We start from the raw sequence: 59,454 nt of genomic DNA on the forward strand, positions 1-59,454 counted from the left end.
ATAGAAGCATAATTTGTAAACTTTTATAAAGGTACCATATCTCTACTTCTAAATAAAACCTTGTGTAGAATTCTGATAATGAAAACAAATAGAAGAAGCCAGGACAGAGAACCAGGTATTCTAATCTTGTTGTCCTTTCTCACGACCCTCCCTCTTCCTGATCCCGTATGTTCCCCACTATAATTCCTGAGTCACTTATATGGTTTTCTTGAGTTTTCACACACAGTGAGAAATGCTCTACATTATTTTTTTTTTAAGATTTTATTTACTTATTCATGAAAGACAGAGAGGGAGAGAGGGAGGGAGAGTGAGAGGCAGAGACACAGGCAGAGTGAGAAGCAGGCTCCATGCAGGGAGCCCAACTGGGACTGGATCCCGGGTCTCCAGGACCACTCTTTGGGCTGAAGGTGGCCCTAAACCGCTGAGCCACCCAGGCTGCCCAGAAATGCTCTACATTAAAACCAATTGCTTCCACTGGTCAAATGACTCAAAGCCCAGGCCCACTTAGAATTGTGCAGAATGTCTCATCTAAATGCGAAGGACAGGAAATTATTGCTCATTCATTGAGCTGGGAGAAAAAGCAATGTTTTCAAGAGGTACCTGCAGCCTGAAAGCACTCTTAAAATATAGAAAACAAGATAAATGCAGAGATGATAGAATATTAAAACTATCATCTTTTGGGGACTCCTGGGTGGCTCAGCGGTTGGGCACCTGCCTTGGGCTCAGGTTGTGATCCTGGAATCCGGGATTGAGTCCCCCATTGGGCTTCCTGCAAGGAGCCTGCTTCTCCCTCTGTCTATGTCTCTGCCTCTCCCTCAGTCTGTCTCTCATGGATAAATAAATAAATCTTAAAAAAAAAAAAACCCTATCATCTTTTGATGTCATCCCATCAAACAAAGTCAGAGGAAGAGCCTGGGTCTTATGACACATCCTCCTAAAACTCACTTCCACATACCAGTGGGGTTTTTTTTTGTGAGATTTGCTCTTAATGCCTCATGAAAGAAAGGCTCTTTATCATAATAAAGCAAAGGAGCATCAACTACATTTTAAAAAATCCATATTTTGGGCAACATTAGAATGTGCTCTGGTGGAAAGTACGAGAATTTTGTCCTGATTTTTATAGACTGAAGTTAGTACAAAGTCAATGAGCACTATCCCTGATGAGTTACAACTGCCTTTCTCCAGTTCTGAATCACGTACACTCTTAAAATCACTGACCCACAGAATAAAACATGGTGATAAGTAGTGTCATAGGAGGTTGTGTGGAGCTTTTTTTATGCTTAAGACTCAGGTCTCACACTAAGACAAAGAAGCCTCAACTTCCCTGCATTCTCAAGAGAGTTGCAAGCAGTAGGTCTCTGGACACCTGCGTTAGGGCTTATTGAGAGATATGCCAATCCATTCTGCTCCCTGCACTGAAACTCCCTCCTACCATGCTCTTCTGCCATCAACATGAGCAGAAACCTCAGGGTGAGGGTAATGGAGGAGGATGGTGGCAGGAGAGAGAAGCGAAACATCTGGGTCCTGAGTCCACCACTTGGTGCAGAAACTATAGGATGCTCACCACAACTCCTGTGTCAAGCCAAATGAGGGCTGCTCTGAGAAAAAGACTGGAGGGCTACAGCTTATGGGCCAGATGCAGCCTGTTATCTATTTTTGTAAATAAAGTTTAATTAGAACACAGCCATGCTCATCAGTTTCCATATTTTCTATGGCTCATTACCATGGCAGAATTGAATAGTTGAAATAGAAACTGTATGGCTCACTACTATTTGGCCCTTTGCAGAAAAAGTGTGCTGACCTCTACTCTGGAAAAATCATTTACAGAAACTATGGGTGCTGGCAAAAGTGGAAGACAGGCCCCCATCCTGTGTTGGACATCTGCTGTTGCTGTTGGTATCTGTGCCTATCTACACATAGGAAAAAAGAAGTCAAAGAAAATGGCAAAGTGAGGAGCCACATATGACCAGGGAACTTCATGTATGACCACTTCCCAGCATTAAAAAGATGCAAGGGTTTCCAGGTGGAATGATGGGAAGTTGTGGAGCTTGAAGCCATCCTGGGAGTAGCCCAAGGTAAGAGGTCTGTTATTTAGCAAGGGGTACAAGCAGCAGCAGTGGATGGGGCATCATTGTACTGTAGGGGATAATTGGAATAGAGTGAACTGATGTCAGAGCCTTGGGCATTGGGAAGATCCCTTTCATCCAAAAAGAGCTCCTCAAAGAACTCACCCATGTACACCATGAGAGCAAATTTTTGTACACCTGTTACTTAGTGGGCCTTGATGGCCACCTAGCACTAACCAGGGAAGCCAAAGGAGGACTACAATAACACCATATATGTGAAAGACACTGTGTTGTCATATATCCTTTCTTCACCCCAACCTAGAAAAGCTATAACCAAAAGAAGGAACAAGGAACAGAGAAAGATCTGGCCCCTTCCTCACCTCACTTCTGATCACTCCTGCAGAGGTCTGGCCTTCCTCATCTCACTCCTGCCTCCTGGGGAGGCAGAGGCTGAGCGGTGAGCTGAGGATGACACGGATTGGTCTGCCTTCAGAGGAGGGAAGGGGCTGAGAAATCCCTGGGAAGCACAAAAGGAGGATTTGACAAAGTACATTTGATGAGTACAGGACTGGAAACTAGAAGATTGCTTGATGTTTTACCCCACCCATTCCACATTTACACACAACAATGTAGCCTGTGAACTGTGCGGGTAACATTAATTTGGGTTTTGTTGAATAATTATCAATTTTAATTTATTCTCCTTACTAGCTTTCTTATTAGGTTAAAAATAATTTGCTTTTATTTAGGAAACTAGAAATGTTTTGTCTCAGCAGTCCTTAGTTAATTGTACATTTGTAGTACTGAATATCTGGTATCCAGTAGCATATGGCACCAGAAACTAAATGGCTGAGCAAAAATCCTTAGCTACAATTTTAAAAGCTGAGGTTTTAAAAAGAAGAAGAAGAAAGAAAGAAGGAAAAGAAACTAAAGTTAAAGAAAAGAATTCCTTCAATACCCTAAAACGATACTGGTAGCTAGGGCATCATACCTGTGTATCATTTGTCACCAATTATGGTACAGAGTATTGTTGTTTTTTGTTTTGTTTTTTACTATTAAAGAAAGTTATTTAAGCTTTTAGAAGATGGATGAATCAGAGAAATTGACTATATTTAAAAACCCTAATACAGAAAATCTTTTTGAGGAAGACTATTTTGTGTTTAGTGTCTCAAAATGGATATTTCAAACTATCAGGTAAGATAGAAGATCACATTGACCCTTCGTTCCAGATCATTCATTCTATTCTGGACATGATTTTGTAAGATTAAATTTGTGCACTTACAAAACAGAAGGAAGGCCCCAGAATTTATAAACCAGTTGAGTCTCAAACACCAGAGAGAAGTCTGATCCACAGGGAGAATTAAGGCAGCAACATGAACATGTCTTATCTATAAATGAAATTACATTTCACTCTTGACATTCCCTCAAAGGTAAGAAAAAAATCAAATATTTTCTTCTAACTTGATATATTTTCCTAGAGTTCTTTCTAATGTTATAAAAGTAGTTAGAATCAGAAACTAGAATTCTACAAGTGATATTCTCAGCATGTTATTATAATCATCTGGTTTGTTATCTGTATCTCACAGTGGAATATCAACTATGTGACCAGAGACAGTGTGACTGACTACTTGTGTATTTCTAGAGCTTTTTGTAATGTCTGATATGTGGTAAGTACTCTAAATTTGCTGAACAAATGGGAGTTGATGAAAAGTTTTGAGAGTAGGTTCCATGCCTAGAGATAGCTGGAATATTGTAAAACTCATGATTTATCCCACATTGCTTAGGAATCAGTACAGATAAAAGAAATATGGAGTCTAGCTGTTTGATTATAGATCTCTTCTAATTGTCCTTTAAGTAAGAAGCATCTCATATTAAAAATAGGGTATTTGAGGGGTGTCTGGGTGGTGCAGTAGGTTAGGCATTGGACTCTTGGTTTGGGCTCAGGTTGTGATCTCAGAGTTTTCAGATCAAGCCCTGCATCAGATTCCACATTCAGCACAGAGTCCACTTGGGGCTTTCTCCCTCTCCTGCCCTTTCTCTCTCTCTCTCTCTTTCTCTCTCTCTCTCAAATAGATAAACAAATCTTGAAAAAATTGAATATTTGAATTATCAGCAACTAGGTTGGGTTTCATTCTGAATGACTATTAAATGGTATGCCTCTCTGAAATAAATAAAAGTACTCAAACCTCAGGATCTCAGCACTAGAAATATGTTCCGGGAAATATTTTAAAGGACATTTCCTAAACATAGTGCCAGGAAAATTCATTTCAAGGAGAAACTTTTTTCCACTGGGCAGTATATTGTTATCAGAACCTGGAAAATAAGCAAAGTGCATCTGAATGGAAAAATTACTTCTTTCAATAATTCTAAATTTCAAAGGGTGTGTAGAAAGGAATTCAGAGCTAATGGATTGATTTTAGCAAGCTTAAGCAAAAACTGATTTAGAAAACCTATACTTCATTTAACCTGGAATGAACCTGGTGTTGCAGAAAAAGGATACAGCTTAATAGAATACATTACATGATGCTTTAATTAACCCAAGAAACAGAGAAAGAAATCTGTCATCATGTACCCTTTACATTGTGAAAAACTTTGAGTACTTTTCAAAATATAAATTTGTTTCAAAAGAGCTAAGTAGAAGTTTTGTTCTCCTTATTATGTATGGATATAAAGACAGCATGTACAGTGTGTAAAAAAAAAAAAACAACAAAAAACACCAATTATTCTTTCCCTGTGCCCACCCTCTTGTGCAATATGAATCTGTAGCTCCTTGCATAAGTGTCTACATCTCTTTGCCCACTGCTTATATCTTAGGAGACCTTGTGACTTGCTTTGACCAACAGAATGGAGAAGATATATTGACATTGTGCCAATCCCAAGTCTAGTATCAAGAGACTGCATAATTCTCTTCCTTCTCTTAGATCCTTGCCTCTAGGGTATAAATGAGCTTGGTGCAGCAGGTGGCTCTCCTGCTGAATGTTGGAAGAGCATGTGGAAAAGAGCCAAGACACCCCAGCTGAGGGACAGTACACCCCAGAAGCAATTCATGAGTGAGCACAGCAACACAGCAAAGTCACAACCACCCACCTGTAGCTAGAATAGGGAGCAATAGTGAATCATTGCCTCAAAGTTGTAGGTGCTTTTTTTACACAGCAATGAAAAACTGATAGTTCACCCATTTTTAAAAAGTTGCATTCCATAGCTATGAAAGAAATTCAAGCTAAAACAGCAAAGTATGACCATTTATCACTTATGATATGGATGAAATTAAATAAGAATGTTCATATATAGGATTTTTGCTTACATAGAAGGCTGAATTTTACAACCTTTTGAAAGGCAACTTGGAAATATGTACTAAATTTTAAAATATGCCAGTTATTACTCTTTGGATTTTATTCTTTTTGGGGGGTGTAGAGGGAGAAGGAGAGAGAGAATCTCAAGCAGGCTCCACGTCAAGTGCAGAGCCCAATACAGGGCTCGATCTCACAACTCTGAGATCATGACTTGAGCCCAAATCAAGAGCCTAATGCTTAACCAACAAAGCCACCCAAGAACATCAGTGGATTTTATTCTTAAAAAATTATGTAAAGTATGATGATTTATCAGCCTCATTATAAGAAGTAGATAAAGTCAGGGAATTAAACAATTTTTTTTTTTTTTACAAAGGAGATGTTTTAAAAAGATATGGTATATCCACACAATAGAATATGTATATTGACATGGAAAGACTGTCACATCATTTATTGTTATTATTAAGTTTACAAAGCATATAGAGAGTATAAATAGGACTATTCCTTTTTCATTATTTAATGAAAAATCTCTACATATAGAAATTGTATAAAAAGATGTGTCAAAATATCAGTGATTATCTCTGGGAATGAGATTACATATGATTTTCTTTTTCCATTGACACATCTGAATCGCTAGACTCAAAACAAAAGTATTCATAAATTCTAAATTCTGAGAAATCAACTCCAGTTCTTAACTAGCTTTACACTCCTTCATAAGTTACAGTATCAAACTCAATTGACCTATTTGATGAGAAACAGTTGGTGACAAAAAAACAAAGAAACACATTTTTAATTTTTCAAAGTAGAACATTCTTCTGAATAAAGAAATATGTTTCAATTTTAAACAAGTATCAAATTTAGAGGTTTACTTCCCCCCCCCCCCAGAAATATCAGAGGGAAAATTTTTCAGACATCATGAAAACATAAAGGACAAAGCAATATATTAATAAATAATTTTGTGTATTTCAAATAGAGAAGATTGTCCCAGAAGAATTAAGGCACATTTATTGTGGCAAATGTTTATTTTTCCATTTTAATCAAATCAAGAGAAACTTTTTAGATTTTTGTAATAGACCTGGAAATGAAGACAGAACTGGTTAAAATTAATCAAAAACAATAATGAAGTGCCTACTATATACAAGAATTATTTTGGTTGCAATGGACAGAATAAACAATCCAAAGGTCTTTATTTTTTAAAAGCTAATTTACTTGCTTATATAATGTAAGAGTACAAAATTAACTCTTTTCAGATGTATGACACAGGAGTCAAACTTGACCAGGACTGAGTTTCCTTGTTTCCATTTCCTAGTGTTGGCTTCACGTCCAGTCAGTCTCTCTCTAACGACTGCTTCCAAGATGGCTTCCAGTATACTTCATTTAGACCCAGTGGGAAAAAGCGTTTCTTTCAGAACAGTTTTAAAACATTTCCTGATGCGGAATCATGTGTTCAACCAATTACTGCTGCCTGGAAGAGGAAATATGCTTGTTGTTTTAAACTAGCAGTGGGGTTAAGCTCATCATATCACATTGGTCAAGAGCAGAGGTAGAAGGGTTTCTCTAGAGGAAAGTAAATATTGTATCCAAAGAAAAGTGAACAGATTCTGAGTAGCAAGACTAATAGATGTTCACTACAGCCCTCTAGATTATTTAGACAGTGCAAAGAAGCTTAAAACACATCTCTAGCCACAATATTTATCACATAAAGTTAAGAATAAACCACAGGTACGTAAAAAAATAGTTGCAATGGAAGATTAACAATACTCAATGGTAGGTGAGTTGTACAAATAACAAATACATCTCAGAGGAGGAAACATTGGTACTCTGGATAATTAGCCAGACGTCATAGCTTCATTTCATGGTTCTAGTATTAACACAATGGTTTAAAATATTTCTGCTCAATCCAGGGTTCTTTTGATTCTCAAGTTTCCAACCACATTATTAAGTGAGTAGTCTTAAGGACTTAGACCAAACATCTGAGACTTTCAAACAATTTTCCTGTAATTGCAACAGAGGTAATAGTTTGGTTGCCATTTGAAATGCTTTTCCATTGGGTTTCATGTATTCCTTTATTTCTTTTTTTTTTTTTCTAGAGCATATATAATGGAAAATATCCTTGTAATTACTCCCCAATGCTGAAACTTTAATCTCCATTGTGTAACTGAATTATTCTCCGCAGCTAAGTGGTTTTTCTGGATCCTCAATAGGCTAAGAACATCCAAATGCTTATCATTCCCTGGGGCAAGGAGGAGAAGAGATGTATATGATGTCTCTCTCTTTCCTTCTCTTTGATAAGAAAATTCATCTCCTCAGTTTCCAATGCCATTTCTTGTGAACCTCTTCAGAAAACACCCTACTTCATGAATATTCAAGTATCTATGCATTGAACAAATATTTATTGAACACAATCGTATGCCAGAATATAAGGAGTTATTTTTAAAGCTGGGTATATATAGTGGTAAACAAAATAGTCATAAGCCTCTGTCATCAAAAAATTTACAGTCTAGTGAAAAGACAGAAAATACATAGAAATAAATAGAAAATAAAGAAAACCAAAAAGAAAAAATGTACCAATCTACATAATTATATCTTATTATAAACTCTAAAGGAGTCAACAAGGTATAATGATAGGACAAAATGAGGCATGGGCAAGGTGAGATCAGGCAATATACCTTGATTAGGTTGTCATGGGACCTCTCTGAGGACGTGACATTTAAACCAAAACCTGAAGCATCAGAAGGCACATGTGAAGAGCAGAGTAATAAGTGTTCTATGCAGGGAATCAAGAATTTCCTATGAAGGGAAAAGTATAAACAAAGGTCCTGAGGTATGAATGAGTTCACCGTGTTTAAGGAACAATAGGGAGGACAGTGTGCCTGGGGCATCAAAGGGCAAGTTGGAGGGGTAGGTATGAGATGACTTTGGGTAGGTCAATAGGGAACCAATCATACAATGCCTGGTAGGTTTGTGATGAGGAATTTGGATTTTACACAAATTCTAAGAACACCATTAATGAATTGTAAGCAGTGAAGAAATATGATCTGACTTTTATTTTTAAGAAGGGGTTTTGTCTGCCCCACAGTGAGTAGATTGAAAGAGAGGCAAGAGTAAAAATGGAAAGACCAGCAAAGAAGCTACCAGTTAGCCATGGCAAGAAGAGATATGTCTAATTTTAAGGTGTAAGTAGAAAGTAGCAACAACATGGTTGGATAACGGGTTGGATGTGGAAGGTAACCAGAGGGTGCCAGAGAGGTGGTGGCAATGTCCTGTGGCTAGGAAGTCACATCAGTTGGAATCTTGGCAGGAAATAAGTTGTCCCCTCCAATAAGGTAATCGAGAAATGTTTAATGGAAGAATTATTGATGAAAATGTAACAGAGTTAAGGGAGCCTGACAAGGGATGGTGAAGGACCTCAGGACTAATAATGCAAGGAGCTTGTACCATCCCCGGGCCTGGAAAGAACAAGGAGAGTGAGTGACCAGTTCCTGGAACTCAGAGAGAACATAGTAGTCATAGCTACAGCTATAGAAGAGTGTCCCATGGAAACTGTGACCTTCTTCCTATACTGGAATGCAGCCTCTACCAACCCTGCCAAAGGCAGGCAGGAAGGGACTCAGGGAGCTATCCAATCTCCTGCTGGCGACTCTGCCAACAAACCTAAAACAGAAGCCAGAATCCACAGCTTGCCCATGGCTGCACTCCATAAAGGTGGCAGAGTGGGGTGGGGAAAGGTAGAGTCAGTATGAAAGTACAACACAAAAAACTAATATGGGGACTGTTTCGGGAAGTGAGAATCAAAAGTCAAGTTTTGTACCTATTAGGTATAGAAGACTCTTCTGAGACTGGAACTCAGAAGTGAGATTTGTGCAGGAGATTCAAACAGGGTGTTTGAAATCACCATCTAGGTGGTTTCAGAAATAATTAGAAAAATGACATAATGTAGACCAGAAGTTAAGGTGGGATTAAAAGGAAGGGCAGGGTGAGGGCTGGGGAGTCCAGTATGCAGATGCAGAGTAAAAGAAAAGAAAAGATTGGTTCTGAGAGTCTAGAAAGGGAGGGAAAAACCGAAAGAATGTGATGTCAAGGAACTGAGAAAGAAGGAAAAGTATGTGGGCAAACATGTTGTATGCAACTGGGAAGGCAGTAGGATGAACACAAAAATAAGTCTTATTGGAGTCAGGGAAAACTCAACATCTTTGTTACTTTTCAAACTTGTATGACAAGCTTTAGTCAGTTTTTGCACATTTTATAGCAGTAGTACACTACATTTTTAAACCTTTAGGAAATAACAATCCATTTGGCATTTTTAATCACATAAAACTAGGTCCCCAACACAATCTAAGCAACAAATTCTCCCACAAGGAACAGCAGTCCTAAAAAATTTTGCATGCAAGCTATACCAACCCTTAAAGTTCAGACCACTCTTACTTCATCCAAACCAATCCAGAGAACAGAAATGAGAGGTTACATGATTTATTTTTCAAGGCTGTTATAATCTTGATATGAAAAATAAAGACAGTACAAGAAAGGGAAATTTATAAATAAACTATCAGCAAGTGAAATACAATAATATATATGCAATAGAATGCATCAAGACCAAGAAAGGAAAGCAAGGGTGATTCAACCTTGGAAAACTCTCTTCTTTAATTCACCACTAGATTAGAGAATAGAAAGCATATATGGTTAGCTTATAGACACAGAAAAGTGTTTGATAAAATTCAAGACAAAATCCCATAATAAGGTATTAAATAAAGTATTAAAGTATTAAATCCCATAATTTAAGTATTAAAGGGAACCTCTTTCCAAAATGTACCTATCAAGCACCTAAACACTGGAACATTCTTCTAAAGTCAGGAATAAGAGAAGGCTGCCCATTACACTGCTTCATTTAACATTGGGGAATCCAGCTCTAGGCCAGAATAGGTATGACTTTTCAGGCTCTACCAGTAGTAATCACCAGGACTTCATGTGGCAGGATTCATGGGAGAAGGCTGTCACAGCAGACTTGGTGAACAGTCAACAAGGAGGACCTGCTGTCAAGCGCTCAGCTCTAGACTCTGCCTCAGTACTTTAATGCACATCTCCATTTCTATCCTTACTGCTTCCATTGAGAGGCTACCTTACTGGGCGGCCCTCTGTGCAGGCCTTCTCAGGTGCCTCAGCCAAGACCACCCTTGTGTAGGGGTGGTGAATTCAGATACTTCTCTCCACTCCGACTCAGCATTCAGGACTATCCAAGCCCCTCCTGTCTCCCTCCCCCTGACCATCCTAGGTCCATAGGTGGCAGGAGCCTTTTGTAGGGGAGAGGCTTCCAAGGAGATGGAATGCTTCCCTGTCTGTGCTGATACATCTGAGCAAAACCTAGTGCCATTTTATGGGGAGAAATTAAACACTGGAGGAGCCAGCCTCTTTTCCTGTTTAGATTTTCACTTATACTATAGGTGTGACTATAGCGTTACTCTAATTTTGTCCTGTTTTAACTGCCCTGTAGTTCAGCTCAGCTCTTGACATATGTTGGACAAGAAGATGTCCTTGCCAACACAATTTACTATCTTTCCTTGCACCCTCCAAGAGGGATAAGAGCTTCAAAATTGCTGTTATTACTAGATCAGTGTGATTGTCTGCATAAAAGAAACAAGAAAACCTGAAGCCCCATAGGGCACAGAAGAAGAAGAAGAAGAAGAAGAAGAAGAAGAAGAAGAAGAAAAGGGAGGAGGAGGGGGGAGGGGGAGGGGAGGAGGAGAAGAGTAGTAGTTTAGGAAGATTGCTGGAATGAACATTAATGCACAACAATCAATACCATTCCAATTATACACCAGCAACTAGCCAATTTGAAAATATGTGTTTTTTTAAAGATTTATTTATTTATTTGAGAGAGAGCATGAGCAGGAGGTGGAGGCAGAGAGAGGATCTCAAGTAGACTCCCCACTGAGCATGGGGCCCAACACAGAGCTGATCCCACAACCATGAGATCATGATCTGGGCCAAAATCAGAAATCAGAAGCTTAACCAACTCAGCCACCCAGGTGCCCAAAAATATGTGTTTAAAAGTGTCCATTAAAAATGGTGAATTAAACACAATGTGTAATTAATTAATTAAAACAATGTACAAATATAAGACAAAAATGTTAAATCACTATTGAAGGACATTGGAAAGGTCTTAAAGTTATAGATGATCTAAGTGTCTATGGGTACCCAATATCATAAATATGTCAATTCTAGCAAATTAATCTGTAAATTCCATGCAATATAAATAACATTTTCTGCCTATTTTCTGGAACTCCATAAGCTGGTCCTAAATTTCTTAAGTAAGAGGACCAAGGATAGCCTAGAAGAGCATTTTCAAAGTGTGAATCTTTGGGTACTGGAGGTGGTCCATGAGGTCAAAACTATTTTCATAAAAATGCTGAAACTATTTTCCTTTTTCATTCTCATTTTCTCACTAGTGTGCCATTGAGTTTTCCAGAGGCTATGTGGCAGGTAATAAATATCACAATAGGGTGAATGCAGAAGTAGATATGAGAATCTGTCTTCTATTAAGCCAGACATTAAAAAGATTGCAAAAGTATAAAATATTGCCATTCTTCTCATCTTTTTGTTTTGGAAGGTTATTTATTTTTTATTAAAAAAATGTTATTCGTGTTCACATGTAATAAGGTTTACTAATGTCACTTCTAAATGAATTCATAACTAACCATTTCAAAACTTCTCACGTAAATATAGATGGAAAAAATCCACAAAAACAAAAGTTCTTTGGAGTACTCAATAATTTCTAAGAGTGTGATGGGTTCCTGGGACAAAAAAAGTTTGAGAATTGCTGGCTTAGACAATATCAATGAAGAAGAAGGGAGTGGACTGGCCTTTCTAGGTATCTGTACTTATTGTGATGCTACAGTAGGTAAATTTAGCAGCAAAAAATAAAATGTCTAGTATTTACCAACTTTTGTGGTAGAATATGAAGAAACAAGAATTCTCATGCTGCTGGTAGCACAGTAAATTGGTTCAACTACTCTGAAGAGAGATTTGGCAGCGCTGAAGATGTGTTATTATAGTCGAACCTGGCAAATCCAACTCTAGGTGTAAAATCTTAAGGAAATTTAAGCACATGTGCAAAGAGGGACAAGAAGAGTATTAATTGCAGCATTTCTGGTAATAAGAAAAATCCAGAAGCAGCTTACATGTCCCCCAATGCGAATGGGAAGGGAATACAATAACCCCAGAGTAATGGTTATCCCTGGAAGAGAGGGAAAGAAATGGGGAGATGAAACAAAGGGGTTTTCTGTTGTATCTGCATGTTCTGTTCTTGAAGGAGGGAGTAGGACAGGGAGAGGAAGAGTGGGTCTGTCAGAGAGGGAGAGACCAGAGCATAGCACAAGACCAGCCCTGGTTTAAATCTGGGAGATGTATACCCAGGACTTCCTTGTATTTTTTTTTTTTATTCTTCTGAATGTTTAAAATATTACATGATAAAAACAAGTGAACAGGTCTAGAGATTTGAGATCAAACATATTCATTTACACTCCTGTTCTTTAAAATGCACACAATGAAACTGGTTGCCTATAAAGGGAATGTTAAAAATTTAAATCCAGGTACAAAGTGGTCTAAATACACACCACAGTCTAGCTCTTCCTAACACCCTGGGAGTGTTAAAGGAAGTTTTATTTGTTGTGAGTTTTATAACCAAGCTATTTCGAGAAATGCAGTCGAAGCATGGAGATCAGAATATTTCAATCTTCTGGTGCTTCTTAGGAGGTACCATATGTTGAAAGAGCTGTCGGCCAGGAAAACATCCGCTGCAAAAGTGCGCGCAGGCTTCTGGGGAGTCGGCTTGCGTAACTGATCTCTAGAATGAACTCGGAGAACAGAGGTGACATCAAGAATGGGTAGAGGTATTTTCCTGGTCTGTGCTCATCTCTATTCTTAACCCAAGTGGACCTAGAGATTATGAGCTTGAAGAATTAGTTGGCGGAATCAAAGAGTTTTGGTCTTGGTTTATTCCTTAGGACAGCAGGTTGCCAAGTAAGTGAGTTTCATGGATCACCATTCCCACTGCCCTAGCCCCCAAATTCTTTGGGTGGCAGAGTAGCTCCTGGCTAAGCAGCAAAGCAAAGTATAGACCACCTGACTTTTTAAACTATGAATAGTTGCTGGCTTTGATTATTGTTTCTATTCAATTCCACAACATCCATTCAGCATGTACTTTATGAAAGGCATGAGGGTAGGTTCCTGGTGAGGGATGAGGAAGAAAAACAAGACTGAATAAGATAGTCTCAACACTCAACAGGAGAAGATGCCCAGCACAGGTAAAGTTAGGTTTAGTTATCCAGCACTGCCAACTACTTTTCCATAACGGGACACAGAGAACTCATTAGGGAAGTTCTTGGACTCTTGTCCTGAGATTATGAAGATCCCACTTAGTTTTGTAAATGTAAGTAAAATATACAATAATTGGTCTTTTAAAACATTGGCCTTAAGGATCAGAACCTTCTTGTGATTTGATGGAGATTGAGAAGGTCAATAAATTTGCCATGGCTCAAATAGGCTTCAGAGAAGAACAGGATCAAGCCCATGATTCCTCTTTTTTAGATGCCTGAAATGATTAAGCATTCTGATGTTTTTAGGATAGTATCTGTCCACGTTCTCTCACAAGAAAGGATCCTAAAGACCCCAAAGTCAATGGGAAAAATAAGAGCCTGTCTTTGTGATCCTTGCTCTTAGATCATCACAAGGGATTTAAGGGATTTAAGACAACTCCAGATTCAGCCACCTTGTGAATGTGAACTTATGAGTAAGAACCAGAATAACCTGTACCCTCATGAACTGTGCTGGAATCAGGACCAGGGAGGGATGGACTTCAGATACAACACTGCCACACAAATGGGAGCCACAGAAGCTGAACATCAAGGCCAACTTGGCAAGTCATATGGCCTGGCATCTATAAGCAGGAAAGGCCACTTAAGCAAGACCAAGTAAGCTTCTCAGAACTTGGACATTTGGAGTGATGGTTTTAAAAGTCAGATGCTGGATTTCCTGCTAACATGAATGTGTGGAGCTGGCACCAATGTATTGGAATGTAGAAGAAGAATTTGTACCCCAAACTAGGGAAGTGGGTCACACTGGTTACATATACATATCCCAAAACATCTGCAAGACAAACCATTTTGAGGACATGATACTCTAAAAGTCTGCAACTGGTGCTAACAAAGCATTGTGGAAAGAGTTGGTCTTAAAAAACAAGTCCATAGAAATCATTGTAACTGACAAGAATAAATAGGAACAGTTCATAAATGGTTAGGTATTGTTCAATAATTTTATGTTATGCACTGAAAATATTATATGCAGAATTACATCGATTCTACCTCCAGAGAATTGCTCTGAGTAATTCTGTACGAAAGTTTTAGAGACCAAATTTGTCATTAGTGTGAAATGTAGGCATTTTAGTTCAGACTGTAAAATTAAATTTTAAAAGATAATGTTTGTATTCTACAGAAGAAATGTATAGCCTTCAACACAGTATTCTCAAGTATGATACACATCAACCATGGCCAAAAAGGTTGTGCCAAATACTATGTGCACTTAGGTAATACAGTGGAAAGCCTACAGGCAATCAGATTGCCTTCTTCCAGCTTAGAGTAACAGCCAGAGCCAGCTACAGAATTTGGGGGGCTCAGTGAAAAATAAAAATGCAAGACTCATTGTTCAAAATACAGGGAAAAAGTGTGTAAAGTATAGAGCTTTTTCCTTTCTTCCAGGGTCACTCTGGATTTATCATGGTGTTTTGTATTGGCATTTTGTATAAATTTTCTGTTGCTGGATGGCTAATTACCATAAACTTAGCAACTTAAAACAACACCTGTGTATTATCCCATAGTAATTGTGGATTAGGACTTCAGAAATGTTAAGCTGGGTCCTCTGTCCAGGGTTTCATAGGCTTCAATCTCAGTGTTGGGTGGGGCTGGGGCCCCATCTGATGTTTGGAGATCTCTTTCAAGCTCACACTGTTGGCAGAACACATTTCTCTTCAGCTATATAATTCATGGCACGAGAGGCCATGCAGGAGACGGAATTCTCACTTCCAAACTCACCTTTAAATGGTTCACCTGAATAGGTATGGCTCACCTAGGATAATCTCCCTTTTTATTAACTTAAAGTTAACTCCGTAGGGGCTTTGATTACATCTGCCAAACCTTTCCACCCCCACCATATTCTATTAGAAACAGATTATAGGTTCCACCTACATGTAACAGGAGGGGTTATACAAGGGCATAGGTCACCGGGAGTCATCTTAAAATTCTGCGTATCACACCATTAAGTGTTTTTCTAAGTAAAGAAAAATTAAAAATTTAAATGATTAACATAAATCTTACTGTTCATCTTTATATTCTGCAGTATCAGTTTTAAATGTACTAGAAGAACATTTACTTGTATGTGGAATCATCAGAATTATACAATTGTTATTTTGTAATAGTTATGTGTGCATGGGCAGTGGCCCTAAAACCAAACTAACTCAACTGTTCTATTCACTTCTTGATACCTGTACATTCTACCAACACCCTCTGCCATTGGCCTACTGATGACTAAGGAATAACTGCAAAGATAAGGAACTTGGGGTTGCTCTGCCTTTCCCTTTCTAATGTCCTCATTTTCAGTATAATTGGTTGGCTAACACAGGGAAGTAACATGAGTAAGAAAGGATATGAGGGGGTTCCTTGATCATTCATATTTCTTAGAACACTACCACCTTCTTTCTTTCTTTTTTTTTTTTTAAAGGATTTTATTTATTTATTCATGAGAGACAGAGACAGAGAGAGAGAGAGAGAGAGAGAGAGAGAGGCAGAAACACAGGCAGAGGGAGAAGCAGGCTCCATGCAGGGAGCCTGACGTGGGACTTGATCCGGTATCTCCAGGATCAGGCCCTGGGCTGAAGGCTGCGCTAAACTGCTGAGCCACCGGGGCTGCCCTACCACCTTCTTTCTGTGTATGAAGCAAGTTCTTGTTTGAACTGAAGACCTGGTCTCTCAGAGTTATCGGTACCTCCATCTACTCAGTGTAGATGTAACACGTGGACCTGGCACTGTTTTGAGTTTCACGGAACTCTCACACACTGTGAGTCCATTGGAATTCTGCGCACATGGGTATCGTGAATGAACACTGTATGAAACAGGAAAACAGAGAATGATAAATTCCATATTGTGCATATCTGTTCTACTCAAGCACATGCTCCATTGTCCCATCAGACTTGAATTTGTATGTTTACAAAACACAAATTCAAAGATAAAATGGTTTAGAATTTCAAGACAGTGATAACAGGGCATTACAGCAAGTGCAGGGCTCTCCTGAATGTGGGGCCTTGAGCACAAAAAGGTTGTATGATAGAAGTTGCTTAAGATTGTACAGCTTCATGGACACCTCTTCTGACCTATACTACTTCCAATGAGCCATACCTGATGCTTCCATCACAGCTGGCAAGGATCTCCCTTCTTTTCTACAACTTAATTGGATTCCTCATTTCTTACTTAAGGGCCCAACAATGGGTCAGAGAATGGAAGGTGAGGTTTAATGGCAAAGTTCACCAAGGAAAGAAGTATAGCATTGAATTGACATGTGTATTAGTGGTTAAATTCAGGATGCCAGTGGGTTCATGCTTTACTGTAATTAGAAAGACTCAGGTGCCAGGTGTCCAGTTTCTGGTAAGAGCAGAGGTACCCATGAGTCAGGGTGACTGATACTACTGTGTCTCACCCTCAGATATCCTTATCTTGAATGTACCTCCTATCTGGACCTCACCTGTACTAATACTACAAGATAGTGAACATTCTTAAGAAAATCATTTTGGATAATGTCACTACTGCTGTACTTTCACCATGATGATTCATATCTATGTCCTTTCTACGTCCAAAAAGTAAACAGTTTACAACACCAAAAACATGTATACTGTTGGTACAACCACTTTGTTAAACTATCTAGAAGAATCTACTAAAGTTCAATATAAATTAATGCCCATTAATTGTATTGTTACCAATGGAAATGTGTATGTGTAGTTAGAAATAAACACCTATGCCAATGGCATGATTCCTAAAACCAAAATACTAGAAATAACCCAAATGTTCATTGACAGTAGCATAGAAAAATAAATTGGGCAATATTAACACAATGAAAAGCCAGAAAACAATGAGATAAACTACAACTCTATGCATGATATAGGTGGATCACAAACATAAGATTGAACAAAAGAAACCAGACACCGACGTGTGCACATGGTATGGCCCTGTGGAACTAATCTCGGTGTTGGATTGTAGGATAGAATTTCCCTTTGTGATGGTTGGAAAACAGCTGGAAGGGAGCCTGAGGAGGTTGACAGAGTTGTGATAATGTTTTATTTCTTGACCTGGAAGCTGTTACACAGAAATGTTACTTAGGGAAATTCATAGAGCCACACTCTTGTATTTGTGCACTTACATGTATGAATATTATACTTCAGAAAATTTTGCATAAGACATATACTACACAAAAAATGTAAGGGGAGAGAGGGAGAGTCAGGAGAGGGAGAGCAAAGGGGTAGAGGAAAGAGGAAGAGAAAGAAAGACTAGAAACAAGCTAAAAAGTTAAGAGATAACTGTATTAGTAGTAATTAGTGGTTACTAAAAAATATTTAAAATTTATATCAAAAAAAATAAAAGTAAAAATGTATGTCAGCCTTCTGGCAGCTAATGTAAAGTTTTGGGTGATATAAAATGACTTCTCCAGGTATTAAGATTCATTCTGAAGCTATATGTCCAAGAATGTGGAAAGGTAAGCATTCGAAACATAAAGTGCTTCTGAGCATGGATGAGACAATTTTGGCTTAGGGAAAAACGTAAAGGTTGGTGTTATCAATAAGCTGCCCAGTCTGGAAAAAGTCTGCATATCATCAGATTTTGAGACATAATGATGGCCTATAATATAGCTTCATAAATATCAGGAATTATGCTAATCACTTAGGTACAATATTTCCTCATTCAATCCTTATAATCTTAAAAATACTGTTAATTTCTTCATTGTACAGATGTGAAAATTGAGTCCTGAAAGGACCTGCCCAAGGTTATAGAGAGTGAGCGGAAGGGCCAGGACTCTAAGGTGTGCCCGCTCCTAGTCCTAAACATAAATGCCTTTTCTGTGACAAAGAGGATGAATTCCCACATCTCTGAGTGAGTTCTTGGTTAGTGTTTTCAATATAAGCGTTATATCATCCAGACACACTATTTGGGTTTACTATGTTCCAAATTTGATACATGAAATGGCATTTTCTAATGGAAACAGTCTTGTAGTAGTGAGTGAGAGACTAGCAAACTCCCATTTTTTGGCCATGTTCCGTAGCTATAATATGAAGGAGCTGAATTAAATGATTTGTAAAATCTCTTCTAGTTAAAAATTCCTGTGAATTCAAGTTTTCTTTTCTGACAATAATTGCAATAAGCACTTTCCGCTGCTTTTTAATACCACACCTGGATTTCTTGAGAGTATAATCTTATTCTTAGCACACAGATGGGCACCTCCTTGTTGATGCAGAAAAGCATACAACTGGTTTAGTAAAAACAACAGAGTTAGATAAAAACAGAAGACACCAAAATAATAGGGAGGGTTGAAATACAGCACAGTTTTATAAAGTTCAAAATTAAACTTTTATCTATTTGTAGAGTATTGCTATCACTCTGATTCTGGAAATGATATAAATAATGAAGGAATATCAACTTCCTAATATCTATACCAAGAGCCTTTCAGTTTTTCCATGGAAATAAGAAAGGCTACAGATATGAAAAACAACCTCAGCTTCCTTGGTTATTTATATTAATGCTTACCTCACAGCATTCTTCTGCAGATGATGGGAGATACTGGAAGTCCTTCATCAGCTTTAAAGTGCTATTTGGTGTCAGGAAGTATTAGTATTAAGTTAATGGCAATGGAGACCATGTAACCAAAATACTTTTTTTAAAAAGACCAAATTTATTTTCTAGTGAAAAGCTAGACCATAATTTTAGTAAAATCTTACCTCTAACAGTGGTTTTTAAAGATTGACAGCATGAGCTCATGCTGTGATCAGTGAAATAAGAAGAGAGCACCATGAAATCACATATTCCAGAAAAGGAGCATTAGAACGGAAGGAAGTTCCATCTGAAAATAGAAGTTCTGCCCTCTTAAACACTTGGCCTCCAGCTATTACAGAGAATATCGGGGGTAGGGAGTACTTTGCTAACAAAAAGCCAATGTTCATACTTCAGACTTTCTTTTCAGAATATTAGAAACATCTTTTCCCTCAGGTTAACAAATGCTGTCCCAAAGTACTTGGAAACATTCTTAATAATTTTGGATATGTAAGCAATCATCTTTGGACCAAATCTTCTGACAATAGGTTCCTCCATAGCTAAAGCAATCCATTATGTTTTATGTCATTCTGAGTCCAGAATTCAGTCCCAAATCACTCCACAGGATTGACACTGAAATCACAAGTAATGAAATACAGTACTCCAGGCAGTTGTTGGGTGTAAGCTCCGAAATTGAACAGTTTCCCTTAATAAATCAAAAAGAAAAACCCTCTAAGGTCTTCAGGAGAGAATAAATAGCTAAAGGACAAATTTTGGGGTAGAAAAGAGGGACTGTCTAAGGGCCCTCATATCTTCTTTCTTTCAGTATGTAGACCCTGGGAGTATCCTGCTCATCCATTAGGATTTCAGCTCAATTATGAGCCATAACTCAATCCATTTCCTATTGCTCTTGTGTCTCAACTAAAAGATCCTTCAAAAGAACTATATTAAAACCAAGAAGAAAACAAACAAAAATAAAAGAACAAAACTGATAATATTCTAAGTAGTCAAGCTTACAAGTGTAGGTTTCTGATCCTACAGTAACTAACTCATCTACTGACTCACAGACCTGTTCCATTCCACATTCTTTCTTTACAATATATGGCCTCAGCTGTTAACTTTTTCCTACTATTACTCAGAAGCTTGTCTGATCTCCTATCCTGGCCTGTTCCTGAGCAAACACAAATATTCTTTATTAAAACCTAAACCTTTTGATTCCTGTTACCAAGGGTTTTCCTATTCAGTTACAATATCAGGTCCTAAAGCTAATTCTCACCTTTTCCCTACTCATTCTCAAAGCTTCTGATTCTTTTATTATGACAAATTACTCAAATCTTCTTCCCCACTCACTGCATCCTCACTTCCAAGACATTTAAAGGGGAAAATATTTTTTGTGCATCTAGTATGGGAAGACTTCAAATTTCCAGACAAAAAAATTAAAAAGAATTTTTAAGATGTTTTAAAAGCAACCTCCTGTAGTCAGGACCATCTAGGTTTGCTTTCTTAGTATTTTCAGAACATTTGTCTTTATTTATGCCCTGGCTCAGAGTTCCCTTTCTTAATGAACAGGAAGGAAGTTTTTCATACTCTTCTTCCACCATCCCCTTCTCTTACCACCCCTAATTCTAGGCACAAAACTACATACCCCACTGCCTAATATTCTGAGGAGGGTTCCTTCTTCTGTTTAGTTTTGTGGCTCTGCTCTGTCCTGAAGTCTTTTTCCCTGGCCAAAAGCCTTTGTCCTGCTTTGTCTCCATGGGCCTCTTTGCTTTGCTATCTCATGGAAAATTCATTTAAACATTTTGAAGGAAGAGTTGATTTCCCGAGATTTTAATTAAATATATATGTCCTCCTAGGGCAGAAATACAGATAACCGTGGTATATTCTCTGTAATTCTAAATTTACCCCCCAACACTCACATGCACATTCAACTGTCACATATGCTAGGTAAATTTGATTCAATCCTCAAACCAATCCTATAATGAAGAAATAATCTCCAAGAATTCATATAACATGACTGAGGATGCAAATTACCACTCATCCATCTACAAAGACCAGGATTACATCATTTTAATTTGCCACTAGGGTTAGTGGTCCACTCCAGTAAAATGAAAAAAAATTTTTTTTTAAATCTTTTGGTGTCAAGAGCAAAAATACTAGTTTCTCTCTTTGGTCCCAACAACTTTTCCAGAAGATAACCTTTATCTTGGTTCTAGCTTCTCATATCATACTCAGGGTTCTGTTCTGCCCCCAAGTTGTCCCATAGCCTGCTAACTGAGCTTGAAGTATATTGGAGGTTCTTTAGAAAACAAACACTATCTTCTCATTTCTCCAGCTGCCCCCTCATTGTACGATGGTGAAGAGTAGATTTCTAATCCCATTTTTCATCAACATAATCCACCTGCTCTGTATCTTCCAGAAGTTCCTCAAATTGTTTTGTCTGCCACCAGCATTTTCCTTGTTCTCCAGGGCGATGAACTCTAGGCTCATTCTTATTTTTACGTCTATGATTTCATTGAGATTTTGGAAGGAAAGGACTATTACCTTCCCTTAATACACAATTTTACAGTAAAGACTCTTAACTGAATTTTCTATTTTTCCTAGAATTAATATGCATTATTAGTATAAGAGAAAAGAAGTACTTGAAAAATAAGGTAGTAATGATATGACTATGGCTTGGCACTGCAACCTAATGATGCTCATCCTGAAATTTGTTATTTCCTAGCATGACAGGAAAATTTCTGGAGAAAAATAGTAAAAATGCTTTGGTCCCTGACCAAGTATGTTCTCCTTGCACCGCTTTAGGTTAAAAATGAGAAGGATCCAGCAAGCATTATCTCATAAATTGTCATTCTGTACAACTTCAGATATCTTAAACCAAATTAAAACATAAGTAGCCTAAAGGATGACTATATCTCTAGGCCCAAGGACAGTTTTTGATTATACCAATGTAAATACTGTTTATGTTATTTATATGTTGCTTTGTTATGAAATTCCTTTGCATTGCCAAAAACAGTGTAATTAAGTTTAACTTACTATCTTTAACTCTATGTTTATAGCAAATAAAAGTGTGGTTCCCAAATATAATTCCCTAACAAATGTGCTGCTTTTACAAACAGAAAAATAAAAATTGAGAAGTGAAAGAGTGGTTCTCAACAGAAAGCCAGAAGTGCAAGACAGAAAGTTTAGTATCATTGTTCTTTTGCAACTGAAGATATCGATAGCATGCATATAACTGGAGGGAAAAACCAACACATCGTACGCATCTGCACAGCCCTTTTTCAATCTGCTCATGGTAATAGTTCAAAGGACTTTCATCACTGTCAGCTACCTCCTAAGGGGCAAGTATTAATACCACACAGAGGTAGGTCCTAACATTTCTGTTGCTCACCGCTTCTTGGATCCTCTCCCATTCAGCTTTGCCCAGAGCAGTTCAGAAAAGCTGGATTGTAGTAGCTTAGTTTTACAAACAATTAAATGACAAGTCTCCTTTATTTATGAGCCTGAAATACTATTTCACGTTTCAGTGATTTTAAGCAATTCAGGGGATAAAGGTACTTTAGCAGTAGTATCTATTATGATATTCTTTTAAAAACTAAGTTCATAGTTTGTAGAATTAAAACATGAGGTAGAATTTGAAGATAGGTTGTAAAAAAAAAAAAGAAGACAGGTTGTAAACAGGAAGTACTAAATGCACAAAAGAAGTATTTTTCACTAGAATTAAGCTATAAAAACTAACATCACAATTCTAGAAATAGATATTGATGGAGTAACTCAAAGAAACCTTGTTCAGCTATTCAGTTTTGTAATTTGAAAAATATTAATGCCTTAGTCTTTGTTGCACCTCAGACACTGAATGAATCATTTTTCTCATCTATTCTCATCATAAGCAATGACTTGCTCCTAATCAAATAAAACTTGGTTTTTAAGGAATTCTTTCTCTGATTCTGACATTATTGCTTATATTTTTGTCTCTTCCATAGTAATGAAAAATTGCTAACAATTTACAGACCAAGTTGATATCTAGCTAATTATTTTGATTTTCTGAGATGATATATTAGATGTTTTATATTAACTGAAAAATTAACATCATAGCCATTAGCCATTAAAAAGCATTTCATATTTCAAAACTTTCACTGGTATAATTTCTTTGCCTCCAATAAATTATTTCAATAATTTATAGTATTCAAAATGTCATGACTACGTATTGGTGCTCATTTATAAATTAAAATACCGTATTGTGGGACGCCTGGGTGGCTCAGTGGTTGAGCGCCTGCCCCTGGCTCAGGGCATGATCTTAGGGTTGAGTCCCACATCAGACTCCTTGCCTGGAGCCTGCTTCTCCCTCTCCCTAGGTCTCTGCCTTTCTCTCTGTCTTTCATGAATAAATAAATAAAATCTTTTTAAAAATTTAAAAAAATAAAATACCGTATTGTTTCTATTGCTTAGGACTTTATTATTCTTGGCATTTTAGGCTCCCTATAATCTGGGACTTTTCTTACTCAACAAATTTCATTTTTACCACTCTGTAGCATGAATCTACCATTCTAATCAAGATATTTTCAGTCCCATGAATACATTATGCTCATTCCCATATTTCTTTTATTCATATTGTTTCTCAAAATATAACATCCTCATTCTTTACCATTTTACTGAATTTTATCAATTATTATCATTCAAAAGATAATGCCTAGTTATTTAATTATTCATAAAGGAAAGAAAATTAGGTCTTCGCTTCATACATCCAAAAATATCAAACATATTAAAAAGTGTAAAAATTAAAATATAACGGAAAAAAGTACATGTAAATGTTTGAACACAGAATAAGGTTTAAGTACAAAATCTATGGAAAAAATTATAGAGAAATGATCACTAGAATTTCTAAAGACAAACTTTCATACTTTTAACAATTTTGGAAAAACCGGAAATGACAACAATAAATTGAATTTCTATACAAGAAACTGGAGGACATCTCTTTTAACTTCCTTCTCTTCCTTCCCCAAAAACTTTAGAGAACACCTACAGGCTATTTATAGACAGCAAAACAAAAATATTGTAGTCAAATAACCATATTTCCAATAAGGATTTTCTGCTGCTTATTCTTAGGATTTCTACTTGTTTGCTTAATTTTGTTCCTCCCATCAGCTTAGTGTAAATGCATGGCCTTTATTAATTCCTTCAACACATGCTTTTATCGCACCCACATGCCAGACTGCGCTAGATACAAAGAACATACATACACTGATTGGAAGTATAGAGCACAATGACAACATAGAAAAAGGACTTCACCTACTGGGGATATGGGGTGTGTACGTATCTAAGATTTCCCTAAAAAAAATCTGTATAAAACAGTAAACTCTACCTACAGGGGCTATATCTTAAATATTTTTGTACCTTTCGGCATCTTATACAGTAGGTTCTTCTATATTTGTTAAATGATTTATTCCTATTAAAATCTGAGGTTATCCTAATTATTAATTAGCCTTCTTTTTTTTTTAATGGTGTGCCTGAGTCAGCTTTAGGATGACTGGTACTTTCAGATAGATACTTTGAGATAGTTTAGAAAGATATTTTTATTCTTATAAGATAAACAACCTAAATCTTACCTACATTATAAGGTAATTTCATGATTAATATTGTCCAGTATAACAGAGTATCATCTAGACATCAAAATAATGTATTTTTAAAAAAGAATTACTCATGTAATTTATATACTAAAATAATGTAAAGAATTATTAAAAATTTTTTCACTTAACAGTACACATAGGTTATAGAAAATGAAATGCTTTTTAAAAGCACATATTTTCACACTGTATATCCTGGAAGTTTATTTATCACTAATTCACAAATATCTCTGCATTGCTTGGAAATATTTAGTGAAGCAACTTCATCCTCTTCCTCAAAGTGATCTGATGTACTGCTATCCAGAACATTAAGTTCTAGTTCTGACAAATTAGATGGCAGATAAGAACTCACTTGAGATGTCCGAGGTGACTGGCTTTTTTCTGAAGACTTGCCACCAGTTCTTGTTTTAAGTTTTATAGACATGTCCTGATCCCTCTTTACAACTTTAGAATTATGCATACCATTTTGATCTATATGATTTTCTTTTTCCTCAGTCCAATGTAATAAAGATAAATCACTGGTAAAGATACTCGATGTTTCCTCCAAACTTTTATCTTGAATCTTTGAAATAGGAGATCTTTTAGATGAGTGTACTGGTGATCCAGCTGAAAAAGGTGGGCTAAGAACAGAACTCTTTTCACTGCTGTTTTTTCTTATGGACAGTATTGTTTCACTAGATTTACTTGTGCATCGATTATATTTTGGATTTTCTGCCTCTGGACTGCTATCATGAGCTTGTAAAATCCTGCTAGTGTCCTCAGTGGTAGAGAAATCTTCAGAAGAGCAAGGGCTGGTGAAGTCATCTGAATACTTTAATTCTGAGATGCTTTCAGAGCAACTATTTTTACTTGGTTTATTTTCACTCATATTATCAGTAAGAGTATCAGTGGTTTTGACCTGTTTATTCTCTATTTCTTTATCTACCACAATTCTGTCAACAACTGCAACTTGTTGGAAAACACGTGGACTCTGGACTTTCATATCCATTTTTCCTTCCAAAATACTTGCAGGAGTAAGCCCTTCCAGAACAATGGAATTTGTAGGACTCGCAATTTCTTTCAATAAACCATTACTTATTCTATGTTTACAATCTACTGTTTTTTCAGCTGCACATTTCAGTTTAGTTTCTTGACTTGTGCTAGGGTCACCCAAAACTCCACTGATTTGCTTTGAGGTATCACTGTTTTCAGCAAAAGATGCATCTAATTCCAAACACTTATCTTTAGGTAGTTGGTGTGGCTTCTGATGTACTTTGGCAAAGCTTAATGCTTTAACTTTAGATGATGGAATTCTGAGTTTTGTACCTAACATCTGTGCTTGCATTTTTCTATACTGTTCTCTTTTTTCATGTACTACCAACATATCAGGATTTGTCTGCTTTAAACGTAGTTTAAGTGTCTTTGTTAAACCATAGAGCAGCTTCCCCCTCGGAACTCTTTTGGGAGGGTTATCACTGTTCTCTTCAAAATATTTACCTTTTTTGAGATTTTCAGCTTGGTTCTTTTTATACTGAAGATTCACTGACTTTTCATTTCCCCCCATTGAAAGCTTATCCTTAGATTCAGATTTACATGTGCATTTGGTAGAAGATTCTGGTGACCTCTTATCCTCAGTTCTATATAACCAGGCTAGGTGAGGATGTATTTGAGTAGGGCTTGCCACAGGTTGGTTGTGTAACACAGACAACTCAACCAACAAAGCATTTAACAAAGGCAGCTGCCTTATTGTATCAACTCTATTCTGTTCAGTTTGGGCATGATCTGCAGTTTGATCACTTGCTCCTACATCCTGAACATGGCGGGTATTTATGAGCATTGGAGGACTCTCCCGGGTCCCAGACTTAGTAGGTTTCAGACAATCAGTATCTGTTGGGGCAGTTGCACGATTTTCCTCCAGAAAAATACCATTCAATCCCTCAGGTACATTTATCTGTGGCTTAATGGTGATTGTACCCCGTACAGGAGGCATCTTTTCTGGCGTCAAATGAGTGTAATACAGAGGAGGGGGGCAAAATGTGTTGGTTTCAACGTCCAACTCTGTGACTTCCTGATCTGGGGGGCTGACGCTCCTCACCCCACTAGAATTTGAACACACAGAGCTGGTTTTGCCATGCTCCGAAGAAACTCTGTTACCGGAGTTGGTCTGACGGTGGAAAGCTATTTCCCTCAACTCCTTCTGTGCCTTTGGGACTCTTAAACTGGCGAGAAACCTATCAGCATCCTTGGTTCCGGGCTCTGACTTGGGTTGCTGTGTTTCCTGCGGGGCTTGGGAAGCGACTTCTGCACGCTCCACCTCACCTCCCGCGGAAGCGACTGGCCTCTCAAGGTGGCTCAGCAGGCTGCTTCCCAAGTCAGTCAAGCGGTAGCCCAGAGCAATGTCCCCAACCCGCTGCCCAACGTGGTCACGCAGGGGGAAACTTCCGCGGCGACCCTGGGAGCAGCCAGAGGCGGCCGGCCCCAGGACCTGGTGGGCGGCGGCGGCCAGCGAGATGCTGCAGGCACCCAGGAGCTGGGGGGCAGGAGTCGGGCGCCCCGGGGGCAGCTGCAGCAGCAAGGTGTAGAGCGGGGTCCGCAGGAGCAGGCGGTGCAGGGTGGCGGCGTGCAGGCGGAAGAGGCAGGACTTGCCGCGACCGAAGCGGACCAGGCCGGGCCGGGGTTCCGGGGCTGGGGCGCCGGGGCCTTCCGGGGGGTAAACCAGCAGCGTGGGGAAGTCCAGCAGGCGGAAGGCCACCGCGGGGCACAGGTCGCGCGACGGCGGTGGCGGCCGTGCCTCCTCCTCCTCCTCCTCCTCGGCCTCCTCTTGCTCCCCCTCCACCGCGACGACGGGTGGCGGCGGCGGCGGCGGCGGCAGCCGGGCTTCAAGACGCACCCAGTCTACGAGCAGCTCCAGAGAGAAGAGCCGCTCGGACGTGGGGGCCGCCATTGCTGTTGCCCCTGGAGACGCTGCCGCCGGCTCGGGGAAGGGGAGCCGAAGCCGGTTCTCGCGAGAGTCACGGGGACCACAGCGCCTATGCGTGTCCTCTCGCGAGACTTAAGGGGGACCCCTGCAGGTCTGGGCAGCAGTTGCTCTGGGAATTTTCGCTGCTCCGCGCATCTTGCTCTCCGGGCTTACGTTATCACAATTACTTTTAACACTGAAGCGTGATCATATGATGGCAAGAAAACAGACTTTTTTGTTTGTTTGTTTGGGCCACGTTTCTATCCATGCAGATCTCCTGCAATTTTGAGGTCAGGTCTAACTCTGAGGAAAATTGAGAGTAAATCAGGACTCGGGACCCCAGGGCAGAAGAAAGCCAGTTGACTCTCCAGGGTCGGCCTTCTCGGTCTTCTCTGGCTCCACCCAAAGGTGATGACACTGCTGTGAAGCAGCGTGGGAGCCCCTATCTGGGTGAATTATGATAGCACCGAGACGCGCAGCGGGTGTGGTCCCATTTCCATTTGAGCAATCACCATGTGTGAGATTAATGTTAATGATTCCATTTAACAAAACAAATAGATCTACGTAAACAGCCAGTTGGGGGAGGGGAAAAGATCTTAGAGCACTATCCCAGATTCTCAAGGACACATATTTCTAACCTCAGTAAACCAGCTACATGGAAACCAAGACTGATGACACGGAGAGCTTTGAACGACATGGATAGTTCTGTAGAAGATGTTTGGGATGAGCAAGCGTGAACCCATCAATGTTTAGAAATGTAGCTATACAAATACAAAGGATGGATTCTACTAGTAACTAATTGAATTCAGGGCAATCTACTAGGAGGCTGTCCCATTGGTGCAGGTGGTGGCCTGAATTTGCTCAGGGTCAGGGGAGAGGACAAAGAGAGATGAAAGAAGAGGCATTTGTGATAGCAGAATTTAGAATTTGGTGACTAGGGGCGAGAAGTTATGGATAAAAGTTTTTCACTGCTGAAGGAGAAAAAAAATGAGGCATAGATTTGATTTTTTTTTTTTTAAGTTACTTTGGGTTTTTGGGATTGTAGTTTGAGGTTCCTGCCAGACATTATGTGAATATGTTTAATTTTAGACGGCTTTATAATTTATAGTTAAACTGCATTACATCAAAGCTCAGAAGAACGTTGTAAAGCTCAAGGGAAATTCAGAATTGGAGGGAGTTGATGCTTTAGTGTGAAGACTGAGGGAGGTTTCATTGCAATATATAAATAGAATATACTACTCTTGGCCTTGAGAATCTTACTAGCTACTTGCAGAGGAAACGTTTATCAAGTGACATGCTTAATGGATGGATGACACAGAGCAACAGAAGACAGCATATTCACCAATGGAAAGCAATGGCATAGAGTCCATATGTGCATCCTGCTGTAAGTCTTTTGGGTAGGGTTAATAATGTGGAATATTAGCACTTGCATATCTCCTGCATACAGACAGTGAAACCAGTGTCCTTCTTCTATAAGGACATTGCTTCTATAATTTGTAAAGTTTCTATAGAGATAATATATTCATATTCTTTGCCCATATACTCTATATGATTGGTATTGCAATATATGAATAATATTTTATAATTGTAAACAGTGTTAAATTTAACAAGTAAAACTTTTGCTATGAAAATTAAAACATTTCAACGTCCACAGACCATACATGGAGAAATAGCACAATGCTGTGGCTGGGGTCCCAAATTCTATAAGCAAACAACCTAGCTCAAATCTTGTCTCTGTGATCATAAATTAGCTTCTCAACCATCTGTGAATCATTTTCCTCATCAAAAAATGAGGTAGTTGTAGTATCTACCTTATAAAAATATTATAATATTAGCATTATGCAATATTAGTATTATAGTAATATAGTATACATGTTAAATAGTATGCTATATAGTATAATATACTATTTACTATGTTATGCTATATTTATATAGCCTGGCATCTTGTTAAAATAAATATCATTTTACTTACTATTTGCCATATAGCAGAGTTTTTGGTTGAATTTTTTAAAGCACTAAGCTGAGTTAGAATAAATAATTTATCTGACATGGGCCTATTGTTCTCAATCTGTAAAAGTTTATGTGCTCTGTGCTTTACCTTTCATGTGGTGGCCAACTGTTTTTGTTATAGGAAAAGGCAGGGCTAGGCAAGAAACTATGGATTAATGTACATTAATACTTTAAGATATAAATCTGCTATGCAACGTTAAGGAGTTTGAGGTTTATTGTGGGGGTGGCCTGGATTAGGATGTTGGCAATGGTGTGGAGAGAAATAAGCAGACTTAAATATTTCAGAGAGAGATTTAATGGGACTGGTTGATTGATTGTATGTGAGGTATGAGGGAATGGAAGGTGAAGCACAGGTTTCTACTTTAGGCAATTAGGTTGATGGATCAGACACAGAGAAGCAGGGTTTTTTTTTTTTTTTTTTTTTTTTTTCTGTAATTGCTCTTAAAGAAGGAAGTGAGAGACCAGAAGAGAAAACTATGAGTTTCAGTGTCCCGATATGTACTTGTTATACATCCAGGTGGAAGGTGTAAATTAAATATATGAATCTGAAACCTTGAGAGATCTGGGCTGGAAATACAGGTTTACAAAACATCAAGATGGAGAAGCAACCTAATTTCTTCATATAAGGCATAGATAAGTATGGCAATGAGACTTGTTCCTTTTTTATGTGAGTTTTCTTGTGACTATTATAGTTTTCTTGTGCATATTATAAGAATTTTGGCTTGATTTCTAATGAATTAGGATTTGATATGATACTGACATCCTTTTCTGGGGGAATAACTTTAAGGTGAAAAGAGACAGTCACAATCATTAACTAAGGTAAGGTATGATGACACTAATAATTTTGAGAGGAAACAGCAACTGGATTAGTGAAACTGAGCTGAGGGTCTGCTTTTTAAAGGCAGACAGTATATCATATCATAAGGGCTCTAGATCCATCCCTTTAGGTCTAGGTGGGATGGTTTAGCAGAAGTTGTAACAATATGGCAGTGATGGAATTAAGTAAGGGAACAGCATCATATCCTGGGTGGCTGGTCTACTTTGGAGCAGAAATGCAAATATGTGGGGAAACATCAGCTTCTGCAGGAGTATGGAGGCTGGCAAAAACCATGTAGATGTCATAGCTCCAACCTAATTTACTAAGCTTTGGAAAATGGAAGGTCTCTAAGGTGCTACTGAGGGAAGTGAGGTGGACATTGAGTTTTATGGACCAAACAAATCCCAATTAGTAGGAGTCTGTAACTCAGGGACCATGAAAATGCCCAGGACTTACTCTAGAAGCACCAAATACTAATTCCAAGTCCCATTAGTAAAGCCATCCTGCTGCCTATAAACTTCCTGGCTTAGTCCAGATTCGCTCTAAAATCAGATATAACCACCTATAACTGACATAGACTGAGAGGGCTGAAGATGGCTGCCAGGAGGATGATCTAAAGCTGAGTAAAGGGATCCCTGGGTGGCGCAGCGGTTTGGCGCCTGCCTTTGGTCCAGGGCGCGATCCTGGAGACCCGGGATCGAATCCCACGTCGGGCTCCCGGTGCATGGAGCCTGCTTCTCCCTCTGCCTATGTCTCTGCCTCTCTCTCTCTGTGTGACTATCATAAATAAATAAAAAAATTAAAAAAAAATAAAATAAAATAAAAAAATAAAGCTGAGTAAAGAGAGGGCCTGCATGTAGCTAACTAGGGGAAAATGAAATCCAATATCCTTTATTTAAGGATAACTTTACACAGTGCTTCCTTTCCCCCATTTAGAAGAATGTAATCTATAAAAGGCTTACAGCTAACATCAGGCTTATGATGAAAAAAATAGTTTTTCCACTAAGATCAGGAACAAGGCAGGTGTGTCCCCTTTTGCCACTGCTTTTCAACATTGAACTGTAAGTCCTAGCTATAAGACAATAAGAAAAGGAAAGGAAATAAAAGGTATATAGATTGGCAAGGAAGAAATAAAATTGTCTTTATTTGCAGATGACATGATCATCTGTGCAGAAAATCTAAATAACTGACAAACTCTTGGAACTAATAAGTGATAATAGCAACGTTGCAGGATATCAAGTTATTATACTCAAATCTGTAGTTTTCCTATATACCAACAATGCACAAATGGAATTTGAAATTGAAAACATAATACCATTATCATTGGCACCTCCCTAAAATTAAATAGGCATAATAAATAAATAAATAAATAAATAAATAAATAAATAAATGCATACACACATACTTACTTAGGTATACATCTAAGAAAATATGTACAAGATCTGAAACCGTGCATGCCCTACAGGGTTAATAAGGTCGGAACTAGTAGAAAATTTAAAGTTTGTTTTTCAGAGAACTGTTTCTCCCTAATCAGCTATTGTTATCTTTTCAAGCCCCACTAACAAATCCATGAAGCCTGGACTCAATGTCAACTGATAGGGTTCCAGCCTGTGAACAAGCAAGGCTGCATTTCTTACCTGAGCTAAAAGCCCAAGACCCCATCTAATTTATACCAACTCTCAGAGCATGCCCCTTTTTGTCTTAAGATAGCTGCCTGACATTAGGGGCTAAATTTTGCCTTCTTCTGATGTGAAGTCTCCACCCCAAAGTGAACATGGGGTACATGTTACATATATGTTTGCTCAATAAGGATACTCCATCTTTCCTCATGAAGAGTTAACTTTCCCCCCTCCATTTCATCAATATGTATGTAGTGTCAACTCCTATGATTATAAAATACTTCTTCTCTCCCCTTTCAGGAAGGTGAAACTTGCCCTCGTTTGGCTGCCTCTCAAACAAACTCTGCCTTCCTGTCAACCCAAAGTCTCAGTAATTGTATTTGCTGTTTTGTTACAGATCTGTACTGAGGAAAAGTAGAAAACTCTGACAAGATCAAAGAAAAACTAAACGAATGGAGAAATAGTCCATGGCTATGGAAAGGAAGACTCAATATTGTCAAGATACCAGTTATTCCCAACTTAATATACAGTCAATGCAAAGCCAATCAAAATCCAAGCAAGTGATTTTTGTGATTACCAACAAACTGATTTGAAAGTTTAGATGGAGAGGCAAAAGACCCAAAATAGCCAACACAATATTGATGAACATAGTTGAACAACTGACATTACCCATCTTCAAGTCTTATGATAAAGCTATAGTAGTTAAATCAATGTGGTATTAATGAAAGAATAGACAAATAGACCAATGAGACAGAATAAGGGGAAGCTGGGTGGCTCAGCCTATTAAGTATTTGCCTTTGGCTCATGATCCCGGGCTCCCGGGATCAAGCCCCATATTGGGCTCCCTGCTCAGCCAGGAGTCTGCTTCTCCCTCTCTGTTCCTCCTCCCATTTATGCTCTTTCTCTCTCTCAAATAAATAAAATCTTTTAAAAAATGGGACAGAATAAAAAGCTCAGAAATAGACCCATCAACTGATTTTTGACAAAGGAATAAAGGTAATACAAAAAAGCAAAGGCAGTCTATTCAACAAATGGTGCTGGAACAGCTGGACATCCACATTGAAAAAAAATCACAGCTTTCACAAAATTTAATTCAAAATGGATCACAGCCTTAAATGCAAAATACAAAACTATAAAACTCCTTGAAGATAACATAGGACAAAATCTAGATGACCTTGGGTTTAACAATCACTTTTTAGATACAAAACCAAAGGCATAGATCCATGAAAGAAAGAAATGATAAGCTGGATCTTATTAAAATTAAAAATGTTTTGCTCTGTGAATGGCACTGTTAAAAGAACAAAAAGACAAATCCTAAGAGAAAATATTTTCAGAAGGTGTATTTGTTAAAAAACTGTTCATCAAAATATGTGAAGAACTCTTAAAGTGCAACAATGAGAAAACAAACCACTGAACAAAAAAATGAGCCAAAGACCTGAAGAACACCTCACCAAAGATGATACATGAATAGAAAATAAGCATGTAAAAGGATGCTCCAGATCGTATATCATCAGAAACATGCAAATTAAAGCAAGAGAGTGATACCACACACATCTATCAAAATGACCCAAATCCAGAATATTGACAGCACCAGATGCTGATGAGGATGTGGAGCGAGCAATAAGACTCTTGTTCATTGCTGGTGGGAATGCAAAATGGTACCGCTACTTTGGAAGACAATTTGTCAGTATCTTAAAATGTAAACATACCTTTACTATATGATCCAGCAATCACCTTCCTTGGTATTTACCCAAAGGAATCGAAACTTACCACTGCACAAAAACCTGTGCATAGATGCTTAGAGCATATTTTTCATAATTGCCAGTGACAGTCAAGCAACCAAGATGTCTTTCAGTAGGTGAGTGGAAAATTAACTGTGGTGCATCTGAATAAAACATTATTCAGTGCTAAAAAAAAAAAAAAAAAAAAAAAAAGAGCTATTAAGCTGTGAAAAGATATGGAGGAAACTTAACTGCATATTACTAAGTGAAAGAAGCCAATCAGAAAAGCTTTATACTGTCTGAGTCCAACAATATGACATTCTGGAAAAGCAAAACTATGGAGACAGAAAAAAAGAAAAAGAAGAAAAGAAATCGTTGGTTGCCAAGGAGGTTAGAGGGGAGAAAGGGGTGAATAGAGCACAGAGGATTTTTACCCTGATGATGGATATCTGTCATGATGCATTTGTCCAAACCCATAGAATGTGCATACTAAGAATGAAGCCCAATGTGAACTATGGACTTTGAGCAATGCTGATGTGTCAATGTAGGTTCACCAATTGGAACAGATGTACCACTCTAGTGAAGGATGTTGATAATGGAAGGACTATGCATATGTGGGGTCAGGAGGGATATAAGAAATCTCTACACTTTCTGTGCAATTTTGTTATGCATATAAAACTGCTCTAAAAAAATAAACCCTATTAAAAAGAATGTGACAAAAAAGTAAAGATTTCATAAAAACAAGGAGCTAAAATAAGAGATGATTCTAAAGGGAAAATGAGAAAAATACAGGAAGTAAGATCTGTAAACTTAACAGTAATATACAAAGGTCAATTTAAAGCCCTTTCCCCTTTACTGTATTCAGAATCCCCTTGCAAATGCTTGTCTGGCATAACAAATCTAGAAACCTTAGTTCTGAGAATTGCTTAAGAGACAGACTTGGAGGTGGGGAGCACCGGGCTGGCTCAATCGGATAAATGTCTGACTCTTGATTTTGGCTCGGGTCATGATCTCAGGGTCATGAGATCAAGCCCCGTGACGGGCTTGGTGCTGAGCATGGAGGCAGATTGTCTCTCTCCCTCTGCTCCTCGGCCTGCGCACACTTGGCACATGCTCATGCACTCTTTCTCTCTCTCAAATAAATAAAATATTTTAAAAAAAAGAGAAGGGAGAGATGGACTGGGATTTCTGATGCAGCTCTCTGGCTATCCTGGGTTGTCTCCCACTGGCTTCCAAAGGCTTGTGTTTCAGGGTTCTACATATATAATGTATTCCTTTTTTTTTTTTTACTTTGTACATTTATAATTATTTTTGGATTGTTAGTGTTTTGAAACAAAAGATTTGATTTTAGATTGATCACAGAGGCTATGATAGACCTTACTTTTTCTTAATATGTATTTTTTTATTAGAGTTCGATTTGCCAATATATGGTATAACACCCAGTGCTCATCCCATCAAGTGCCCCTCTCAGTGCCCATCACCCAGTCACCCCATCGCCCCACCCACATCCTCTTCCACTACCCCTTGTTTGTTTCCCAGAGTTAGGAGTCTCTCATGTTTTGTCACCCTCCCTCTGATTTTTCTCACTCATTTTCTCTCCTTTCCCCTATAATATTTTTCACTATTTTTTATATTCCCCATATGAGTGAAACCATATAATGATTGTCCTTCTCTGATTGACTTACTTCACCCATTATTTACTTTGACATGGATGGAATGGAGAGTATTATGCTGAGTGAAGTATATAATGTATTCCTGAGGCAGGAAGATCTCAATTAGAAGATTACAATGAACTTCACACAGCTTAAACTGTAAAAACATGGAATTTTAGAAACACTCAGTGTGGTATATTCTATTAGTAGTAAAGATGACTTGGTCTTAATTCTCAGAATGTGTACAGGGTTTGAATGTGGATCTCTTTTCCTTTGTTTCTGGCCCTTCCCTTTCTAAGTTTCTGGATAGCGGGAATCGTAGCTTTTTCCATTATGCTATCATTACATCAGGGACAGAGTTATGATCAGAACCATGATTACCACTTCCCACATCACAGACATGAAATAGCTGTTTGTAAATAGTGCAAATAATCTAAAGAAATTCTGTAAATTTGTCCCAAAGCTCTGCACTGCATTTTCAATTTTTATTTTAAATTTGTCAGAACTTGATATTGGAAATCCCTTCACTCAAGAAGGACAGAGAGAAAGACTGGAGGGTTGGGAGGGAAGGCAGGGCATTGAGGTTGGAGAGTAAGCAAAGTTTCTACTAGTGATTAAAGGGGAAGAGTGGCTTAAAAGCCCACTTAGATAAATCTCTTCCAGAAAGGGATCCAGGGAAATCATGCAGCATCATAAGGCTTTGAAAACATGGGTTCTTTGATAAACTCAATGTTACATAAGATTGATAGAAGTGGTTTAGTGAGAGTTCTCTGATGATCATTGGCAATTAGAAACACGGCCTAGAGGAATCTACATAGGCTCTGAAGTCTAGGGGTCCTGATTCAAATATCACCTTCTCCATTTCATAACCGTGTAACTCTGGGACAAGTTCACCAACTCTGGGAAGTTTACTCTCAGAATATCACATAGATTCTCAAACTGTAGCATGCATGTTCAAATGCGAACTCAGGCCCAGACAATTCTGGAGCATGTGTATCTGTGGATGTATCTGAATGATACTGTTAAATTCATGAATTCTTCTCTCTTTCTCATACATATAAACAGGCCTTTTGGCTTAATTGTCAGGATGAATATAAATAGCTGTTTCATTTAATGGAATTACATTTTAAACTGGATTTCTTTTAAATCACTACCCATATAATTTAGATTCTTCAAAAAAAAAAAAATAGCCAGCTGTTGTTTTCATAATTAGTAAGATACCTATCTTTTGAAATCTGGGAAATAAACCAAGTGTTGGTAACTTCATCAAGCAGACCAGTCCTTTAGGAAGCTCTGGTCATACGCTGGAGCTAGGTGTACACTAAAGTAACTCCCTAGGTACTTCCAGTTCTGTAGTGCCTCTTATCTGTGCTTGCCATTGGATTGGGATCTTTATAAATTCTCTTCCTGTGATCCTCAGAGCAACCCCAGGAAATTACCGATATGCTCATAACGAAACAAACTTGAAGAAGTTAAAAAATGCACACAAATATGAATTTACACAACCACTAAGTGACATTAAAGCTGGCATTAGAATAAAAATTCAGTTCTGCTTGGTTAAAAAAAAAACCCAACTTATGTTTATCCCAATAAATTCCCTTAGCTTTCTTGCCTATGCCAAAGAGAGTATTCATATGTAGGAAATGGACAATATCCAATTTAAAAATGTATTTTGGGGTACAGAGGAACCAAAATAATACCAGTGAAGCTAAGAGACAAATGCAGAATATCAAACGTTCCATGAGAAAACTGACCCAGTTTAAATAAGTCAAGGATATGGAGAAAGGGGAGGGAGATAAGAGGCTGTTCCAATGGAGTCTTAAAGAGACTTAACCACCAAGCAAGTTTGGGCCTTTCTTTGGATTCTTACTCAAACCATCTAAAACAAAGACATACTGGAGACTAGGTACAATGTGATTGTAAACTGGCACTAGATGATACAAAAGAATCATCATTAATATGAAGTGTGTGGGATCCCTGGGTGGCGCAGCGGTTTGGCGCCTGCCTTTGGCCCAGGGCGCGATCCTGGAGACCCGGGATCAAGTCCCACGTCGGGCTCCCGGTGCATGGAGCCTGCTTCTCCCTCTGCCTGTGTCTCTGCCTCTCTCTCTCTCTCACTGTGTGCCTATCATAAATAAATAAACTTAAAAAAAAATTAAAAAAAATAATATGGAGTGTGTTAACCTCATTAAGATTATTTAAGAAAATGTTTGTGTCTATAACAGATTCCCAGTGAGGTTCTAGTGTTGCCAGGTGAACAGGGGAGACCCCTGGGCCCTGAGGCCTCTGCTCAGCCTGTCCCTAGGATGCCCCTGGAGGCCATGGTCTCCATGCAAGAAAGAATTCAAGGACAGACCAGACACTTGGTTGAGTGGTTCAAGTAGGGAAGTTTATTAAAGTGAAAGTACACTCTTGAGATGGGAGAGCTGGCAAGTTCCAGGGAGAGCTGCGTGCCCCAGGCTTTGGGTCTCTATCTTTTATTGATAGTGGTTAACTAGGGGGTGGAATATTTCTTATTGGGGAGAGGATTTCTTTGGGAAGAGCATTTCATGCCTTTTCTCCCTTACTTGATCAGGGTCTCTGGCCTTCTTTGTGTTTGGCCTGATCTGGTTTGATCCAGCTTCTTGGGGCTTTGTCTTTGGAATGCTGCCAGGATAGGTCTGTAACTTTCCAGGTAGCTGGCTTGTGACTCCCCCTTTGCTGGCCGCCAGCCATCCTGTGAAAACCTAACTAACTGCCCACTCTAGCAGTAGGAATGGAATGATATCTCTTAGAATGCTTTATAATGCTTCCAGATTTAAAAAAAAAAAATGAGTAGGTAAAGCAAATGTGGTGAAATCTTGATAATTAAATGAATCTGTGTGGTAGGTGTACATGCAAGTTCATGATATTATTTTCTATGCTTTGGTATATGTTTGGACCTTTTCACAATAAAAAATATTAGGGTATTAGGGTGTTTGTTTCACAAGATTCTTACCAGATCAGCTGCAAAAGCCATGAACTTCTAAAGATATATTTCTGTAATATCAGTACTGTAGAAATTAACCACAATGTATAACAATGTTTCTGGGGGAAACTTCCTCTCCTTGCTGGAGTTGCAAGCTTCTGGACTACCCCAAATTAAGTTTTGATGGCTGTCCCAGCTAGCCACTTAAAATAAAGGGTATTTGTAAGTAGGTTAGATATAAATAACATGCCTTCTATTTATAGAGTTTAAAGGCCAAGCATATTTGGAATTCTTTCTGACCTTGCCTGTTTCTCAATGCCAGCTGAGCTGCTTCAAGAGGTGGAGAGGTGAACCTCTGCTACTACAAGAATCTCCCTCTCCACCTCTCCTTTTGTATGTATATAATATCTTTCAACTTACTTCACAAAGTTCCCATCAGCTATTCTAGGGTATCGAAAAGTTTATTTTCCCCTTAATATGCATGTGTTTATCATATCTCAAACTGGAATTTCAGAAAGGAAATCTGGTTTCTGTAGGTACATACCATTTATATCGTAACATGTCAAGTACACAGTGACATTTCCACATTTTAAATGACAATTAATAGCATGAAATGATTTACTTCTTAGCAATACCGGAATCTCTGAGACCAGATTCCAACTACCTTTTCCACCTTTTTTTCTGCCATCCAGACTGTTCTTTCATACACATAGCTCCCTATTCTCAGCGCTAGATTTATAGTGTGCTTTCACTCTGCCTGGGATAATCTTCCTCTACTTCTCCACAGATTTCAAACTTGATCTCTCTTAAAAGCCTCACTCAAACACCCTTTTTGAAATGCCTTCTGGAAATCCTGGCCGGAAGTGATCTTTCTTCGCCCACAGCACTGAGTCTCTTGCAAACGATTTTTCTGTCTGGTATTATTATTCTTCCACACATGAGTCATTGCCTGTAGTCTCCATAAGCTCCCTGACAATGTTATTTCTCACAGGTAACGTGGTACCTTGTTTCTAAATACAGGATTTGTGTATATTTGTTGGGTTAATAAATGAAGAATATAATCCTTTATATGATGATTGTGTAGAGCACAAAGTTTGGAAAATATCCTGAGCTAAAAATTTGCAAAGCAAATATTGAAAAGAAAGCTCTGATTCCTCCCAATTTCTAGTGTTCTTCTCTGCGTGGAATAGTGTTTTATAGAAACCAAGGAGAACCTCGTAGAATGTGCCGGCCTTTTCAAAGAGACCCTACTGTGTTCAATTTGCCTTGGGTTTTGAAGTGATGGTTGACTAAATCCAAGGCCGTAGGTAGTGAGATTAAAGAAAACAGGATTAAGCGCTTTTTTCTGCACGCCAACTTGCTGATATTCGAGGCTTCTCTGCAGCCTGCCTTTCTGTTCAGGGGCTGGGTGTGAACATTCTCTTGAACACTGCTCAGGGCCCACCAGATGGCAGGAGGGACAGGAACCCTGCTGAAGCCACAGCTGAGCTTGTAAATGATACCATGTAATTGTAAGGTATGCCTTCTTTTAAATGATTACTCTTAATGTATGCAACCTCTGAAGGGAACCATGATCCGGCCCAGCTAAAAATAGACTCCATGTTCATTTAGTTTGGATTCTCTTAAATCATTCCCTCTGCTCTGCAACATCACTCTGCTCTTTTGTTTCTTCCCACCTGCAAAGCCTGGCACATTGGGGCAGTACTACTTGCCATAAATAGAATTCAATATATATTAGGGTGGCTACTCCACTCACATTTCCTGGGCTTCACATAAAGGGGTATGGTACTCCTCACACACATTAGGATGGCTGCTGACAAAGAAAGAGAAAATAACCAGTATTGAGCAGGGTATGGAGAAATTGGAAACTTGTGCCTTGTGGGTGGAAATATAAAATGATGCAGTCGCTGTGGAGAAGTGTATGGCAGTACTACAGACTAAATTGCATCTCCCTAAAGTTCACATGCCTTATCCCCTAGTGGAATTGCTTGAAGCTGAGACCTTGAAGGAGGTAATGAAGGAGTGTTAAGTGAGATTATTAGGGTAGAGCCCAAATCCAGACTGGTGCCCTTTATAAGAAAGAAAATCAGACACAAGGAGTGTGTGTGCATAGAGAAAAGGCCATACAAGGACACTGTGAGAAGGCAGCTGTTTGCAAGCCAAAGAGAGAGCTCTCACTAGAAACCAGACCTACCTGCCTGGACTTCCAGCCTCCTAAACTATGAGAAAATAAATTTCTGTTTTTTAAGTTTCCCAGACTGCGGTAAATTAGTCATTGCAGCCCTACCTGACTAATACAGGTGGTACTCCAAAAAATTAGATAAAGAACTACCATGTGATTTTACAATCCCACTACTGAGCATATATATGTAAAATAATTGGAAGCTGGATCTGGGTAAGATATTTGCACATCTGTATTCGTAGAAACACTAATCACAATAGCCAAGAGGTAGAAAAAAACCCAAGTGTCCAACAGCAGTTGAATGGATAAACAAAATGTGGCATATCTAATGTCATATAATTTAGCCTCAAAAAGGAATGGAATTCTGGCTCATAAACAACAAAGATGGACCTTGAAGACATAAGGCTAACAAATACTATATGAATCCACTTATATGACCAAACTAAAGTAGTCAAATTCATGGGGGGCAGGGGGGGGGGTACCCAGTATGGTGGTTACTAGGGACAAGGGGAGAGGAAAAAGAGAATTGTTTAAACCATGTAGAGTTTCCATTTTGAAAGACAAAGAAGTCAGGGCACCTGGATGGCTCAGTGGTTGAGCATCTGCCTTTGGCTCAGGTTGTGATCCCGGGGTCCTGGGATTGAGTTCTACATCAGGCTCCCCACAGGGAGCCTGCTTCTCCCTCTGCCTGTGTCTCTGCCTCTCTCTTTGTGTCTCTCATGAATAAATAAAATCTTAAAAAAAAAAAAAAAGAAAGACAAAAATGTTCTGGAGATTTGCTTCACAACTACATGAAAATACTTCACACCACTGAACTGCACACTACAAAATGGTTAAGGTGGTAAAGTAATGTGTCTTCTCAGTAAGATAGTACAATTTTTAAAAATTCACTAAAAAAATCTTATAGAGGATGGGGCACGGTCGGAGGAAGGGAAGATGAGTAGTGAAAGACTCTAGAGATGTGGGCTCTGGTGAAGCCTAGAGCATATCTGATTCGGCATCTGAGCAAGAGGTTTTTCAAACATATCCAGTGAGCTTCTCTCATCAGCACCCCAGCTGGAAATATGGTTGTAACTAGTAAGCTGGTGATTCGTTGGTCCTCATTCCAGGAAAAATGTCACAACACAAGTGACATGAGCCCTTCCCTCCCATTCTCTGTGTCCTCTTAGCATGCAAAGTCCTCTTACAAGCCATATCTCCCTGAACTGCCCCCAACCCGCACCCCACCTTCATGCTGCCTCCATTCAGTCTCTTCCCTCTTTCCCCACTCATAGTTTATTGGCCTACCAACCCCATTAGATTTTTAAGTTAACAATTAATTGTTAAGTGTTTAGGAATGATGACTGTGCCATCTCTCACATAACAAGCAAAGTATACTCATTTTTAAAAATGTCCTGATTTTGGCTCAGGTCATGGTCTCAGGGTCATGCAATTAAGCCCTGTGTTGGAGCCTGCTTAAGATTCTCTCTCCCTCTCCCTTTGCCCAGCCCGCCACCCCACTTATACTCTCTTTCTCTAAAAAAAAAATAAGAATAAAGATAATTAAAAAAAAAAATCTCTTCCAAAAGGAGGAAATGATGCTATGTCTCATTTATTAGAATGTGTTGGAAGAATCGCTCCTGTCTTCACCCTTGAAATTAAATTGTTAATGAATATTTTTTTCCCTCAAACCTAAATGCTCTTGCTTTTAGAGGAAATCAACATATACCACCCCCAAATTTGCCACTTTGGCTATTGATTATTTTGAATAAAATCACTTGTGGAGCGCCTGAGGTGCTCAGTTGGTTAAGGATCTGGCTCTTGATTTTGGCTCAGGTCATGATATCAGGGTCATGGGATTGAGCCTCGGGTTGGCTCTGTGCTAACCGTGGAGCCTGCTGAAAATTCTCTCTCTCCTACTCCCTCTGCCACTCTCCCCACTTACACTCATGCTGTCTTTCTAAAAAGAATAAATAAAATCTTTAAAATTAATTGAAATAATTTTATTCTTGGTGAAAGAACACTCTTTCTTGATTTGTCTGAAAGTAGGAAATAAATCTCCCATGCTAAAGATACCCTTCCAGTACCAGGATGAAGTGAGACATCCTTCTCATCAGACATATGGAATTTAGGGCCAAGAAGGCTGTATAAACAGACCTTGTTACTTCTTAACTAATTTGTTACCCTAAGCTCAAACTTCATTGTCTTGTCAATTCTTCACAAATTTATTGTTCCTTAGATATAAAAGATGCCTGCTTTGGTCACTTCTTGGAGCCTTACATCTTTGGGGTTCCCATACATACAAAATTAAATTTGTTTTTCTCCTGTTAATCTGCCTTACATCAATTTGTTAGACCAAAGAATCTAGAATATAAAAAGAACAGAAAGTTTTCTCCCCTATACTTTGATTTCTAATTATATGATTTTTTCCTAAAGAAGATTGTATGGCTTCCTTAGTTTTGTGGGGGTTTCTTTCTGATAGTGTATATGCCATTATGAAATATTTGCTGTAGATTATAGTATTGCAATATAGTTTTCTCATGATTTTACATTTAATGTCATAATTGAATCCTAAAGCTTCATTACCTAAAAATCACTAACTTGATGAATGTGTACTCAGACTAAATGGAGAAAGATATAATTTAGGGCCTTTATCTTTCTAAATTTATCAGTTCAATTTTATCAATAAATGCAATGTATTTTGAATAAAAACCTCAAAATCTGGGTTTTTTGGATGGATGCTTAATTGAATAAAAACCATGAAGCCAAATCCTTTTATATTGTTGTTTCTGTAAATATATCTTGATACACTGAACTATCCTAAAGACTTTTCCCCAGACAGTAGCTTTATTAGGTTTTTGTATATAAATGCCAATCAATGCAAAAATCATTTAACCTGGCCCTCACTGCAAATGAAAAAAAAAAACAAAACCAATTATTGAATATATTAAAAAGATACCCTGGCAAAATCTAAGTATGTAAAGTGAGTGCATTTGTAAAACTTAGGGAGTTGGAAACACTTATAAAGAACTTCACATTTTAGGATTGAAGTGTTCTCTTTTTTTTTTTTTTTTTTTTTTGAAAGTTCGCAGTGAGATTCAAATCATTTTCTGTCAATTGGAATCTGTGGGTTCCTGATCTGTGCAACAGCAGAGCCAGTGACAGTATTTACAGTGACTCCCTCCTAATGTGAAACAAAATGAGGCTCCATCATTTCATCAGAGCTTTAGCATCAATGACAATCAATAATTCTTTTCTTCTTTCTTCTTTGCACACATGCAGGATGGATCCTGAGTCATAGAACACCTGGATTAAAGGGTACTATGTATTTACTTCTTTTTTTTTTAATGTATTTACTTCTGGTACATACTCTAAAATTATTATTCAAAAGAAATCCTATCAATTTTTGTTAGTGTTCTGGATAAAAAAATCACATCTCATTTGTTTTTCATTTCTGTTTTTCTGATTACTAGTGAAATTCATCTCTTGTGGCATATTTATTATCTATTTCTTTGTACCCTTTGATTATATTTCTATAAATTGTTTTCATTTTTCTATTAATTTACAGGAGTTTTTATAACTACATATGTGTTTGTGTGTATATGCATGTATGTGTGTGTGTTTGTGTGTGTGTGATATTTCCAGTTTGTGGATTCTGTTTTAAGTTTCTTCATAGTAAACATTTATGGACAGCTGTTCTTAAGTATAATATACCCACATTTATCATTTTTGTATGTTTTATTAGTGATTTTTGTGTCATGCACAAAAAACAAAAATTTACTGCATGCACTGTGTCATGCAGTAAATCTCTACTCTGATGTCATAGACATCTTATCCTATATTTTATTTTGAAATATTTTAAGTTTTGCCTTTTACACATTTCTAACATGTCTAAAAGTGATTTTTCTGTTTGATGCAAAATAGGAATCTAATTTTATTATTTCCTCATAAACATTTATTCTAGTGCTTCTTACTTAAATGTTCATCTTTCCCCCAGTGACCTGCACTGCTGTCTCCATCATATACCATTTTAATGTACACAAAGTTCTGTTCTTAATTCTGTATTGTTTCATTATTTTGTCTATCCTTATGTCTCAATTATTATAGCTTCCTTCAAACCTTGCTATCATGCAGTAAAAATACCTGTTTCATTCTCCTTATTAGAAAGGTCTTCTCTTTTTTTTTTTAAGTTTTTTTTTTTTTTATTGGAGTTCAATTTGCCAACGTATAGCATAACACCCAGTGCTCATTCCGCCAAGTGTCCCCCTCAGTGTCCATCACCCAGTCACCCCAACCCCCCGCCCACTTCCCCTTCCACTACCCCTTGTTCATTTCCCAGAGTTAGGTGTCTCTCATGTTATGTCACCCTCACTGATATTTTCACTCATTTTCTCTCCTTTCCCCTTTATTCCCTTTCACTATTTTTTATATTCTCCAAATGAATGAGACCATATAATGTTTGTCCTTCTCCGATTGACTCACTTCATTCAGCATAATACCCTCCAGCTCCATCCACGTTGAAGCAAATGGTGGGTATTTGTCATTTCTAATGGCTGAGGAATATTCCATTGTATACATAAACCACATCTTCTTTATCCATTCATCTTTCGATGGACACCGAGGCTCCTTCCACAGTTTGGCTACTGTGGACATTGCTGCTATAAACATCGGGGTGCAGGTGTCCCGGCCTTTCACTGCATCTGTATCTTTGGGGTAAATCCCCAGCAGTGCAATTGCTGGGTCGTAGGAGAAAGGCCCTCTCTAATCTTGGCCTTTTCCTCTTGGATACATAGTTTAGAGTTGGTTTAAGTTCCTGAAAAAGCACTATTGAGATTTTTATTGGAATATCTGCATCAATTTGAGAAGAAGTCATGACATCTCAACATACTGAATCTTTCTGTATACAGAAATGGACATCTGTCCATTTATTTAGGCTTTAATGTCTCAATAATTCTCCACAAACATTTCACACAGATTTTTAGATTTATTTCCAGGTACCCTATTTATTTGTTTCTACTATAAATGATATCTTTTAATAAGCTATGTTTTTAACTGTCGCTGTCTTGGAGAAGTACAATTGATTTTTCAATATTGATTTTATATCCAGCCACCTTGCTAAACTCTCTTATTAATTCTAATATTTATTTTTACTTGTTATGTATTAAATAATAGCATCTATGAAAATGATACTTTTGTTTCTTGCTTTCCAAACCTTACACTTTTTACTTTTTTTTTTATCTTACTGCACTCATTAGGACCTCCAGTAAAATGTTGAATAAATGGATAATTATAGGTATAAAATAACACTTCTTAAAAGATCATAGCCTTTTTAAGAAGCCAAAGATAATTCCATCCCGTTTCTCCCACACATTAAGTAAAAAGAATAATATTACAATCCCACAAATAAATGTGGCTTCCCCTTTTCTATCCTCTCTGTTCTCTTAACCTGGAATATTATTTTCCAAAGGCTATAAGTTATAGAATTCTTTAGGGGAGAAAGTAGACTTGTCTTGCCTGGGGCTTGAGGTATATGCAACAGATTTCCTGAAATCACAGGAGAGCCAAACAGATACTAATTTTTCTTAACTTCCCTATAGAATTCTTTTTTTGAAAGTAAAAGTGGAGATAAGTATTTTACCATAGAAAGTTAGGGCAGATAATTCTCCAGAGATGGAGAATTGTTTGGCAGAGTATTGCTTAAGAGTTGAAGGTCATAATTTCTACTGTGGATCCGTCCCAGGTTTGCCTGGAGGCCATCCTGACTGCTGAGTCCTTAGCTTTTTAGATTATACACTGGACATAATACACAAGATCATCTTGCTTCTCAAAGATGGTGAAATCCAATGACCTAAAGCTCAGAAAGAATTTAAATTCCTTGAGAAGGTGAGTATGGTAAAAACATTAGTGAATGTTTTTATAACAATTATAATGTTATATAATTCTGTGAATGCAAAAATCTCATCTCGTGGGTGCTTACTAAATAGTAGCTGAATGAATTAATAAACAAATAAAACATTGACAGTTAAAAGTAATCTAATAAACCACCTTATTGTTTTTGAGATACAAAACTATCATATTTTTATTTTTGTTTTTAAAATGGATGTTCTTTTGTACAACCTATTTAGCAAAATTTCTAAAATACTACATTTATGATTATGCTGTACATCTTTGTACCTTACCACTGGTTGAGCTAATAATGACCATTTCCCGATTTTAAAAGTCTAATTCATGGTACCTAAGTAATATGAACATTTCAGATACATTAGCCTTTATCTATCAAACCTAGGTTCCTATCAATATCCCAAGAAAACAACATTGGGTTTTATCATCAGGATGCTGTTGCCAGATGTCCTTGGCCACAGAGAGAAGTCTAGCACCAGGAAGAGGAGAAATGCATGATATTGGAGAAGCCATGACAAGATTAGCTAGTTAGTATTCCCCAAACCTATTATACTTAGAAATTTATCATGTGGGAAAATGTAATGCATCCCCACATGATAGCAGTTATTTTTTTGTTTTTTACTTGAGAGACCATATTATGTAACACAGTGAATATGAAAATGTGGTTCCTAGAACAGCAGCATTCACATCACACAGAAATTCACTGGAAATGCAAATATTCAGGCCCCAGCTCAGATCTCCTGCAACAGAAATCCCTGGAGTGGAGGCCAGACTCTATTTTAATAAATCCTCTAAGTGCTTCTGGTGCATGCCAAAGATTGAGAACCACTTGGTATAGTGATTAATATCATGGGCTCCGAAATAAGATTGTCTAAATTTAAATCTAGGTCTACCAACTCAGCGACTGGGTGACTTTCTATGCCTCAGTTTCCTTACCTAAGGAATTGGAGTAATAATAGTATCAACAATAGGGTTGTGATGAATTAATTCAGATGAAGTGCTTAAAACAGTGCCTCCCACATAATAAGCACTCAATAAATGTAATGTAGTATATGGATTTTTCAGGATAAAAACAATGCTTGTGAGTCTACTGATTTGAAAATGCTTTTTGCAATCTCTATTATCTTGGGATCTGCATTTGAAAATCCTCAAGCTGAATATGACACAAATCATCCAGTTACAAAGGAAGGAGCAGGTTTGTCCGGATAGTAGGACATGATTAGCATACAGTGGGGCAGCCAGTAAAGCATAGTCAGCCAGGAGCAGTTGGGTTTACAGTTGGGGCCTCTAGGAGCAAATGCTGAAGGGGACTTAGGGGTATAGCTGCTTATTCTATTCAAACCTGTGAGACAAAAGAGGAGTGTATTCATCTGTTCCAGCTGTTGTAACAAAGAACCATAGACTAGGCAAGGGGCTTATAAACAGCAGACATTTATTTAGTTCTAAAGCTGAGAGTTCAAAACCAGCAGATTCCTTGTCTAGTAAGAGCCCTCTTCCTGGGTCACAGATGGCTATCTTCTCACTATGTCCTCACATGGTAGGAGAGGTGAGGGAGCTCACTGGAGTCTCTTTTGAGAGTACTAATCCCATTCATGAGGATTTCACCCTCGTAACCTAGTCACCTCCCAAAGACCCACCTCCAAATACAACCACACTGGGGATTAGGTTTCAACAGAGGAATTTTGAAGAGGCACAGACACTTGATCCATAACAAGGAGGAAGCAGGAGTGGGGCAGAGAAAGTCAGTGAACTTTGATGCAGACCCAGTGAGTCTTTGGCTGACCTGGCAGAGAGCTCTAAAGTACAGACTGCCCATCAAGTGTCCCTGGCTGGCCAAAATGGCCACAAGGTGCAGGCTGCTCCAGAAAGACAATGGGGTCAGGCCAGACAGCTTCTGTGGTAGAGCAGCCCTGCAGAAGCTGTTAGTTGGACAGCACACCCATCCTTGGAGGAAGATCTGTGCAGGCCACTCTATGTCTACATAGTCAATATCGGGAGATTCAAAGTAAAGGGAGGGACATAATTGAGAGCCAGATATGCAATTAACTGAGATGCTTCTTTCAGCATTTTAGCAACTAGACCATACAGAGACCACTATACTTAATACTGGGTGCTGTACATTAGGAGGTTGGCATGCAAAAGTCATGACTTCTGCCTTATTTTCCAATGCAGTATTCTTGAGGCATATCAGATAATTCTATTTCGGAAGTGGATTACAATGGCAGTGGTTCTCAACCATAGAGAATGCAACATCATGAAGGCCATTTCAGAATGGGTGGGGCCCCTGTGTGTTTGACGTAGCCCTTCAGTTGCTTCCCATATGCCTCTCAAAGATGACCACTCTCCATTTTGGAATTCCTAGCCTAAAGGAACTCAAAACTATATCAGACAAAGCAAGAGAGAAGGAATTCTAATGTTTGGCCTGAAAAAGAAAAGAGAGTGGATCTCAGAAGAAATGGATATGCTAGCAAGTCTTCTCAGAATTAAGTCATGTACGGATCTCTTATAAAGGAAGAAAATTCCTAGGAGTACTTGAAAGTATTTTTATTTCAATAAAAAAATAACATTAATGTAGTGTGGTAGCTGATAGAGTTTTAATGGGACTGCATCACCGCTGCACTATGAATATAGTACTGATGCTCTATGAAGCCATTGTTTTTAAAGTTAGCATGCCAGCATGTGCCATGAGATCACAATTTTGCCACCACTTCTTTCTATTCAAACTACTGCAAAACCTTTAATTATATATCATGCTGCAATGCCATCTGGCATTCATTTAGCTCAAAAGCATCACTTCTGAATTAAGTCTGTTCTGTTCTCCTTTATCTATGTATAGAACATCAATTGAATTTTTTTTTACTTCCTAATAACCTCTTCCTTTTTTTTTTTTTAAGATAACTGTTCTTCCTCACCTCCTGCATAGTGATGAGCAGCAAAGAATAGTAACTCACCCTCTAAAGGAGTATCAATGTGATTTAGACTTGGTAATCATGCTACTCATTCCCTCTGGCTGTATGGATGGACAAATGACCCAAGCAGGTTCAGTGAGAGCCCTACTCCACTATTTTATGTGTGGATACTGAAAGAACGAAGCTCTTTCTTTCTTCTGAGCTTGCTGTGATAAGCCTACTGCTTTTATGTGGCCAACTTCATCACACTCCACCCTCAACCTGCCTTCACCTCTGGTGGAGAAAGCCTGTTCTCAGTGTGGCCCCCACACAGCAAAGCAACAGAACTGAATGGCAAACAATCTCTGTAACATGGATTAGGTCTCTGAAATGAGGTCTACCCTTGCCCTCTCAAGTTAGGGGAGCCAATAAATTACCATTTAGCCTGAGCTAGTGAGAACAGACAAATCCAAGTATCCTTGGAGGTTCAATTTCATATGCCTTTTTGGTAACTTAGCAAAGAGTTGGCTTTGGAGGTCTGAGTAAGCTTAACAGAAGAATGCGCAGACGTGGGCCCCTGGGCTCTAATAATGCCAACTTATTGAGCAGGAATGCTACATAGCTGTATAGCTGACCCCTACCTCTCCCACCTATGCAGAGTATGATAGGAGCAGTGACTGAGCCAGGCACATCTCTTGGTGGGATGATGGCTTGGGGAATTGTATGCATTCCTTAGTTCTGGCCTGAAAGATATTCTGCAATTAACCAGACAGACATGGGACTTGTGGCATAGGTGTCCATGGTGTTCATGTCTCCTTTTCAAGGCAGTTAGTTTAAAACAGGTTTTTATCATGGGCGATGGAGTCATGACTAATTCAGCCCACAATAATCAAAGCAGCCCTACTTAGCACTGCTGTAATCATAAACCCGAATGCAAATCCAAGCACTGAAATTGCATGACTTCAGTTTAAGATGACCGTTGAGATCATCCCGAATAGCTCACAAATAGAGCTCACAAATATAGCTCAGATTGTCATCCTATGAAAATGTGTGCATATGCCCACGTACATGCATATACACACACACCACATACAACAAACTCCTTAATGAGAGCTCAGAACCCAAAGATGATAACTTATTATAATCCTGGTTTGAGAAACAATGTGGTGGATGAAAAAGAACATTCTGTGCCTGGGGTTCAGATGACAATCCTGGGTCACAGTGATCCAAGTGTCAAGATGATTGTCCATGAACCTTGTAGCTTTTTTGTTTTTCTTAGCTCTTTCTAAAGTATAAAATCTCCAGTTTTAGAACATTTAGTTTAGAAGAATCCTGGTGATATCGAGCTAGATATATTTCAGAAATTGAGTTTATGAGATTGTAAAGCTATTTGCAACTGGGGGGAGATTCAGATTAGGAAAACACACCCTTCCCCACCCCCTGCAAAAACAAACAAAAAAACAAACAAACAAACAAAAAAAAACATGAAGACAAAGTTGTGTTTCTAAAAAAAAGTCTTTGTGTTATGATTTTCAGATTTTTAAAGTTGTTTCAGTGCCTTCTGCTTGGGGCAAGGGATGCTTTCTAAGAATATACCACAGATTTAAAGGGTTATGCAAGACTAGCAGGAAGTTAATAATTTGGAGCTTTCCTCTGATGTGACCTTAAAGTCAATTTGGGGGATTCTAAGTTAGCAAAAGTGTGCCTTTAATACTAGCCTTACATCTAAAGTTCAGTTATTTGTGGTAATGAGATATTTGGAAGTATAGAGTTTACAAGAGTGGAAACCATTAACTCATTCGACCTTGGCCCCATTTTCACTTGAGGATATTTCTGGAAGGAAACAGGTCAATGTAGTAGCAGTAAATGCAACTAGGAATTAAAAGACTACTCTCTCTTCTGTCACTCACATGACCATGGACAAGTCAGTTAAACACAAAGTGGTTATTTCAAGGTGGAGGTACATGTGTCCTTGGGATGACCCGCTGGGGTGAGGCAGGCCAATATAGAATTTCTACTTATATCTATTTTCATCATATAATTTAAAAACTTTAGTATATGTATTGTGCTTTACAAAGTTCATTAAACTGTAACAAATAGTACATGACTATGATTAGGATATATATATTTATGTATATGTTCATATATAAATTAATATATAAAAATATATAAATGCATTTATAAAACACATTGATATATTCTACTCTTTTAAATTAGCAAGATAATTATTGTACCTTCTCAAAGGTTCTATGATCATAAGAAAATAACACCCCATAGTTGAGATTACTCTATGGTTCACCCCCTTCATAGTTCTCTCTAGTAAAAGCTGATTTAGTTCATGATTTCGTAGCAGACAAGAAATTTGATGACTTTTAGATGATGCTGTTGATATTAAAATTACAAATGGAACGTCATTATGTTTGGATTAATGTTTTCTCACTTGAGATGCTAAAATGCAGTACTGCTTTCTTCATTGGTCTAACCTTCTTGGGTTTCACGTATTTTGAGAAAATAATTTCCAAATAATAAAAAATATCGCTCCTATGGTTTAGCCCAGACTTAAGGAAACATATTCATCTCTTTTGTGTATTTGATAAATTCTGGCTACTGATTTAATTCTATGACTTCCTACACTTGCAAAACTTAAAAACTTGAACTGGAAAGCCTAGCGACTCAAATTTGTGTATCTACCCTTATCTACCTGGCTAGAGGCCCTTGTACAACAGCCTACTGAGAAAAATAGATCACTTACACCGAACACCTAATAAACTCTAGATAGATTAAAGATTTAAATAAGGCCATTAAAGTAGTAGTATTTGACAATGTAAGAACTTTGCAAATTCTTCAAAAATGTTCTGACAAGTCTTGTAGAAAAATGGGCAAAATGTTTTTCAAAGAAGCAATAATGAGCAATATTTTATGAAATATGAAAAATCTCAATCTCATTAATATTATAGGAATAAAACTAAAACATTTGCCTATAGAAGTGGCTTATTGAAAAAAAAACAAAATTAAATTATCCAAAGCTGGCAAAGAAAAGGAGTGAAAACTATTTCATACACCCTAGGCAAAAGGGTCATTGCTACATTGTTAATATCCTCTGGTGAAAGCTTAGTATAACTTTTATGAATATACCTTTGATTCAGCTATTTTACCTTTAAGATTTCATCTTAACCAAACATTGTAATTGCACACAAAAATTTATCTACTAGTATGTTCGTGCCAACATTCTAAATAAAATTAGCTACCATTCATTCAGTTCTTGCCGTGTGCCAAGTGTTATGCTAAAACTTTTATATATGTCATCTCATTTCAGCCTTGTAAATACCTCATAAGGCACTCTCTATAATTTCCATTTAACAAAGGAAAACACTTTAGGCTTAAAGGTTGGGTGAGTTAGCCAAGAATGCATGAGTAGTAAGTGTGCAAACCCAAGTCCTCAATCTCCAGGGCTTCATATAACAACAAATAGGAAGGAAAAAATAACAACTAAAACAGGGAGGTGGATAAATAAATTATGGCATATCAAATAATGGATGATTATGAGGGCATTTCCAAATGGTAATGCAAACGAATAGCTGAGAACATTGGAAAAATGCTCACAATGTATTATGAGATGAAAAAAAAGACACAAAATAATATGTACTTTGTAATCTTAGTGTTGATAAAATATACAATAAAGTGCTAATGGGGTCTGCCTCCAGATGTGGATTTATACAAGATTTTTGCTTTTTTTCCTGTACACTTCTTTATATTTCACATTTTCTACAATTATATGTCTGGCTTTTATAATTAGATGCAGTGTTACTAAAAATAAAAGGAATGAATTAACAACTAAAGTGGAAGAAGCATTTATGTCCACAGACATGCTCCTAGGAGCCATTCTAAAGGGGCATATAGTAATGTAAAACTGTGGAATCCTGATTTTCAAGATCTTCATAGCCCCCCTTTTCTTCACATTGGACATGTGCCTCTTTTATTAATATTCATATGTTTCTTCATTTCCTATAATGAAGGAAATGTAATAAAATGTAATAAAAATTTTTCATTATTTAAGAAGAAATCCATATACATGCTAAAATAAAAAATTTGACAGAATGGTGCAAATTAAGGTATAAACTGTCTGTTCGATCTCAGGCCAGCACCTCCTGCTCTCAGAAGCCATCACTCCTGATCCATTCTGTTCTCAGACCTCCTGGGGGTGACCAGCACAACCCAGATGATTTGCTTATGTGTCTTTTAAACAATGTACCACCTTCAGGTAGGTGATGATTCTTTTGATTCTCCAATGTGAGAGATTAGGGAAATAGTTGATCTAAAATAACATATGCTTGGGATGCCTGGGTGGCTCAGTTGATTGGGTGCCAGCTCTTGATTTCGGCTCAGGTCATGATTTCATTGCTGTGGGATCGAGCCCCACATGGGGCTCCACACTCAGCAGGGAGTCTGCTTGGGTTTCTCTCTTCCTTTCCCTCGGCCCTTCCTCTCTCTCTCAATCTCAAATAAGTAAATGAATGTTTAATAAAATAAAATAATATATGGTTTGTAATCTTAGTTTTCACAATATACACAACAGAACTTTAATAAAAGTGCTCTCTGAATGTGGAATTACAGGGAAGTTTTACTTTTTCTTGATATATTTTTCTGTATTTCCATTTTTTTTCTCCACTCATCAGAACCAAACAGTTTTATATGTGGATTTCCAAACTCAAAGATATAGTTGGTAATGAAAACACTATTGAAAATGACAGGAGCTGAATTGTGTAAAAAGAAAAACCAACAGAACCTTTTTAATATAGATCTGGAATCAAAACATCTGCAAATTAAAATAGAGAAACACAATTACTGTGAAAGAATTCCTCATATCAATGGTATCAAGTAGATTTTTTAAAAAATAAGACATTGAATGCTGTAACATATTAATAGGTTTTTAATTACATATGTTTGGGGTAAGAGCCAGAGTACTGAGTGGCTGAAGAACTGGCCAATTGTGACAGAAGCCAATCCAATCAGAACAATGCCAACCACGACATCTTCACTCACTGGATCAATCAGAGTTCTGCTTTGAGTGTGGTCTTAGGTCTAGAAACAGTGGAAGGTGGAAGGTTGGTCCCTAGGAAAATTATCACTCCTCTCCTCAACTACTGTGGAGGAAACCATTATAGGTTTTTGAGGTAAGGGGAGGCTAACCTCCTTCGGATTATGCTTAACCTCCTTATTCATCAAGGATACTTGGCAGAATTTAGGAGTTCAACAAGGGCAGGAGTTTGAGTAAATCACCTGCCTTGGGTGCAAAATTTAGGTGAGCATCCAAAAAATTCAGTCATCAAGACAACATTTTAATGCAATATTTAAAAATTCCAAGTTTATACAAAAAAGTCCACAATTGACAAAATATCAAAATTTTAAATAACTCAATGAATTTTTCCTTTTGCTTCAGGCTCCAACTTGGCTCAGCATGGCATTAAGTTCAAGGCTCTAGCTTCACTGAACTGCCCATAAAACCCCATCCTAATACTGAGGATGTCACGTCTTCCCAAACAATGCTCTAACTTGAAAATAAGAGGCACTACTAGATTAGCAAATCGATTTACATTGCAATTCAGCCAACTGGTAGGTCGACTTTGAGTTTGGTTTTCAGAAATTTTAGCCCAAAGGCTACAGGATAAGGGATTCCTTCAGGGCAGTCATGGAAGTTTGTGGGTTCCTCACGGAGACCTGGAGGAAGGAATTTAAAGCCACGATCTCTCATCATTTCCTTTCCTGCAAACTCTCCAGAATACTTTGGAGCAACCAAGCATCCCCATTATACTCCTGTTTGCACCAAAAAGTTCTGTAGCAGTAGTTACCTGGTCATTCAAAGTCTTGTCTTTTCTAGGCACTTAACTGCAAGTGATAAACTGCCGATAATTTGCAGAGACAAAATGACTAGGAATGGAGGCTATCTAAAGAATAAAGGATTTATTATAGAGCAGAACAGGCAGTTGGGAAGGAAAGGAACACCTGAAGTGAGGGAGAGCAAGGAGGAACAGGACCCAGGCAGAACGAGCTTAAACCTATTCACTATATAGAAAATACACGCAATAAATATGGAGAAAAATAGAAATCCTCATGAGTAAACAAAAATACACAAATTAAAACTTACAGGAAATAACACTTTTCATGCATCAAATCAGCAAAGATTCTTTAACTTAGTAAAACTGTATACTGAATGAAGAGGGTGATATGTAACACCGGTAAATTGTCTATGGGGATGGGGAAGTACAGATTTCCTTGTAAACAACTTAGCAATATAACCAAGACCTGTAAAATACTCTTATCTTGGGGAAGAGGCCAACATACTCCATCAGTGGATGATATAGAAAATTCAAAGCCAGAATCAAATATATATGAGATTTGATATTAATAAATGCTAACTTTTATTGAAGGTCTACTATGAACCAAGACCATTGTCAAGTATCTACATGCATTGCCTGATTTAATCCTTAAGGCAGGTTTCTGAGCTACAATTACATTATCCCATTTTACAGATGTGGATCTAAGCTCAGAGAGGTTAAATAGCTTGCCTAAAATCACCAGCTAGTGGATGGTCAAATAATGATTTAAATCCAGGTCTTTCTAATATCAGAAACTTAGCAGTTGATAAAATTAACATTCAAATTACTAGGTAAAAGGATGCTTTTTTTTTTTTTTTTCTAATACATGGTCATGAAAGCTGGTCCTTCATTTAGAATAAAATTATATCTAACTTAGACCGATGATTTGTAATCATTTTCACTTCAGGGTCTACTTAAAAAATCTGATGAGAAACATTGACCCTTTCCACACACACACATACACACGCCAAGTACATGTGTGTGTGTGTATATATATATATATATGCACAGCCTTCTATGAAGTTTTGTTGGATTTTTGGAGCCTAGAAGGTATGAACTCAAAAAGAACCCCTATCAGATACCAGTATAAATTCCAGAAGGATTGAAATTTTAAATCTGAAAATTAAACATAAAAAGACTCTTTGAGTAAATATATATATATCAGATACCTAAATCTCCAGCCCTGGTTCCTTTATATAAAAAACATAAGGGTAATAATATCCACCATGAGGCATTTTATGAAGGTCATATGAAAAAATACACAAAATATCTAACACAGTGTCTGGCACATAGAACTTGGTCAAAATTAATCAGCTTTCTGCCTCTCTCTCTCTCTTTATACATACATACTTGTATCTATCTATCTATCTATCTATCTATCTATATACACACACATATATATATACACACATATATATGTTATATATATTATGTAAATATTTATAAGTAGATGTATGATTTTATGAAAGTATTTTCAAATATTTGGAAGTATTAATGAATTTCTTATAATAACACCGAAAACTGGCACCATAAGGGAAAAGATGAATAGATTTGATTATTTTTAAATGTAAAATTTTTACTTGTTAAGAACCTAACACAGCAGTGCCTCCACTTTTTTCATTTAACAAATACTTACTGTGCATTGACTATCTTCCAAACCCTGTTCTAGATACTGAGGCCACAAATGTCACCAAAATCAACCTAAATCCCTGCTGGTGTGGAGTGGACCCTTCAGTGGATGGTTAAGATTGGAACTCACTGGAACTCATACTGATGTGCAGGGATGCTGGTTCAACCCTCCTGCCAATTTGCAGAGGCAGAGAAGAATAGCACCCAGGGAGGAGGGCAGGATGTAGGTTGTTGGGTTTTGACCCTCCAAGGCTGCCAAGGGAGCAATTATCATCAGGGAGGGTGGCAGTGGGAAGGGTGTAGAACAGGAGAGACAGGGGCCTGGGAGCAGGTGGGAGCTGATGGGGCTCAGTAGCCTATGCAGAGAAAACAGTTTGCAGTAAGCAGGGGCCAGCTCCAGATGACCTTGCAAGCACTGTTTCCCAAACGTGGCTTTCTGGAGGCAGGTCTGGGGATGTTACTGCTGGGAGAAGGGAAATCTTGGGTCAGGATAATGTCATATACTCTTGGATAATGAACTTGGATTTCAGAGTTGAATGAGCTTGGGGAATGTGTAATTTACTTGTTACAGGAATTGTGCCTATAGAAGAAAATGGGAAAAGCTTTATGTGAGTCTTAATGAGTTCGGTTATATAGGAGTTTGATTTCCATCTCATAAATAATAAACAGTCCTCAATATGCTCCTTCCAACTTCCCTGTCAATTGCTTGCGTTAATCTTACAAAGAAAATAATCAAGAAAAATATGGAAACTGCCATCTCCCTGCTGGAATAAAACATCTCTTGAATAGTACAATATCTCTGCTCTAAGGTTTAGAAGCTTATTAACTATATCTGCCTCATTGGTTTTTCTATTTAGACAATCCTTCCCCCATAATATAATCAATGTTAAAATGAAACACGACTTTAATTGAACAGTACTTCTGTTCTAATAAGATTTGTTAAACTTGAAGTAGAATAGTATGACAAAGATTGAAACTTAAAAAAGAAACAGAAATTATTTCTAGATAGTTTGTATAGTTAGTCACATATCTTTATTGATATAATTTTAAAGATTTTATGTATTTATTCATGAGAGACATTGAGAAAGAGAGGCAAAGACATAGGCAGAGAGAGAGAGAGAAGCAAGCTTCATGCAGGGAGCCCGATGTGAGACTTGATCCCAGGACCCCAGGATCACACCCTGGGCCAAAGGCAGATGCTCTACCGCTGAGCCACCCAGGTGCCCCCTTTATTGATATTTTTATTGTGGTATCTTTGAAAAGAAAGATATTCAAGAGCTATCTGGAGACATGGGATAGATTAACTTTATCATGTCACTTGGGAAGGCAATTTAGGTAGAAGGATAGAAAATCACTATGTCCTGTCTATCTTATTTCCCAAATATTTGACTTGGTCCTTTTCCTTTTTTCACCCCTTATGCTCCTGCCCAGATCCTATCTAGCTCCCAAGCATGCTGTCCACTAAGTCCTTATGATTTGACTCATCCTTCCTCCCTGCCTTGTGGCCTGCACAACCAGAGCTGCTGGCTTATGGGAAAAAGTTCCTCAAACAGAATTGGCTCATCCACCCTGCATGCACTGTTTCTTCCACCTGGAAATTTTCACCCGCCTTCCCCTGTCCATCTGTCTCATAAGTGTAAGAATTAAAACGATGCCAGTGTAGGGGCTAGGTGGTCTCTGTCCAAATCCCTATGTTGTCACCATCTAGCTGTGTAAGCTTTGGCAAGTTCATCTCCATGCTCTTCATTTGAAAATGGAATAATATAAGGTATTCATTTCATGGAGCCGTCATGAAAGTTAAATTAGATAAAGCACGTGACTGGTCCATTTAAGTACCCAAAACTGGTTGTATCCATCGGTAGGATTACAATTATTATTGCCATATTTCTATAACAGTTCTACTTCTCTCCATATAGCAATCTTGATTCAGGATGAAAGGAGATAAGAAATCTTTTCAAAGTAGGTTATCTAAACAATGATTGATACCACTGCCTAGTTACTGTAGTAGCTCAGAAAGTCCTAGACCGTAGAGATCATTTTGGCAGTGGGGATGGCAGCTGATGGCATTATTGCCATAGTCTTTTATACTATTTCTCTCTAAGACCAAACCAGGACTTTGGTTCCAATGCTACTCTTGAATACCAAGCAAGCAACATTCTGCAGTGAGTGGATGGTGTCTGGCTAGAGGGTAAGAAACTTTTGCCTCTAGTTTTAACTCAGCTAATAATAATAATAACCCCTGGACCAATGACTTCATTTCCCTGGGCCCAGGCCCCAATGTTTTTTTTTTTGTTGTTGTTGTTTTTGTTTGTTTGTTTGTTTTTAAAGATTTTACTTAATTGTTCATGAGAGACACAGAGAGAGAGGCAGAGACACAGGCAGAGGGAGAAGCAGGCTCCCCACGGGGTGCCCGATGCAAGACTTGATCCCAGGACCCCTGGATGACAACTAGGCCAAAAGCAGATGCTCAACCACTGAGC

At 38.0% G+C, this 59,454-nt stretch overlaps 1 protein-coding gene and 2 long non-coding RNA genes across 4 annotated transcripts; 1 reads left to right on the forward strand and 2 right to left on the reverse strand.

Annotated features, from left to right (window-relative positions):
- Positions 1–6,523: 6,523 nt before the first annotated feature.
- On the reverse strand, positions 6,524–8,991 carry LOC111095435. 2 transcript variants are annotated; one of them, XR_005357787.1, is made up of 3 exons: positions 8,792–8,991; positions 8,023–8,143; positions 6,524–6,818 (listed from the first exon to the last, which is right to left on the reverse strand). It is a non-coding gene; the product is annotated as an uncharacterized LOC111095435 (long non-coding RNA). The 2 variants fall into 2 exon arrangements; XR_005357786.1 differs by lacking the exon at positions 8,792–8,991 and having other exon boundaries at positions 8,023–8,768.
- Positions 8,381–22,836, forward strand: LOC111095436. Its single transcript, XR_005357788.1, has 3 exons — positions 8,381–8,529; positions 18,396–18,537; positions 22,311–22,836. It is a non-coding gene; the product is annotated as an uncharacterized LOC111095436 (long non-coding RNA).
- A 937-nt stretch (positions 22,837–23,773) lies between these two features.
- MAP10 (microtubule associated protein 10) lies at positions 23,774–27,780 on the reverse strand. Its single transcript, XM_038533896.1, has one exon. The coding sequence runs from the start codon at positions 27,736–27,738 to the stop codon at positions 24,997–24,999; it is 2,742 nt and encodes a 913-aa protein (XP_038389824.1). The 5' UTR covers positions 27,739–27,780; the 3' UTR covers positions 23,774–24,996.
- Between the last annotated feature and the right edge of the window lie 31,674 nt (positions 27,781–59,454).

This window comes from Canis lupus, chromosome 4 (genome assembly GCF_011100685.1).
Source record: "Canis lupus familiaris isolate Mischka breed German Shepherd chromosome 4, alternate assembly UU_Cfam_GSD_1.0, whole genome shotgun sequence".
Lineage (NCBI taxonomy): Eukaryota > Metazoa > Chordata > Mammalia > Carnivora > Canidae > Canis > Canis lupus.

Bases quoted from the DNA above. Each gene is read 5' to 3' on its own strand.
- MAP10 (XM_038533896.1), bottom strand. From the start codon at position 27,738: ATGGCGGCCCCCACGTCCGAGCGGCTCTTCTCTCTGGAGCTGCTCGTA.